Genomic DNA, 63,736 nt, shown 5'->3' with positions numbered 1-63,736 from the left:
GTGTCTTTTTGTTGTTGGTGTGGTAGGAGTATCCCCATAATTCTCAACGTTTTTATTATCCCTCTTCTAAAATCAAATGCATCACTGCCTCTGGCTTCCAAACATAACTTTGAGCTGCTCCAGTCCCAGAGTACAAAATAGCAGTAGCATAACTTTAATCCAACTCTTTCTCATCATTTTGGAGGGCCTCTTCAGTATCTTCTAATTTAGTTTCCTGACCAGTCAAGGACATATCTCTGACATCCAGTGATACTATTTTAAAGAGAGTCTTCAGCCACACATTGCCCTTCATAATAGTGTTAGATTGCTCCAACCAGTCTCTTTCCCACAGAGGGAAATCGCTGAGGCACTTGTTTTCAGGCCTTCTATTTCCTTTTGTCAACAAAAGATGAACACTATACTGGCAAAGTGACCTCCTTGTCCCAATATATAGTGTGGATAAATGGCCAAACACCCAGTCACAGGTTTATTTTGGAAAAATGGATAGGCTTTCTCAGCTGGATCTAGAATAATTAAAACTCATAGTGGTCTAGAAATTTGTATAGCATGTCCATCAAGAAGCTGAGAATCATTAACCATAACCACAATCTCCTTCCTTTTCCAGACGAGAGGATTAAATATTGGGGGATCAGGAACATGGCTCCAGTAAATCTCACTCCAAACACTCTGGGAGAGCAACAGCAACCACAGTATCATCTGGACTGGCAATCCTCTCTTCTGTACACCACCCCAAATGCTGAGGCAGCCATCTAGCTTCATTTTCTTCCTGTGAAAAACTGCAAACATGTCCTTGACCCCATATCAAAAGAGGGTTGTGGCCCTTCCCCAACCCATTGCAAAGATCCTTCCATTTCACCTGAGCAAAAGTTGTTCAAATGCTGTCATGCCAGAATCTATATGTGGCAGATTGCTCATGGGCATCCATTTTCAAAATATTTAAAATAAAGATAGAGTAATTGAATGCATTATATGGTGACTGAGGATATAAGTCCCCCTTTTCATTTTGTGAAGATGGATCTTGAGACTGCCATGGGCTCATTCAACAATACCTTGTCCTTTAGGATTATAAGGAATGACTGTGTTATGCTCAGTTTTCCATTGGGAACAAAATTGCTGAAATTCTTTACTAATATATTCCAAACAATTATCTGTTTTTTATAATTTTAGGAATCCCCATATATGAAAAGCATTTTAAGCAATGAGCTATCCCATGCTTGGTAGCTTCTCCAATTTTCCCAAAAGCCATCAAAAAACCCTGAATAGGTATTGACTGTCAAATGCACATGTTTTCATTTGCCACATTCTGCAACATGAGTAACGTCCATTTGCCATAAATGATTGGAAAGACAGTATCAAAGACTTACCCTTAAGGAAGGCACAGGCAAATACTGATGACACACATCACATTGCTTAACAGTCTGACTAGCAACTTCCCTGGTAATGCCCAATTTTTTTCTTAAACTTCTGCTATTCTGATAATGAAGGACATGTGACTGTTGAGCCATTTCTACCTGGGACAAGGTGACCATCTGTGTTAATTTATCAGCTGATGTATTATCATTAGCTATAGGGGCAAGAAGATTGCAATGACTGTAATATGAACCACAAAGCATGACAACCTTATTTGATAAATGGCATCTTGAATTTGCTGAAATAACATCCTAACCTTACAATTAGTAGTCCCAATGCAGGAAACATTCTCTGTAAATTGAAGGCCTCTAAAATATAATGACTATCGGTATACAAATTAAATGAGCTATTTAAAAAAAAAAAACTGGAAAACCATAGGCACATCTCAAAATTCTATTAACTGAGTTGAAGCTGGAGCTGTTTGTACTACGTAACCTTTACCATTAATGACATGAGCAGCTCTTCCATTGAAGGAACCATCAGTAAAAACCATCACAACATCTTTCATGTTATCTTTTATCACAACTTTAGGAAATATAAATGAATGCATTTAAGTAAATTGAAACAATAAATCAGCTGGAAATGATTATCAATTTGGCCCCAAAACTGAGCAAAAGCCATGGCATAAAAATCATTATATTAAAATAAACAATCAGCTTGTCTTTTAGTAAAAGGAATGTTGATCACACTTGGTTCTCTACCAAAATATCACTTAGAATCTATCCAGGTTTTCTGTGTTAAACAAGCTACTGCTTCATAATAAGAGTTCACCACTCAGGCTGGTGAAACAGCTAGATTCAAACACAATAATGGCCTTTTTTGCAAAAACACAGCTGTTGGAGTATGTCATGTAGGAAGCACATAGATTTTCCCATGGTTTTGCATAGTCAACATAGCATACTTGCTGATGTTGAATGGCATGCTCCACCTGAGCCAGTACTTGTCCAGGAACATCTGTAAGATAACTAGGGAAACTAGGATCACTATTTCCTGTAAGAATCTCACTGAAGGGCTCCAAATCTCCCACAGTCAACTTCAAATAGGGCCATATCCATTGAATATCCCCAACAATTTTTGAAAACCATTCAAAGTTTGCAAGCTATGTTTCCTCACTTCCATTTTCTAAGGTTTAATTTCTTTAGAATGCAATAAATGTCCCAAATACTGAAAAGGCAGCTGTCTTTCCACTTTCCTGGGGCATATAACAACCTTGCAAGAACAAGAGTTGCTGAAGCTGTATAGATGTGGCAAGCAAAACTCCTTCATATTTACAGGTAAGCAAAATACCATTTATATAACACATTGGATTCCTCTGGGTATCCTTCTTTGATTTACATTTATTAACCTAATGCTTCCCTCTCTTGAATCCACAACAGGTAATCGTCTCCTGATAGGCATGCTTTGACCATCTGTTTCCAATCTCTGGGAGGCAAGGCTTCTATTGATCCCCAGTAACATTTGAAATCCTTGCACATCCTTCCCTCTGCTAGCTGTTCTCTAACACTAGCTTGCAGGGGAGATACATGACTAAGGGTGAGGGTTTGCCGTGTTCCTGGACGACTTTGCACCATAGCAATCATGGGCAAATTTTCTACCCTAATAGATGGGTCCCCAGGTAGATCTAATCCAGCCCCTACTGTAGAAAGAGGAGTGCACTTCCAAGCAGATGAGACTTGCAGAGACAAAATTTGTGCTTCTTAATATTCATGGTTAGAAGCAGAGCAAGTGAAAACTCTGATTATGCTATTTAGTGGCTTCTTCCTTAAGCTCAGCTTCATCACCAAGATTGAACTGATCATCATCAAAGAATTTTGTAAAGGAGTTTTGTCTAGTGGCTCCTGTGGTGGCACTGAATGTTTGGTTTCACTTTTAACCATTTCAGGGGGAAATACATTCTGCTGTTCATTGCACAAATCCAAATTGTCCCTGATAAGTGCCCACGGAATAAAAGCATTCACTGGTACCTCTCTAGGCCCATGCTCATCAAAATGCTGTTGGATTTTCACTCCAATTCTCCCCCATTGTCTGTGTCCGAGGTCCCATGCTTGGGAAACCAAGGGCACTCCTGCTTTACAACCTCTAAATTTTTTTTTTTGAATTTGCTGCTGCCTTACTTTTTAGCTCCTCTGGCTTTTAAAATATCTTGAAGCAAATGTATAAACAGATGTCTACTATTACCCTGTCTCATATTTAAAATTTTATTCCTGAAATTCCTCATTGCACTTACACTTTAATAATTTCTGAGTTCTCCATTCACCTGAGTGTCCTTCATGAAACCACCTGTTTTCAGGTTCCTTGTTTGGGCACCACATATCAGGACCAGTCAACTTGTCCAATGGTACCTGATTAGGGGAGTGAGGATTAGGAGAGAAAAATACAAGAGACAGAAGACATAATCAGGAGGGCTCTCAGTGAATACTACAGCAGCCCAAAATTTATTTCTCATAGCCTTTTTATACCGAAATCAAGGGGTGCAAAAGGCCTTTTTTCTTACCATGGTTCAAGGAAAAAACAAGCATAAACACCTTCTAAATCATCAAAATATCTAGTAACCACACCTTTGTCCAAACATCCTGTTATTCAGCCTTGAGGAGCAAAGACAAGCTTGAACTCTCTGATCTTAAGTCAAGATGGAATCAAGCCACAAGCTGGAGTCAGTGTGGCTCCCACAAGTATGTCCTTGTGTTTCTCTCAATTTCCTCAGGATCTGTTGTAAAGTCATCTCTTTCATATCTAGCTTCTTTAATTTAGATATTCTCTCTCATTTTATTGACTAATTTGGCTAAGGCTTTGTTATCTTCTTGTTTTCTTTGAGGAAACAACCTTTCATTCCTTTTATTCTTCATTTTGTTTATGCTGTAGCTGTTTGTTTCTATCTCATTGATTTCATCCTTGATTTTTATAGCCATGATTTCTAGCCCTCTTATTTCTTTTTATCTACCACTTTAAAATATTGTTTTTCTAGAGAATTCAAGTGTGTAATAAAGTTATTAATAAGAAATCACTCCATTGTTTTTTATTTAGGCATTCAGTACTTTGAACTTGCTTCTTAAAACTGCCTTCATTGTGTCTCATACATTGGATATGCTGTGTTTTCATTTTCATTCTTGGTTTCTGTCTTGACCCACTGTTTATTCAGTAGTGAGTTGTTCAGCTTACATGAGATTGTATATTTTCTATTTATATTGTTGATATCCAGCTTTAATTCATAGTGGTAGGATATAGTCTATGGTATTATTTCAATTTTCTTATAACTGTGGAGACTTGTTTATTTCTTATTTGTGGTCAATTTTGAAGGAAGCTTTGTGAATTCTTGGAATAAAGAAATATTCTTTAGTGTTTGGTTGTTATATTCCATAGGTGTCTGTCATGTCTATTTGATTCATGATGTTATCTAACTCCAGTGTTTCTTTGTTTAGATTATGTCTGGAAGACCAGCCTATTTGTGTGATAAGGGTATTGAAGTCACATAGTATCACTGGGTTTGGATCAATATGTGATTTTAGAAGCAGTACTGTTCCTTTTGCAAACTTTTGTGCCTGGTACTTCTTGCAATGCTTAGAATTGTTAGATGTTTTCACTATATTTTCCCTTTGATTATTATGTAATATCCTTCTCAACCTACTCTGTTTAGTTTGGGTTTGAAATTTATTTTATCATATAATATAAAAATAGCTATGCCTGCTTTCATCTTAGATTCATTTCCTTGTAATATTTTATAATCTTTTTAAAGTATGCAATGACTGACCTTGATTGTGAAGTGTGTATTTTTGAAGCATCAGAAAAATGCACCTTGTTTTTTACTCGAGTTGTTGGTCAGTACAGGATGTTAATAGAATGTTACACTCTCCTGTCTCATAGTTAAAATGAATAAATTAATATTTTCAACATGTTTCTAAAACAAAAAAAGTCTGTACTGTGAGAAATTTTAGTCTCATTTTTTTACTATTAGATTAAAGTTGGAAGTATGAAGAATTATCTCCATGAATTCATTGTCATTCAAGTATAAATTAATTTATTCCATTGTTTTTATTAGAGGACAACTTTTTTTTTACTCTCTATTGACTTTATTGTCCAGATTCACCTTTTCTCAAGCATCATTATTCTTTGGAGGGGGCTAGCCTTAACACATGTTCCCTTAGCAAACATATTTGGTGTACTCTCTCTCTCTCCTTTTATTCATTTTACATACCAACCACAGACCCCTCTCTTTCCTCCTTCTACTCTGCCCCAGCCTTCCCCCCTCCCCAACCAATCTCCAACAAAATAAGTTTATCCTCTCATCCAACAATGTAAGTTCTTCCATGGGAGGACAGCTAAGTCTGGTACATTTGGTTAAGACAGGACCAAGCCATTCCTGGCCGCATCAAGGGTGAGCAGGGTGTCCCACCAGAGGTAATGAGATCCAGAAGGCCAGTTCCTGCACCAGGGATAGATCCTGATCCACTGCCAGGGTCCCTCAAACAGACCCAGCTACACAATCATCTCCCATATGCAGAAGGTTTACTCTGGTTCCATGCGGGATCCACACCTGTAGAGGACAACTCTTCAAAAAGAGTTTGATGTGAATTGAAGGATAATTAATTTCACAACATATTAAATACTTAGCAAGGGAAGATAAAGAACAACATTAAAAATATATATAGAAGGTGTAAATCAACTTTAATTGCCAGTTTATAGAACCGCATTGTTATTTTTCATATTATAGTGAAATTACATCATTTTTCCTTCACTTCTCTCTGACTAAATGATCCTGAATACCTATTCTTCCTTGATTACAAAATCAAGGATGCTTTTTTAAGTTGTTACTACATATATACATTCAAATATCTGTGAGTAAATATTAGGAATATAAATGTATGTATAATTCCTATATATAATAAATACCTTATATAATATATAACCTCTACATATAATTTCCATTATAATATATAAATTATGTACTATATAATTCATGTATACGAATACAAATAAATATATAATCCTAAATTGTATAGGAATACCATTTGTCTTACAAATCATTAACTGTGCTCTGTCTCATGGAATACTTTTTCTTCCTCTGTCAGCTTTGCTTTGTTCCCTGTAATCCTTGTGTGGTTGAGGTCTAATGAGGTTTGCCATTCACATCTGCATGCCTATTGTTGTGTTCTTAGTTCAGCTCATATTTATGAAGTCATTTTGATCAGACATTATGTGTCTCTAAGGGTAATGTATAACATTCCTAAGAGACATAATCTCACAGCAAACCCGCAGGTCCTCAGGCACTTAGATTCTTTCTGTTCCATTTTCATCAATGAAACCTGAACTTCAGAGGAGTATTCACTGTAAATGTACCAATTGGAATTGGGATCCACAATCATTCAATTTGATTGCTTATGGTCTTGTGTAATAGCATGCATCTGTTTCAAATGACATATCATTAAAGAGATCTGAAGAATAGACTTAATTGTATGTATGAGAACAAATATTTAGAATGTTTAGGGACTATGTTATTTTAGTAAAGTGGCATTTGTAGCTTCTACTCTGAGATCCAAGTCTTCCTAGTTCTTGGTTGATGCTCTGGTTTCCTTAACTAGGGTTGGTTTCCTTCTTGACAAGCAGAAATTATGTTCAATTACAGCTAGCAATAGCATTTGTGAAACCTCCTAGCCTAGTATATAGACATAAAAACCAAAGAGTCACCACAGCTAGGACAAAACTTACAGTAGTAAAAGTCTAACAATTTTATACAATTTTGCTTTTATTTAATGATGTGGAAATAAAAAATATTTTACTTCATATATTGTATGTATTTGTATGAAATGGTGATTAATTCTGCAGACATGTGTAATAATAAAGTGGCAGGTTATAACCTATTCATGATTTTAAATGAAGAGTATATACTAATTCAAGGAAAAGCAGTTAATTGGAAGAAGCATTCAAATAAATGATGTGCAAATGCCCAGATTAAAAGGGAACTGGGGGTAGTCAGCTAGACTTAAAACAGGTGGAAATGTAACATATGTCATCAGAGACAAATAAGGCATCCATGTAGTTAGAACTAGTTACTTGTTCTGATAGACTGACATTTGACATTGGGTAATAAATTATAATTTGTTGTAAATCTACATTCTAACTTAGCATGCAACATATTATTCAATGACTGATGAAATATTATATTTAAAAAGATTACATTTACATTTTAAAAATCCCATATTCTTCAGTATAATTACATAAACACGAATTAAAGCATGATATTTTATTGAAGGGCCTTGAGACCTTAAGAAACAGATGGATGTTCTTGTACAAATCTGGTATATTAAAAGTTGAATGTAAAATAAAATTTTGATCTATATATTTTATCAGTTATTGAAAGACAAGATAAAATTTTACTAGGAAACACTTTCAAATTTAAATCATGTGATTAGTACAATTGGAAAAGAGAATATACTTGATGCTTTCAAGTAATTTAAATCAATAACATGAATCTTAGCAGTCTATATTATAGAAGAATGTGGTGGGGTGGTAGGATTGGTCATCTTTAATCCCAGAAGAGGTAGTGTGAGGCTGTCCATCTCAGAAGAGCAGAGGCAGATGGAGGTAGATCCCTATGCGTTCAAAATATCATGATATTCACAGAAAGTTTCAGAAAAGCCCAGATATATACTGAGGTCCTGCTCTTATGAAAATACAACCTGGATTTCAAGTGCGGATAACTCCAATAGCTCCAGTATAAAGAGGCTCTAGTAAAATTGGATGACTGTAGACAGAAATTTACCTGTAAGGAGATGACCATGTAAAAGCACAAAGAATCAAACCCATACTCTAATTGCATAACACATATTTTCAGTAGAGATCAACTGGACTTCATCTTTGAAATTCATGTCTTAATATGAGAACTATGTTGAGTTTTGAACTAGGTTTTGAGAGGGTAATTCCTTCTAGAATGTGGCCTGTTCCTGATGTGATGAACTGAGTTCTTATCTGGCCTTATTAAGATAATATAGCACTTAGGGACAAAAATGAAGCCAAGGAGGGCTGCACTAGAAGCCAAGATAGAGAAGACTTCCATAGCCACCATGACCTTCCCCTTGGTGCTGTGGTAGACAGGGAGGAATGTGACCCAGACACAGAAGAATACCAGCATGCTGAATGACAGGAACTTGGCTTCATTGAATGTGTCTGGAAGATTCCGTAACATGAACGCCATAGTAAAACTCCCAAGTGCCAAGGAGCAGAGGTATCCCAGTATACCATGGAAGGCAAAATCTGAGCCCTTGTTACACACAAGGATGATATGCCCATGTTCAGTATGAACATCTTGGTCAAGGAAGGGAGGAGAGGTCCCTAGCCAGATTCCACAGAAGACAAGGTGGATCAGAGTACACATGGGGATTATAAGGTTTGGAGCCTTTGATATTATTAACCACCTCACCACTCTCCTTGGAAAAGTAACCTTGAAGGCAATAACCACAGTGACAGCTTTGGCCAACACAGTGGCAAGAGCCACAGTGAAAGCACCTCCAAATATGATCTGCTGCAGGATACAGGTTGTGGTGTTGGGATGGCCAATGAAGAGCAAGGAACAGAGGAAACAGACAGTGAGTGTGATAAGCAGTGTGTAACTAAGGGTCCTATTATGAGCTTTGACAATTGGAGTGTCTCTGTGCTTCACAAAGAGTCCAAGAACCGCACTTGTGAGTACAGAGAAGCACAGAGCTATGGTTGTGAGAGACATCCCCAAGGGGTCCTCATGGTTAAGAAAACTCACAGCTTTCTGGACGCAGTGTTTCTTCTCTGTGTTTGCATAATGACTTTCTGGACACTTCATGCACTTTTCCATATCTGATCAGAAATGAAAGAGAGATTTAATCCAAGCTGAAGTTATCCCTTTTATTCTAAGCCATTTTTCTATACTTTTGGACAGAATTGCTATCTACATCATTTTCCTTTTTTCTCAGGAACAAAGAATCACAAACTCTGTAGTGAACATTTTCATATTTATACCACCCAACTTCCTTATCTGATATTTCAGTTATTATTTTTGTGAACTTATAAAGTGTGTTGATCCAACTCAGCCCTCTTTCCTCTTGCTCCATTCCTCAACATCTCCCACTTTTACTTCCCAACTTAATGTGCTCTCTTATCTCTTCTTTTTACATTTTAATACTCACTGAGTCTATTCAGTGATGCTAGTATTTACATATTATGGGGGCAACAACTGGAATATGGGCAACATTTCAGAGTCCACAACCTTAAAGAAAAAATGATGTTCCTCTTTTGTTAGTAGTTATCAATTACCAGTAGCTTCTCATACAACCCATCTTCTTTATAGTGATATAAATTAAATATACCTTACAGTTTTCTCTCTTATATACCTTCAAGCCTCTTGTGCTATTGTTGTATCTCTTTTGGAAGTTATTAGAATACTGAATTAAAATACATAAACATACTTTATTTCTGAAACCACATCATAAGTCATACCACATTATTAATTTGAACAGTGCAAAAGAGGAAGTGTGCCCTTGAAATTACTTTCTTAAAATACTCTTCTTAAACCTAGGGTCTCGATTTTCTTATCATTATAAATTGCTTCCTGTTTTCTAATATTGACTCTTCTCTGTGGAAGCTTCTGTGAATAGGCATTACTACGTTGTTACAGGCTTGACTAGTGCACTAGTGAATAGTCGTCATTCCAATTGGGGAAATGTTAGAACTATTGAGACAGTTTTAGGGTATGAAATAAAACAGTTTTACAGTATTCTGCTCTTGAAAATTCATAAAATTCATCTTGTATTTGAAGTACAAGAACAGTAATTTATGCATGCCAGATTTCCACTGTCATTTTTGCATGATTTTAAAAAGAACCTCATCACCAGATTTTCAATTTTATTTTGTTGACAAATTTTTATTAACATATTATTGAATTCACTTTAGTAGAATAAAACTTATTTCTATACACATTCTAAATAATGTTTCCTTCAGCTGTTGTGATACATTGTTATATCTGTTCTCAGGACCTTCTTTCAAGTTATAACCTCAGGCTTTGTTATTTCCTTCTCTTTTATATGGAGGTGTTCATTTTGGTTTTGTTTTCTAAGTTTTAATGGAAGACTCAAACGTATAACTCCATTCCTTAGTAAAGGCACATGATACATGTAATAAAAACTAGTGTGTGTGTGTGTGTGTGTGTGTGTGTGTGTGTGTGTGTGTGAATATGTTCATGCATATTCAGTAAAAGTGTGTTTCTTTTGAATAACAGCTTGAGGGCACAGTCTTTTACATCTCTATGTGAGAAATCCATGAAAGAAGTTGCAGAAAAATTGTAAAAGTCAGAGGTCATGAAATACTTCAAGGAAATAGAAACTTCCAGACAAAGCTGGGCAGTTGAATACATAAATTCAAGGTTTAATATCATGCATATAACATGAGAAAGTTCAGGGCAGACCATATATCATTATGTATGGAGAGATGGCATAAAGTACTACACTTCACTGAGAAGTTATTTGACCTCATAGCTGCTATAAGGGGAAGACACTTTAAACTTTAAGAATGTGGCTGTAAAAATTATTCCATATTCCATCAGGGACTCCACTCCAAAGAGTATTTGGGTAGCAGAAACTGAATTCAATGAGTTTTTCTTTATTTTCTTAACAAGAGGTAAAAGAAGTTAGGTAGGAAAGTGGAAGATTTGGGAGGATATGAATATGATCCAAATACATAGTGTTAAATAATCAAAGAAGAGAAAACTTTTCAAAATTTCAAAGTTGAAATAAACCTGGTCACAAAATTATTATTCGGTATGGAAATACTAGCTTTTAAATATTTTCTTCTGAATTAAATATGATGTGAATATGTTCATGAACTATTCTTCTAAATGGAGACTCTATATTCCATTGCAGCTCTTAGGTCTTGATACAACTCTCAGACCTTTGGAACTGCTTTGAGGATATTGTTTTATATACTGTTTCTCAGAATTGTAGCAGAAAAATGGACATAATCCTATTCATTAAGGAAATTTGAAATTTTAGTTATGCTGTATAGTCAATAATTATGTAGTGGGAATATCAAACACAAATTGTTAATTTTCTGTTCGTGCTAGGAATAATCATTATTAAAATAACCTTTCATACATTTAGGTGAGTTCTAATCATTATTGAATTACAGTTAAGAAAACATCCAATTTGTGTACTTTATTACTATGTGTTAAATTATGTGGAGAAATAAAGCATATTGATTAGTACAGAGAAAAGGAGTTTCCTGCAGGAAAGAAGAGCGAAGTTGATCATAAATGTAAATCAATTATAAATTTCTGTGCCTACTCTGCACTATTTCAAGACATGCAGATGCACATTTCATATCCTAAATAAGAGAAGGAATTCATTTGTCTGACTTCTCTCTAGATATTTTTCAGTTTTTAAGATAATGCAGAATCCTGTAGAAATGTGGAACCATTTCTGTAAGATTTATTCTTACCTGTGTCATTGGAAATCTCATTGTCTGCACAAGGAGTGCAATCATAGCACCAAACAGCCTTGCCCTCCAGGGAAACTTTCCTGAATCCAGGACCACAGCTCTCACTGCACACAGACTGAGGAATCTGAGAGAAAATGGAGAAAAATTAACAAATTCTCATGGTTAATTGAAATTCTCAATAATATATTTAATATCACATAATTAACTTGCAAGTTTTATTCTTATAAAATTAGAAAGGAATTTGAGCATCTGTGATCTATACAAAATTGGTCTGAAGATTATCCCATATTAGACGGTTTGGATCATAATGAGGTAGGGACAAGTTTGATGCAGGGAGGTCACAGAAGATATGACCTCGAAGGTCAAGTGGTACTTCCATATGGATCTTGTCTCTGTGCTTGCTTTCTATTGTGTTGAGAAACTTTTATTTCCACCATGATTGTAAATCTTGCTTGTCAACTTGACAGGACTTAAAATCGCCAGGTAAACAAATTGCTGGGCATCCCTGGGAGTGTTTTTAAAGAAAAGTTTGAAGGGTTCACTCTAAGAGTGAGTATCACCATTCTATAGGCTGTTGTCTCAGAATTGAGAATGAGAAAAAGGTGATTTGTGGTATTTACTTTTTTATATTGACTGAGAATATGATATCATCAGGAACGTCATGCTCCTAGAGCAATAAATATCCAAAGATAAGGGCTGAAGGCTCATACTGTCAGCCAAAAGAAACACTTGCTTAAGTTACATTAGGTATGTATGTATCTTCAGTAGCAGAACAAGAGATAACACACACATGCACACTATAGTATTTCAATTCAAGGAGTGGATAAAAGAAATGACAACTGTTTATCTTCTATAATTTTAAGCATGGAATCAAGATGAACTACTCAAATTTCAGAAACTGAAGGAATTCTAGTAGAGACATTGTATATTGGTTTCAATGAAAAGTGGCAATTATAAACACAGATATGTGAATATATATTTCCTTAGTTGTGGTGCTATCTTGAGAGTTATTGCAACTTTGAGAGTTGCAGACTTATTGCCAGAATTATTTCAGTGGTTGGGGATTTTGAAAAATTATGATCCACACCTAATTCCAGTATTCATTCTCTGCTTCCAGTGTGTGGACTGAGACATTTTGTTTCAGATTCCTGCCCATCTCTCCATGGATGCCACACAGTGGCATGCCTCCTGAGTATAAAGGACACTCGAAACTCCAAAACCATAAGTCAGATAAACTCTTTTACCCACAAGTGAGTTCTGGTGATGGTGATCATAGCAAGAAAATATAACTTACTCAGTTTTCTGTTGTGAATGTAGAGATTTTCTACATCAGAGTGTCCTGTATGACATTACGAGGATTGCATATATCACTTCTCAGGTGCACTTTTTTATGTCAAATTGACAAAATTTAACCAAGCACAACTGAATATTAGCAGACATTTAAATCTTAAAAACGTCATTTTTTTAAGAAGCAGGGGATGATAAAGCACTGTCTTTTTGTAGTTATTTTTTGTCTTTGTCTACTGGGAAATTTATAGTACTGGGATTTAATTTCAAAAGTAGAACTTGTTAAACTGGGAGATATATTTGTATGATTATGATAAGTTTAATGCATTGAGATAATATATAACCCACCTCTAAATATCTTTCTGGCCATTGTATCATCTTCTCAGATAAAGTAAACTGTTGACTCTGGGGAGCATTGGGCAAAAAAATTCCTACTTTCACTTTTTTTCCAAGACCCTTTGGAAAATTCCAAAAGTTGAGAATATCATACTTATCATCATCTAACTTTTGTTTCCATTCTAAAGCCATGTTGTCTCCTACATGTATATTTCTCAAGAAAGGATGAAGCTGAAAGTGATGCAAGAACATGTTTTAATGTAGGTCTGAGAGTTTGACCACCAATGGATTATAGAATAACTCTCAATGTTCATTATCTGTGATGCAGGACATGATAATAATGTAGGTATCAATGAAGGTCAGCAATGGTGACCTAAGTTAATGGGATATAATTCTACATCTGAAGAACAGTCAGCCTCAGGAACATCTTCTATACAAACTTAGGAATGGAATCAGTGAGTATTGTTTGAAGCAAATCTCAGTTTATTTAAAAGAAAGCTATACCCATGTACACTCATGGTTCATCCCAAAGTTCATTGAGTAAAATGTGGGTACTTATGACTAAAATTCTTAGGTTTCTGATGTAATAATTACAATGAAAAACTGTGCAGATATTTGTGACACATTTTTATATTCATTAAAATCATTTCTTCCTTGCCACCAGCATCTTATTCCTCAGCAACATGAACAGAAAGATCTGCACTGACCTGGAAGATATGACAACACGTGAAGAATCTCCTGTGGATGGATACACACATACACACACATGCACACACTCACACACATACATACACACACACACACACACACACATACACACACACACACACACACATATATGTATGTATACATACATATACTATATGTAAAATACTGAAATATAATACCTAGCTTGGTGCCTCTGAAGATGCTGAAAATATCACATTGTTGATTCTCTAATACAATAGAAGGAATATTACCTGCCAGGGGAAGAACACCATTCTCTCCCCATTTCCAAATGGTTGCATTTGTACTTGATGAAGACTCATCTCATGGAGACTGTGGGCCACAGTATAGACAGCCTTGTATGTATTGTAGCTGTATTCACTCATTACTATGTCAAACATATGTCTAGGCAGTAATTCCAAGGAAGCATTGGGTTGGCAGTTCTCCAAAAGATGACAATCAAGCTCTGAAAATGAGCACTTGAAGAACAAAAACCACAATTTAGGAAGGTAATTGTCTTCTGGGTATTTGTAAGGATTAACTCTTTGGATAAAATTTTTAAATTCAGGCACCTGCTCATGGAGTTGTGAAAAAATGAGACTTCCATGGAATGAATCTAGCAAGAAAAAATCAGCGATATTAGTAACATCCCACTCAGAGGTCATGACCCAGACTTTACTCGTCAAAATCTGTTGCCCTATGTTCCTCATTAAACTTTGTAGTGAATCATTGTCACCATAAATGATGATAATATTGGCCAATGTTTCCTGGATGATGCCAAGACTTTTCCAGTATTTGTATGAAAATGAATTCCATGTGCTTTGGATCATTTCAACAAAAGCGATGCAGACTTGATTTTTCTCCATATTTTCTCTGATATCTGCTAGAAACTGAGTCCCTCTGTGATCATCTGGGATAAGCAGACCAACTCAGGTCCAGCCAAAATGAAGCATCAAAGAGACCATGGCAAGAGACAGAGTTGTGCCTTGGGGGGCCATCTGGTAGAGAGAAGTAAACTGACCTCGGTCACTGAAGATAGGCTCAAAAGGACCAACAGTGAGCTGAAGAGAAATAAAAATGGAAACTAGAGGAAGAACAGTGGTACTAAGTACAATCTTTGTTCTGCAGAAACAGATGGAAATGGTTAGCACAATGATGGTTCACCCTGATTTTAAAGCCAATTTCTGTGAGAGATGTTTTCAGTAAATGACTGGCCTATTTTCTATTTTTATTAATCCTCCTTGTCTACTCCAACCTCCCCTTTCTTTTCCCAGTTCCTTAAATAGAGGTCCATCTCCAATTGTCTGGACAATTGTCATTAATATCTAACTAATCCAATTACACCTTTTTACCTATGGACACACCTGAAATGTCGGCAAAGGAGATCTGCATTTTTATCCCATACAACTCCTCACCTGTGGAAATTTGTAGAGCTGAAGCAGTGTCCCAATATGGGCAGATTTTACCCATGATGGTCCTGTTATTGCAGCAGTTAACTTTCTCTCCTTTACACAGTTATAATTACAGTGAAGCCTGAGAAATCTACTCAGGCCTGTGAGCCAAAAAAGAGCATTCATAAGAATGTTTTTCTCACTGTATGGGATGTTATAGAAGTCAAATCCCAGAGATATGTTTGGTAAAAGATGAGGGTTCCTGTTGATCTCCTCAATGGCAAATACCAGGGCCAGAACCAACTGGTGTATTTTAAAATTATACCTGCAGAGATTGAATAAAAACATACCTGAGGAAATTACAGACTACACAGAACTGCAGATTCCAACTACAAAGACAAAGGGACAGATTCCGGAAATCCTGGGTGCAGCTGGGTATTTCAGTGTTTGTGGAAACTGCAATGCCTCTAAACATAAGCACAAAGTAGGAGAACTAAGCCCCTAATCTTGACTGAGACTAAATGGAAGACATTCAAGCCTTTAAAATGGTGATGCTTGCCTTTAATCCCAGCACTTAGGAGACAGAGGCAGGTGGATCTCTACGAGTTCAAGGCCAACCTGCTCTCCAAAGCCAGTTCCAGGAAAGGCACAAAGCTACACAGAGAAACTCAGTCTTAAAAAATTTTAAAAAAGTCTCCGAATTTGCCTCCATCCCAGTACTTCCAGATGCCTCAAAATCTTTTCATTGCCAAAGACAAAGGAGGGCTTTACCCAAATGCTGGGACCATGGAAATGCCCTGTGATACATCAGTCAAAGTGATTGGACCCTGTAGCCATAGGATGGCCTATCTGTCAAATATATGTGGAGAGTACTGCTAGCTTAATAAAAGAATGCAATCGAGTTAAGTGTGTTAAGATCTGATGCTCATAGTATCTAGGAAAAAGGAGGTCTTCTACTGAGGAAAAAAAAAAACATCCAATGTTTAATGACTGTTTGACCCAGTAGAAGATTCTACTCCTGGCCCCAATTTGAGTTCAGTTTGTCATCAATCCAGCTATCCCTCTTGCCTGATGATGACCTTCAGGTGCTCTATAAGACTGTCACCAGATGAAAGATGAAACCAGGAACGTGGGAGATGCAATACTTACTTTTAATAAAAATAATTTGTGCCTAAACCAGGAACCTCATCCCAGGTAGAAGAACTGATTGATCTAGCCCAGTATCTCATATAGGGCAAAGTAAACTACTATATACATGGACCAAAAGTTGATATGGTTTTCCAAGTGGGTATATCAACTGTGTGATCTATAGGGAAAGATGGCTTCTCACTGCTGGAAAAAAAGGACATTAAAAAATCTTGGCCATCTTAGGGGATATGTGGCTTCCCCTAGAAATTTCTGTCCTCCATGGGCACACAGTTTAACTCACTGTCTGACAGATGACACTAAAACTTATTGATGTTCTGATGACACATACCACAAACAGTGCTACCTATGACTGCAGGGTAAAGAAAAATGGTCAGTACAAAACTATATGTAGTCCAGAGATTTCCTATGTCCTGGTCTGACGGCAGTTGGGACAAATCTCTCCCACTTGCATCCTCCAGGTAAACACAGAGAGGCTTATAATTAATCTGTGGCTTTACCCGCATTCCATTAAATGATGTTCCTTGAGTGACTCGCCGGTGTCTCTCCCTGCCTTCTTCCTGTCTCTCTCTTTTAATTTCCTGCTGACTCTAAGCTGCTTTGCCATAAGACAAGTGGCTTTACTTATCAACCACCCAGAGCAACACATATTTTCATTGCACAGATAGACAGTCTTCCATCACCTATGTGTTGATGGAAGGTACCAGAGGAAAAGTTCATTCTCTCAGAAATAATTGGCTGGATTATGGTAACAAACCTTCACCAAGCTATCCCCCTGGGTACAACAAAACTTTCTGAGTTGCTCAGACCAAGGTATGTTATAGCTATACTCGGCACACTAGCATGGCATATCTCAGCGATATACCAACATTGTGTTAAAGTAAATCAAAAACAGAGAGTCCTTACCCAGGAAGGGATCCAAATGAAAGACCAACACCTGGTCAAGTGTTGGAAAAACTGAGCTCAACCAAGATCTGGCTTGCTGGGGAAGGGAAAAATACTTGCAACTTTCTTAAAGATACCATTTTTGAGTGGTTAGAAGTTTTCCCCAAATAGCAGATAAAATGCTCAGGCATAAATGGGTGCTCCAATTTGACTTCCTTCTCGCAATAGGGTCCAACAATATCCTGATTTTCATAACCCAAACCATCTTAATTAATAGCTATGGCTTTAGACATAGAGCAAAAACTTCACTGTGTATCTAGACCTCAGAGTTCTGAGCTGGCAGAAAGAATGAACAGGACATCAACTGAAACTCCAACAAAATTCTCCTTAGAGTCCAGAAAAAGATGGTTAGGCTTCCTCCTTTACTGTGCCTCAGTTTACTGTTCCCCATATATGGAGGGATTAACTACCTATGAGATTATATTTGGAAGAATTCCCCACTTGTTTCCCAGGCTCAGAGAAGAGCAGTTGACAAATATCTGTAATCATTCCCTTATTAAGTCACTGAAGGCCTTCCAGTTCTCCACACAGGCTATTCATTGAATTATCTGAGATACCCAGCCATCTTCTGAGTCCACCACCAATTTCACCTTGCTTAAGTAGAGTGATATCCTCTGTGTCAAATAAGTAGCCAAAGGGACACTGGAGCTAATCTCTTAAGGACCCTACAAGGTCATTCTCTCCACTCCACTGGTGGTGAATGTAGGTGCTCTTACATCACAGACCCACCCCACCCAGATAAAGAAAGTGGAAGCTACAGATGGTATTCTCAAATGGAATGTCTCTGAACTATGGGCCCATTAATAATAAGGTTTCATTGATCCCCAGGTATTTGCACTCCCTGCTCATACCTCTTATTGAATCTTGTGTTTTTCACTATGGGTACAAATACAGGGTCACAGTCCAAGCCTCACTGCTCTCAGGGCTGGACTGGAGATTGAGCATGACAGATACATGGAAGGTATTATCTAATATGACTACAGACCAGCAGCCTTTATCTCATCTTGGTTTTTACTTGCTGATGCCTACTTTAAGTGTTTGGCTGTATTGGAGAAATGAAGAACTTGAGAGTTTATCTTTTAGATAGTAATACAGAGTTTACAATTCCATGCATTCTCCGTGGCTTGTCCCCTAGTTGCCAGCATCAAGGAAGTTTCCATTGTAAAACTGGAAAGTCCTAAAAATATTGATTTAAAAAATTCTGGTCTTTGGGAAATAGGAATAACCTAAGAAATCAGATTCTATTCTGCAGGTGGGACCTTAGTGATAGAGTTATATCATTCCCATCAAAAATAAGCCAGAATTGCTGGTTATGCTTAGACCATGCCCTCCTACTACACAGGGACATGAATTAAACAGACTGTCAGCTCATTGACTGACATACTTAAAGTGTCTGGGGGTAGCCTTAATTAACATTAGGACACTTACAAGGGACAAAGAAATCTAATATCCCAAATTTTTAACCTACACACTACTTTTCCTTATTTGGATATCTGATATTCAGCCTAATGGAATGATTTAAATATATATATTTAATATATATGCAATATTATATTACTTGGCCTCTGGTACTACTAGGTGGACATATACTAATGGATTGACTCAATGGCTCTTCTAATTGTTTCCAAACTAAGTAGATATGTTGATCAGAACTTACAGGCATTAAAGTTCCTGTTTCTGAATTAAAAAACAGATTTCTTTCCAGAAATAAATGTTCCCACAAATTTGGAATGGCCTAGAGTTCTCATGAAATATAGGAAAGAATGTATGGATTTGGGAGAAACCAGATTTGTCTTCACTAATTGATCAGGAACAATTAGATAATTTCTTGGCATGGTGCTCTGTCACCTGCATGTGAGACCTGAGGCATGAGTGTGCAGGTACACACACAAAAACTTTTGGTAAAAATGCCTTATAAATTCTGTATCATGTGCAGTCAAATAGACTAAGTCATGTTGCCTCAAAAGAAAACTTACATTAATCTAGAAATTGATATATAATTTTATGTTTGTATATCATATCATCTGAATAGTTATAATAGTCCTAAAGTAAAATCTGTTTAAAAATTTAGACTACACAAAAACCAATGTAGTGAAGCTAAATTCCTGCCCAGGGCTAAGATGTTTTGTAATCTTGATATTAAGATGATCATTTCTAGGCATGTAAAAATTCTATGCATGAAAAGAGACAAAGAGACTTAGACAGCAGACATATTCCCTTTTTGAAAACATACATGCATTCTCACTGTGTAATAAAGGATGCAATCAGAAGCCTTACAAAATAATTTTAGCTTTGAGATACATACACTTCTTGTTCCCCAACTTGTATTAAAAAATTAGGAAAGGTATTGTACAATGGAAGATTTTGAGGGAAGAATGGAAAGGGAGAAAGTCACACAAACTACTCTTTTGTAGTAACAAAAATATTTCTCTACCACAAACTTAATTTTATTTCTGACTTAGTAATAAACAACCCTAAATGGCCACAATCTTGTCATTGTGTCTTATAATCACATCCATGAAAATGAGATTTAAAACTTGTTAGAAATGCAAGGAAAGACAGATAAAAGAGAAAAATGCTTCTGGTAGTAAAATAATAGTAAATAATTAATTTAACTAAAAAATTTTGAAGACAGGCATAGCTGTTTTGACAATAAGAAACTATTGCCAACTTCTAAATCTGACATCCTTACTGCTAAATCAGTGGTATCTAGCAGATGCAAACTTGTTACTCTACCATAACATCCCTCCATAGTAACAATTTTTTACACGAGTACATATAGACTTCTAGACTGTCCTGAAGATCCAGGTAAAGTTTGATAAAACCATCCTCCCTCTGAAGACCTAATATGAGAAACATGTGGCTGTAAACGCATGGCCAAGGAAGATCCAATCTTTCAATTGACATATTTGGAAACAAAAATCAATAAACAAACAAGCAACCTTTTGTATAATCTTTGAGAATAGAAAATAAATGAAGAATAAAATACAATTAAATAAGGAATTTTGGATTGGAAGAGAATATTTCATGATAAAAATAAGAAGCATAGGAGCAAGAATACAGATATCACCTGGGTCATATGTAACATGAATTCTGAAAGAGCATAAATGAACAACAGCACTTACTGTATGCGAAAGTTGGTGTAAATGTTTGGCAGATAAGGATGTGGAACTTCGTTGGCTCTGTAGAAAGTATGAACTGGGAAAAATACACCAATGGTTACATCTCCTTCATGGTAAAATTCTTCTTTGATTTTGAAATAACAGTCAGAGGAGTTATAGGCATATGCATGACTGTGATTAAACAAGATCTTGATAATAATAACCAAAAGAAAACGTCCCACCAACACACATGTCTGCTCAGACATAAGTCTGATGGATCCAGATCTCACAATGTCCAGCAGGTTTATACTTAGCTCAAGTGTTTGTGACCATATGTGCTTCTAACTTTGTTGATGGGTGAAGCTGTCACAGTAACCCAGAGAGCTGTCACACTCTGAGCACTTTCTTATACCTCCTCCACTGCCACTGAGAATTCTGGAACTCTTTCTTCCCTTGGGCTATGCATCTGAGGCCCTGTGTTCAGGTGAAAAACAAGCTGGAAAATATGTTTATAGATTTTCTTCTGCACCTGTAGGCAACACAATTTCATCTAAAACAACAGGCAGTAAGAGCTCAGGGATGAACTCCTCTTTGGATAATTTGGTCACAGGAATGAAGAAAGAAACTTTTCATATGAAAACAACTGAGATAGGTGTTAACAGTCTACATCAGAGGATGACATTCCAAGTGTAGTGGGTAGGGAAAGGGACAAAATCCCATGATGGGCAAAATGATTGACACATCATGATTTTTCAAACCAAAGGAAGTCAGTGGATTCTAACTTGCTTAGTGTCTGTGTCTCAGAGATTCTTTGCTTCTATGATACATCTCTATATGAGTATTAATATAATGTCCACATCCAGTAAAATCTGTTTCTCACTTTGAGAAAATTAATGATCTTAATAAATTGTTCAGTTCCAAATGGATCAACTAACTGAGACATGAAGTTTCCTGTTTAGATTCTATGCTTTGTGCTACGGCACCTCTGCTGTCCTAGTTAATCATCAGTAAATGATTGGGTAGATGTGTTGTTCTGATAAATACCTGTACCTAGTGCAGTGGGTTTACCAGCTACTTACCCTGTTCTGAGAACATGAGGATTATAGGAAATCCTTCTCTTTCCTTATGAAGCATAATAATTTAATAGCCTCTAAATGTAATAAACATCACCTAATAAACCAAATGAAGCAATTATGATCTGTGTTCTATTTCCTAGTTCACAGGATAAGTTAACACAGTGAAAGTCTTTTGTATTATGTTGTGTAAAATGAGTGGATGCTCCAACACATTAATAAGTTCCCTAAAGAAAGGATGAAAGAGTGGAGTCAAAAAAACCCACAGACAATTGACTGAGGATTGATAAACATTATTATGTCTCTTTCAGTCATGTGCATTAGAAGACACACTGAAACATCTCAGATAGTCCAGTTGGCAGTGAAATTAGTAAATCCCTCCATCATTTGTTCTTCAGGAACATAGAAAGCAGGAGGAAATGAATTAACCAAACAGGATATCTAGAAGCTGTGTGAATGTCTTCTAAGGGATTGCTAATTGTGCATATTATTTGGACTTTGTCACTTAGATCCTCTGATATATTGGTTTTTGTTTTAGCATATTATATCTTTTTTCTCTTTTAGGAAATACTTTTTTATTTTATTTTACAATACAATTCACTTCTACATATCAGCCACGGATTCCCTTGTTCTCCCCCCTCCTGCCCCTCTCCCCTTCCCCCCAGCCAACCCCCCATTCCCACCTCCACCAGGGCAAAGCCTCCCCTGAGGACTGAGATCAACCTGGTAGACTCAGTCCAGGCAGGTCAAGCCCCCTCCTCCCAGGCTGAGCCAAGCGACCCAGCATAAGCCCCAGGTTTCAAACAGCCAACTCATGAAATGAGAATAGGACCCTGTCCCACTGCCTGGATGCCCCCCAAACAGATCAAGCCAATCAACTGTCTCACCCATTCAGAGGGCCTGATCCAGTTGGGGGCCCCTCAGCCATTGGTTCATAGTTCATGTGTTTCCATTTGTTTGGCTATTTGTCCCTGTGCTTTATCCAACCTTGGCTTCAAAAATTCTCGCTCATATATACCCTCCTCTTTCTCACTAATTAGACTCCCAGAGCTCCACCCGGGGCCTAGCTGTGGATATCTGCATCTAGATCCCTCAGTCGTTGAATGGGGTTTCTAGCATGACAATTAGGATGTTTGGCTATCCCATCACCAGAGTAGGTCAGTTCGGGGTGTCTCTTGACCATTGCCAGCAGTCTATTGTGGGGGTATCTTTGTGTATTTCTGTGTCCTCTCTAGCACTTTGCTTCTTCCTATTCTCATGTGGTCTTAATTTACCATGGTCTCCTATTCCTTGTTCTCCCTCTGTTGTTGATCCAGCTGGGAAATCCTGCTCCCCCAAGCTCTCTTTCCCTCCACCCTCGCCCTTCATTAACCCCAGTCATATCCAGATTGTTCATGTAGATCTCAGCCACTTCTCTGTCATTGGGAGATCCCCGTGTCTTGCTTGGGGTCCTGTTTTCCAGGTAGCCTCCCTGGTGATGTGAGTAGCAGTCCACTCATCCTTGTTCCACATCGAGTATCCTCCTATGAGTGAGTACATACCATGTTTGTCTTTCTGAGCCTAGATTATCTCACTCAGGATGATTTTTTTCTACATCCCTCCATTTGTCTGCAAATCTTATGATGTCATTGTTTTTCCCTGCTGAGTAGTATTCCATTGTGTATATGTACCATATTTTATTTATCCATTCTTCAGTTTAAGGGCATCTAGGTTGTTTCCAGGTTTTCGCTATTACAAACAATGCTGATATGAACATAGCTGAGCAAGTGCTCTTGTGGAATGATTGAGCATTCCTTGGGTATATGCCCAAGAGTGGTATAGCTGGATCTTGGGAGATTCATTCCCAATTTTCTAAGAAAGCTCCATATTGATTTCCAAAGTTGTTGTACAAGCTTGCATTCTCACCACCAGTGGAGGAGAGTTCCCCTAGCTCCACATCCTCTCCAGCATAAGGTGTCTTCAGTGTTTTTCATCTTAGCCATTCTGACAGGTATAAGGTGGTATCTCAGAGTTGTTTTGATTTGCAATTCCCTGATGATTAGGGATGCTGAGCAATTCCTTAAATGTCTTTCAGCCATTTGAGTTTCCTCTGTTGAGAATTCTCTGTTTAGTTCTAAGGCCCATTTCTTAATTGGACTGTTGAGCATTTTGATGTATAATTTCTTGAGTTCCTTATATATTCTGGATATCAGTCCTCTGTCAGATGTGGGGTTGGTGAAGATCTTTTCCCATTCTGTAGGCTGTCGCTTTGCCTTGTTGACTGTATCCTTTGCTCTACAAGAGCTTCTCAGTTTCAAGTGGTCCCATTGATTGATTGTTTCTCTCAGTGTCTGTGCTACTAGTGTTATATTTAGGAAGTGATCTCCTATGCCAAAGCATTCAAGACTACTTCCTACTTCCTCTTCTAGCAGGTTCAGAGTAGCTGGATGTATGTTGAATTCATCGATCCACTTGGACTTAAGTTGTGTGCACGGTGATAGATATGGATCTATTTGCAGCCTTCTGCATGTTGATATCCAGTTATGACAGCACCGTTTGTTGAAGATGCTTTCTTTTTTCCATTGTACACTTTTGGCTTCTTTGTCAAAAATTATATGTTCATAGGTGTGCAGATTAATGTCAGGGTCTTCAATTCGATTCCATTGGTCCACATGTCGGTTTTTATGCCAATACCAAGCTTTTTTTTTTATTACTGTAGCTCTATAGTAGAGCTTGAAGTCTGGAATCGTGATGCCTCCAGAGGTAGTTTTATTGTACAGGATTCTTTTGGCTATCCTGGTTTTTCTGTTTTTCCATATGAAACTGAGTATTAGTCTGTCCAGGTCTGTGAAGAATTGTGTTGGAATTTTGATGGGGATTGCATTGAATCTGTAGATTGCTTTTGGTAAGATTGCCATTTTTACTATGTTAGTCCTGCCTATCCATGAACATGGGAGATCTTTCTATTTCCTGACAACTTCTTCAATTTCTTTTTTTGAGGGACTTAAAGTTCTTGTCATATAGGTCCTTCACTTGCTTGCTTAGTGTTACCCCAAGGTATTTTATGTCATTTGTGGCTATTGTAAAGGGTGATGTATCTCTGATTTCCTTCTCAGCTTCTTTGTCAATTGTATATGGAGGACTACTGATTTTTTTGAGTTGATCTTGTATCCTGCTATGTTGCTGAAGGTGTTTATAAGCTGTATCAGTTCCTTGGTGGAATCTTTGGGGTCACTCAATTATACTATCATGTCATCTGCAAATAGGGAAAGCTTGACTTCTTCCTTTCCAATTTGTATCCACTTAATCTCCTTATGTTGTCTTATTGCTCTGGCTAGAACTTCAAGTACTATATTGAATAAGTATGGGGAGAACAGACAGCCTTGCCTCATTCCTGATTTTAGTGGAATTGCTTTGAGTTTCTCTCCATTTAATTTGATGTTGGCTACTGACTTGCTGTAAATTGCCTTTATTATGTTTAGGTATGTGCCCTATATTCCTGATAGCTCCAAGACCATTATCATGAAGGGGTGTTGGATTTTCTCAAATGCATTTTCTGCATCTAGTGAGATGATCATGTGGTTTTTTTCTTTGAGTTTGTGTATATGGTGTTTTACTTTGACAGACTTTCATATGTTGAACCTCCCTTGCATCCCTGGGATGAAGCCTACTTGATTGTGGTGGATAATTGTTTTGATGTGTTCTTGGAGTCTGCCAGTATTTTATTGAGTATATTTGCATCAATGTTCATGAGGGAGATCTGTCTGTAGTTCTCTTTCTTTGTTGTATCCTTGTTTGGTTTAGGAATCAGGGTAATTTTAGCCTCTTAGAAGGAGTTTGGTAATGTTCCTTCTGTTTCTATTGTGTGGAAGAATTTAGAGAGTATTGGTATTACCTCTTCTTTGAAGATCTGGTAGAATTCTGCACTGAAACCATCTGGTCCTGGGCTTTTTTTTGGTTGGGAGACTTTTAATGACTGTTTCTATTTCCTAAGGGATTATTGGACTATTTAAATAGTTTATCTGTTCTTGATTTAACTTAGGTATGTGGTACCTATCCAGAAAATTATCCACTTCTTTTAGATTGTCCAGTTTTGTGTAGCAGAGCTTTTTGAAGTATGACCTTATGATTCTCTAGATTTCCTCAATGTCTGTTGTTATGTCCCCCTTTTCATTTCTGATTTTGTTGATTTGGATGCTCTCTCTCTGTCTTTTGGTTAGTTTATCTTTTCTAGGAAAGGAGGTGTCTTTTTACAAACTTATGAATGATCTGTGACAGGAACATTGTTTTCTAGATCTTCACAGCCATGACCTCAACTGAGGGACATTCCTGTGGCTATCATGTTACATTATAAAAGAATTTTTACTACATTTTGCCCTTGTTATGAGAAAATTAGTAACACTGAATTAAAAAGAAATGGAAATATGAAATTTTAAAACAGTAGACATGTAATGCTAGCTGATCACTGTCCTGTTTGAGAACAACAGAGAAAAAAAGAAATTAAAATAAATTATATGAAAGCAGGAGATTGGCTTAAAAAGGAAGTGAGGAATTTAAAATTTGCAAACCAAGTTTCTGCCATAGATTTATAATTGGGACAGAAATTACCACCACCAAATCAAATATTTATGTTCTATGTAGGTTTAAGCACAAATATCTCTTAATGGCGAGCTACTACACTTAGAAGTTTCAAGAATATGAAAATGTAATGTCCTTGGAAATGGGTGGAAGAGGACTAAATGATGATCACAGTGTTACATGCTAGGAAATACCTAATCATGGAAATACTTCTATGGATCAGTGCTGAGAAATCACAGGAAATGCTGTAAAGTTTGCCAGGCAATAGCTTGAGCAGGGACAGAAGGTTGCAACATTTCAACATTTTCCCCATGGATGTATTTGGCAAGCATAAGAGAAGCCACAGACATAAGCCCCAGGAAACTTTTACTAAAGTTTAGAAAGCCACTATGTATAGAACTGTAGGGTAAACTCAGATTGCCTTCAAGGGGGCATCAAGAGGACATGGCATGTGGAGAGATTTAATCTGAAGAAATATGTACATGAAAATGGATACTTGCCAGGCAAGAGATATAAGATGCCTGACGTGCTGCAAGCAGAGATTGGAGATGATGGACCCGAGATTTTGGAGCATCAACCATCCCTGAGTTCCCCTCCTGATCTTCTGCTTAGCATGCCTCTAGACGGCCAAGACAGAAATACCTCCATGTCCTGACGTCATGCTTTATGCCATGCACATGTCATATTCTCCATATAATTACTTTTTGTAATGCTAGTTTTTTCTATCTCATCTTCATGTTCTGTGTTCTTACAAGAATGGTGATTTCCGTGACACAGAAAAGCAGTGACGAAAATTTCATGGGCAATTTTCCAGAGATGATCTCCCAGGCTTGAGTCAAGGCAGTTATGCAGGTCATGGGGAAGAACCTGCAGCCTGGGGAAGCTTTTCAGGCTTGGATAAACTGTACCTAATGTGTGGTCAACTATAGCACATGGTATGATGTGTACCAACATACTGGACTCAAATTGGCCATGATGAATAATTCAGTTTCTGAGGGTATTCCAAGGATATTGTGTAAAACTTGAGAACCTAAGGGGTATTGGCTGAAGACTGTGGATAGAGTAACATAGATGGGATGACAAGCAGGAAGTGTTTGAACCTAGAATAGGAGGAAATTGGTGGTTGCCACCAAGAAAGGGAGATGGCAACTTTAATCTAGATATTCTGATTCCTCCTAAAGGAGTGTGGAGACACTGTGACAATAGTTGGTGTGATTGCTGCAAGTTTTATTGGGTTTCTAGATTGAAAAGAGCTGCCAGGAAAGGTGAGCTTCCTTTCATGGAAGTTGTAAAAATTGGATCAGGTCTTCCTTGGAATTGTTGGGAGAAGAAGGACAAAAATCTCTGACTTGCAGGGGCAGATTTCTTGTCTAAGGTCATTGTGGCCCACCAGTCATGGGGCTTGGTGTTTACAGAGGGGTGAGGAGGAACTTAGGAGGCTGCATGGGTCTTGAGGTCGGAGCAGGCTGTGTGAGGGGGAAATTACTGGTATGTTAAACATTGTTCTTATTTTTACCTTTTTTTTTTGCAAAATTACATGTTGCTAGCCTCTGGATCAAGTGCTCAGAAGACAGTATAATCATTAATAATAAAAATAGATTATGCGAGGTGTCTGCACGGTGTCCAGAGGCACACAAAGACAGGTCCACAAAAAGGTGTCTGGAGATGGCAGTGACTGAATGGACCAGACAGATCATTTTTCCTGGTCTCTACTCCCCTTACGAGCCCACCCGAAGAAGAGTGTAACTGCCCAGACCCAGGAACAAACAAGCTTTTCTCCCTGACCTGAAGGGATCCAACGTGGCTGATAACTCCGAGCCGGAAGCGGAAGAGACATCATGCCGACTGCCCCCCTTTTTTTCTCAGAGCTCAGACCTTCTCGGTGTTGGTCCGAGGGCCCTCCACTCAGCTCGTCCTCCTCCCAGAAAGAATAGACTTTCCGCCATTGGCATCACATTGAGACGCTGCATCTTCTATTCTCAGACCGGGCGATTCTGTTTGCTGCAGCCGAGCTTTGCCCGAAAGGACTTCTAGATCTTTACAGAACAGGATATTTTCTGTGTCCTTCCCTGCTCTGCTCATGCCTACCACAGGAATAGGACTTCCTCATTATTTGCTGAAAGAATTAAAGAATAAGCCAGACCTGAAATAAACTTCCAGTACCTACAGTAAATGAAATAGAAGAGGACTCCATATAACCCTGTATTAAGAGGAATGGAGATTGCCTCTGTCCACTTAGATTCATAAGCTGTACCGAAGTGATCTAGGCATCAGGGAAGGGAGTGTTCAGGCATATTTCACCATCAGCTTCACAGGATGGCAGCCATTGATTTGTCCCATGGTCTTCTTCCTAGAGAGCCTGTCTACATCTATGAAGAAAACACAGAGGAGGAAGAGACAGTGACCGACAAACAGGCAAATTGTTACCAGGATTCAGTGACCTTCGATGATGTGGCTGTGAAGTTCATCCCAGATGAGTGGACGTTACTGGACTTGACTCAGAGAAACCTATACAGAGAGGTGATGCTAGAGAACTACGAAAACTTGACCTCAATAGGATGTCAGTTCATTCCTAGTCCGACCCTGGTTAAAACAAGAAGAGTTGGAGACAGTGGAAAGCGCAGTTCCTCAACAATTGGAATTGCAACCTGGAATTGATGATACAGAGCTTCCGAATTATTTTAAGATGCAAAGTTCCAGTGCAATAGAAATGGTGGGTGATTCATCCCTTCCTCAACAGTCAGAAAACCATAATGAGGGGGACCTATGTGACTCTAAGCCATGTGGAGAAGTGTTGGATGAACAGTTATGCCTTAACACAGAGGTGAGCATGCCTAGCCAAGGATACAGTTCTGAGTGTAACTGGTATGGGAAAGACGTTTTTTCTTTCCTCAAGGAAACCTCTACTGGACAGAACGTTTCTGATCTTAATCACTGTGGGAAAATCTTCAGTCTGACTCCAAACATCATGTACCCGAGCACTAGCACAAATGAGAAACCCTTTGAATGCACAGACTGTGAGACAGCCTTTTTCAATCCGTCATACTTTCAGACAGATTTGAGGCCTCACAATGGAGGAGAACCCTATGACTGGAAGAAATATGGGAATGGTTTTATTCATCCCACAAGCTTTGCTATGCATCTTCCAATTCTCAATGCAAGAAACCCCTACAAGTTTGAGGAATGTGGAAAGGACTTTCAGTAATTTGCATGCCTGAATAATCCCATGGGAATGTGCACTGGAGATAAATTCTGTGACTTCAAGGAATGTTGGAAAGACTTCACGGTTTCCTCACACCTAACTCAGTATGTCTCAATTCATACTGAAGAAAAATCCAAAATATGTAAGATATGTGGGAAGTCCTTTGCTAATTTTTCTCGACTTTCTGTACATGTTAAAACTCATAATGAATAAAAGCTCTTTGTATTCAAGGAGTGTGGAAAGGCCTTTAAAAATATGTCGTACCTTAATGATCACGTTAGAATTCACACTGGAATAAAATCATACAAATGTTTGGAAAGTGGGAAAGCCTTCCTTTGATGGTCAGGCCTTACTGAACACGTAAGAGTTCACACTGGGGAAAAGTCTTACGAATGTAAGGAATGTGGAAAAATCTTTTCTAGATCTACTCAGCTTACTGAACATATAAGAACACACACTGGAATCAAACCTTATGAATGTAAAGAATGTGGGAAAGCCTTCACTCAGTACTCAGGTCTTGCCACACGTGTAAGAATTCATAGCGGAGAGAAGCCCTTTGAATGTAAGGAATGTGGGAAGGCCTTTACCAGGACCTCTGGCCTGATTCATCATGTGAGAACTCACACAGGAGAGAAGCCTTTTGAATGTGTTCATTGTGGGAAAACCTTTATAACGTCCTCCCATCGCACAAAACATCTGAAAATTCACAGTGGCGAAAAACCCTTTGTTTGTAATATATGTGGGAAAACATTTATATATTCCACATTCCTTAACATTCACATTCAAACCGATACTGGAGAGAAGCCCTATATATGTAAGCAGTGTGGGAAAGCATTTGCTGTTTACTCACGTCTAAGGAAACATAGCAGAGTTCACACTGAAGAGAAGCCCTATCAATGTGATGGTATGAGTATTGCTATTTAGCCCATCTGTTGCTACCTTTAAATATTGACAGTGACACCAAAGATCATCAAATTAGTCTTATCTGTTTTGTGTGGGTTATAATGGCTCACACTGGCCTTAGACACCATCCTAATTTTGTGAAATAGGATTATTTAGTTGCCCCCTCAAACTTTCTTTTGGGCAGTGCTGAAGATTGGCCTTGAACATCACACATGCTAGGCAAGCACTCAATCACTGAGCTACATCCCTGGAAACTTTTCATGGATATCAGAATCTGAACATTTGTGGGTCATAAATGAGGCCAGTATACAAGATAGCCTCATTCTGATGCTTTACTCTTAGTGATTATAACATTTCTAAATGCTATAAAATAATGAAACAGATTTGATCCTTTTATTTAGTGACTGTCGGTGTGTCTTTTTAATGTGAAAATTCACCATAAACCAAGATAATACAGGACACAGGTGGATTGTGGAAAGACATAATACAGGAAACTATTTTGACCCCATTGATTCTGGTAAACGTACCAAGAAATAGTCCCTATCTGTTCTTAGCAGCTATTTTATTGACAGATGTCATTCATGTGTTCCCTTATAAAATCCAAAAACTGCATTCTATCCCACCTTTTGGGATCTATTTTGGATTGAATTGGCAGTAGCTTTGTTCATATATCCAATGTCGGTTCCTCATTTTGGTTGAGATTGATCTGAGCATTGGACTGAGTGTTGTAAATGCTACATAAGTAATCTGCCACTAAGCTACATCCCTAGCTGGCTTTTAGTCTTTTTAATACAAACTTCTCAGTTATTGTAATGTGGATTGGCTGAGAGTTTTTCAAGGCACAGTTCTCTTTTGTTGAACAATTCCTTCTTAGCTTCAGTAGTTTCCCCTTTCATATTTTACTAAAAAGCACTCAAGAGGAACCAAGTTGCTCCTTTTGAACACTTTAATTACAGCTCTGACATAAATTTCTTATTTTATCACTCTCAAGTTCTAACTTCCACACAAAATACAAGGTTCATGACCATTACATATCACTGATTGGTTTTTCTTCATGTTCTAGTAACATGTTCTTCCTTCTTAAGGGAGCCCTCACCATAACAGTGTCTACCTGTCACTCAGTTTCAAAGTTACTTGCATCTGTTTAAGTGTTCTTTTATTGCAGTGCCCCAGTACCACAAAACACCATAGCCAGCACTGCCAAAATGGCTCAGAAGCTAAAGGTGCTTTACCTGGTTTAAATCAAATCAGGAACTGAGGTCAGTCCAAGGGACCTACATAGGAAAGGGACAGTATGGACTGCTACAAGTTGTCCTCTACTTTACATGCATACCACAGCTTGCACACACACTTATGTACACCATAAATATAACAACAACAAAAAAAACATAAACCAGGTTGTTTTAAAATTCATTTTAAAAGAAACGAAATTTTAGGTTAGCGTAGTATTGGGTTCCATTATGACATTTTCATATTTACATGTTATTGTACTCTACTCTCATTAGCTTACCACTTTTTGGATAGAATTTAGGGCTGTGGGTTTAGCTCAGTGGTAATAGTCCTTGCCTAGCATATGCAGAACTAGTTTTTATCTCCAACCCTGAACAGATAATATACAACAGTTTACTTTCTCATACAAGGAAACAGCACGGGAGCGAGTGAAATGGTTCCTAGGGGAAAGCTCTTGCCATGCAAACATGAGGACCAGAACTTGGATCCTCAGAACCCATCTAACTGCCAGGTGGGCATGGAGGCCCTCCTGTCATCCCAATGCTTGGGAAGCAAGATGGGAATCCTCAGGTGGTTTGAGTAGCTAGGTTACTTGAATCCATGAGCTCTGAGTTCAGCAAGACACCCTGCTTTGATAAATAGAGTGGAAAGTGATTGGTGACACCTGACATTATCTTTTGGCTTCCACATGCCATGTGCAAATGTGTAACACACACCAGCCTGCATATATACACATATTAAAAAATAACAGCATGTTTGAATTCTGCTGCAGACTTTTACTGGCATGCAGTCTCTTTCACATGACAAAGCCTGAAAATTTGGTTTTCTTCCTCTTCTGATAAAATCATAGCCTTGTTGGGTGAGGCTTCCACTCATTGTCCTTGCCTAACAAATGAAATTCTAAAGACCCTACCTGGACAATCATGCTGTGGATTAGATTTAACCTGAATTTGAGAGGGTCATCAGTTCAGTACATGTATGTACAGTTCTTTTGGTTTCTCAGACAAGTAGTCATACCTGTAGATAATGATGATTTTTTTCTATTTTAGTTGTTATTTTTACAGAAATGAGTATGATATCCAGCACACTAGTGAAAGTAGTAAAAGCATATTTTTCTTTAGAATTATAATGAGGTATGCTCTCCATCATGCTGATTTGCTTATTAGATAGTTTTTTTTTTTTGGTTTTTCGAGGCAGGGTTTCTCTGTGTAGCTTTGTGCCTTTCCTGGAACTCACTTGGTAGCCCAGGCTGGCCTCAAACTTACAGAGATCGGCCAGGCTCTGCCTCCTGAGTGCTGGGATTAAAGGCGTGCACCACCACCGCCCGGCAGATAGTTTTTTTTTTTAATATATGGATTTTACATAATGATTTTTATAGTATTTCTTTATTGGTGAAGTAAAATTCCTCTTGGATTCATTCATTGCTTTCCCTGTATCTACTGTGATGACTGTACTCATTTGCTGGTAAGACTAAAGTACCTAGGATTTCCTTGGTCCATAATATGTAATAATACTGGAATGAGTAAAAGGACTCTAAAGTAAAAGCAGTCATTTATTAATGATGATTATATATTAGTTGTCTCATGTTAACCTTAAATTCCTAGATATATTCAACTTGGACATGAAGGATCATTTTTGTTTTGTGTGATTGCTGAAGATCAAACAAACCCAAGATTAGGCAGGCACTCTGCCACTGAGCTACAATCTTGAGCCAAATGGATCATTTTTACTACTTAGTGTTGATTATGTTTACTCACATAAAGATTATCATAGATAATCTTGAGTAACATTGATGTGTAAGTTTTCCTTGTGCAAGAAGAAATGGAGTAGGGGATAGGTAGAGTGCCTGTTTAGCAATCAGTGTATAAGACCCTGGTTTCAATCCTTAGCATCACCAAAACAAATTTTTAAAATGAATTGACTGGTTTTTAGCTGTAGATTAGAACAGTATCATATACTACAATTAAGTGTATTCCTCACTTTTCTAAATTCTTGACCTGTTCAGTTATCCTGATCTAGAATAGTTGATACTGTTTTGGGTACCTTATCTTAAACTGTTTGATATCTTTTATGTTTATAGGACACCTAATATTTACAATATCATTTAAATTTTTTGAGTATATTTTTCTAGGCATGCTTTCATTTTCACATATAAAGCAAAAATTTATTTTATTCTTGTATTCTTAATATTTCCTGGTTGTATAATTAAATTTATTTTGGGTCTGTCTTGAATACTGCAGTACTTTCTTCTTGTATTTCCATTGAGTTGATCTTGAAAGTATCCCTTATTCTTTCAGAGAGTATCTGTCTCAAAAGCAGAGTGTGTTACCACCCACTTAGGGATTGGAAGCCAAGTCGGGAGGGTCACAGATTTAAGGGTAGCCTGAGCCTGGGCTACTTCGTGAGACACTGTCTTAAAAAGATATAAACCAAAATAAAACAGAAAAACAAACAAACAAATACAAATGCACCCAAAGGTGGAGTTGAGGGCCTGGTAAATGGTTTGGGAGGGAAAAATCATCTTGAAATATTTAAACTTTCTGATATAGTTTTTATTCCATTCACTCTGGTAGGTATTTACATCTCTCTCTCTGTCTCTGTCTCTCTCTGTCTTTGTCTCTGTCTCCATCTCTGTCTCTGTCTCTGTCTCTCTCTCTCTCCCTCTCTCTCTCTCTCTCTCTCTCTCTCTATATATATATATATATATATATATATATATATATATATATATATGCTTTCTTTTTGTATCCTTAGTTAAAAAAAATTTTGTGGGGGGTGCTAGGATTCAGACTTAGGGTGTTACACATTCTAACCACTGACTTATAACTTAGGTGTAGATGTGTCTTTTATACATACTTTAGTTGGAGTTTTAAAACTCTGAATACTTGAAAAATCCTGATTAACAATTGTTTTAGACCATTATGTATAATGCAATGAGTAACAAATTGGATTTTTAGCAACTTGTTTTTTTTCTTCTGTATTTGTTGCATGTACCTTCTCTTTATAATGATAATTTCATTGAAATTTTACCCAGTGCTTAAAATCTATGTACTCCATTTACTTTTATTTTAGTTGCTATTCTAAAACATTAAATCCAGTTTTAAAATAAAAAGAAATAGATTATGCTTGCTTTGGTGTTAAGTTTGGGATAGTTCCTGTGTTTAGTAAAAGATGGTGAAAAATATATTAGTGATTTTCTAAAAATAACCTTTGGAATCATGAGAATACTTTGTATTGGATAATTTTCCCTTTTCTTTCTGTTTCTCCTTGCTTATGATAATAAAAGACTGAGGTTACTGAAGCAAAAGCAGAAACTGTAGAAAAAGCTACTTAGCAACCGCAGAAGTCTGAAATGACCAGTCAGTTTGCTTGAGCACTGTCTCTGAGTTGTTACCGCACCTTCCAGGTATTCTGTCCTTCAGACCCCTGAAACTGTTGAGGCTGGTCCCTGGCAGATACTGGCAAAGATAGAGGCACATTGTTCTGTAGCAATGTGGAAAGGTGGGGTTACCCAACTGGAGACTAGGTGATCCACAAATATCCCTCAGATCCCAGATTAATGTCTGTCCTGATGTATGCTGTTATTTTTGCACTTTAGTCATCATCATCCCAAACTATTTTTCATTAAAATTATTATTACCTTCAAACTTTGAAGATAATTTCCACTTCTGATTCCAAACTACAGTGTTGGTTCCGTCATCTTCTATGTGAAGACTTGATACCTACTACAAGTTGTCCTCAACAGGATACTGCTATTATACTTTTACAGGCCAAAATGCTATGAAATTTCTAAGACCATTAAACTAAATAAGATTGATATCCTTTAAGTGCTTCATCTCAGCTAATTTCATTCAACCAGGAGAGAAATAACTAATGCCAAAATACACAAATTGTTTACCTCCAGGGGAACTCACACTGTGCTTATCTTTTTCTCCATAAAATTATCTTTGTTAGGATTAATGCCCATGCCTATTGTTGAAGTGAGCTCTCTCAGCCTGCCTCTGCTCCAGTCACTGTGCTCATAACAGTGGCCTCCCAACTTATCACTCACTTACTTCTGATTCTTTTTTTTTTTTTTTTTTTTTTTTGGTTTTTTGAGACAGGGTTTCTCTGTGTAGCTTTGCGCCTTTCCTGGAACTCACTTGGTAGCCCAGGCTGGCCTCGAACTCACAGAGATCCGCCTGGCTCTGCCTCCCGAGTGCTGGGATTAAAGGCGTGCGCCACCACTGCCCGGCTTTACTTCTGATTCTAAGCTGTAATGTTCTTAACAAATATTAGATATCCATCAGGCTTCTCTGTTAGTTCCACACTGTGAGAGCTTCCACTTCTCACAAAAAAAGTGTAGTTAGAAAGAACAGAAGAAAAGAAAATACTGTGAAACAAGTGAATAAGCCTTTCTGCCATGCTTCTTTGTGCTACTTCCTTCAGAACATAACTAGGAATGGTAACCTGACAAACTATTGCTTGTGGAACTTGTGTAATTTTCAGCTTAACAGTAAAAGATAATACAGCATTCTATTTATACAATTGTCTGGAGTAACTAACCTCTGACAGAAACAATTTTCTTCCTTTTGTTGCTATTTATTTTTGAGACAGTATGTTAATTAGAATATTTCTCATTCAAAAAAGGCTCTTTTATTGATTTTTGGGACCTTCCTCCTCTTGTTGAGTTGCCTTGCCCGGCCTTAATACATGAGGAGGTGCTTATATTTATTGTAACATTATTTGCCATGTTCTGTTGACATCCGTAGGAGATCTGCCCTTTCCTGAAGAGAAAAGGAAGAAGAGTGGATTTGGGTTTGGAAAAAGAAAGGGGGTAGAAGGGAAGATCTGCAAGGAAGGAGGAAGGGGAAACAGCAACTTGGATATAAAATAAAGAAGAAAGCACGAAAGAAGGAAAGAAAAAATGAAAAAGAATATTTCTCCCTCTGTCTGCCTTTCTTTAAATTGTCTTTTATATCACCCCCTGATCTTCTTCAAATTCAAGGTGTTTTTCTTGATTAACTGTTATCACATGCATATATGTATTTGGATTTGCCTACATATTCCTAAATATAGTATACTGAGGACGTGTAGTGTTCCATGAATGCATATTTACAAGACTAAGCATTTGGCTCTGAACAAAACATTGTATACACTTCCCTGGAGAGTACTTTCTCCCATCATTCCAGCTTTACTCATTTGTTTGTAGTTATTTGTATAGGGTTGAACATCTTATCAATGATCTGCATGGCATAGTAATGCAATGAGTGCTAGAGTGATAGAAATTTCTTGGCAGTAACCAACACATCTCTAATTAGGCTCAAAACCTGCTTAAACAAGAAGAATACTATGTCAACAAACTGCTTGTTTGGGGATTTTATCTGAGTTACCTTGCAAAAGATCATTGAAGCTGAGTGTGTTTACCATTATGAACTGTCAGACACACACACACACACACACACATACACATACACACACACACATACACACACAACACAGAGCCAGAGAGAGAGACAGACAGAGACAGACACAGAGACAAAACTAGAGCTAGTTAGATAGAGAGGAGGGAGGAAGGGAGAGAGGGAGAGAAAGAATATGGAGGAAAATTAGACAGGAGGTTTTATCTACATGGTTTAGAGCCCTAATCCCTCCTGAAATAGACTTTCCAGGTGCAGGCAGTTGGGTTGGTGTCCCCACAACAGTGTTACTAACTCTTCATCTATATTCTGTAAAGAAGCTCAGTAGATGCATTCGGTCCACAGCATGGATTTTAGAGGAATTGATCCTGTGGTTCTTAACGGTACCTTAGAAGAAGAGGTAGATATAGCTTATGACTTCCCTTAAAAATTACTTTTAGCAACAAAAACATTTTAAAACATTTTATGGTACTTTCCTTTTTCAGAAAATGAATTTTATTATTTTAAGTTACTTTTGACTTGAAGTAAAGTACTTCTTTTATAAGATGTTCATTGTCAAAAATCAATAGGATGTTAGTAGAAAGTTAGGCTGACCTGTCCCATAGTAAAGTCAATAAATTATTATTCTCATCATGTTTCTAAAACATAAAAGTGTATACTGTCAGAAAATTTTGTCTCAATTTTTATTATTAGTTTAAACCTGAGAGTAAGAAGAAATATCTCCATGCATTCAGTGTCCTTCAAGTATAAATTAATTTATTTCCTAATTTTTATTAGAGGACAACTCTTTGAATATAAGATTAATGTAAATTTCAGAAATTATCTAATTACTTAGTAAGGAAGGCTGAAGACCAACTTTAAAAACATAGATGACACATGTTAACTTTAAATGCCAATGAATAGAAGATTGTTATTTTGAGATTATAATGAAATTACATCATTTTTCTCTTCTTTTTTCTCCCACTAAATGCTCCTATATAGCCATTCTTTCTTTCTTTCAAACTCATAAATTGTTTTTATAATTGTTATTACATATATACATATAAATGTTTATTTGTGTAGATAATAGGAATATAGATGTATATATAATAACTATCCATAATATATAACTTATATGCACAAATAATCTATGCATTTAATTGAAATAATATATAATATATGATATACACACACATATATATGTGTACAAACATAATCCTAAATTATATATGAACACCATTTTGTCTCACAAATTATTTAGTTTCCTCCGCCCCATGGTAGACTTTTTCTTCCTCTGTCAGCATTACTTTGTTTCTGTGGTTCTTGAATGATTGAGGTCCCATGAGATTTTCCTTTTCAAATCAGGATGTCAAAAGTATGGTCCTAGATCAGTTCATAATTAGGAAGTCATGTTTATCAGACTTTATGTGTCTTTATGGGCAATATATGACATTTCTAAGAGACATAATCTCATAGCAAACTCCATGGTCCTCAGACTCTTACATTCTTTCTATCCCATCTTACTCAGTGAAACCTGAATCTTAGGAGTGGCAATTGTATTTATTGTAAATGTATCTGTTGAACCTGGGATCCACAATTACTTATTTTGATTGATTGTGACTTTGTATCATTGTATGCATCTTTTTGAATATGATAGGTCTTCAAAGAGATGTGAGGAATAGACTTAATTTTATGTATGGGAACAAGTATTTAGAATGTTTAGGGGTTATGCTGTTTTAGTAAAGTGGCAGTTACAGTTTCTCCCCTGAGATCCAAGACTTCACTAGCTCTTGGTAGTTGGTTTAGTTTCTGTAACTAGGCATTATTTCTCTTGACAATTAGAAATTCTGTTCTATTTAAGCTAACAACTGTTTTTGCAAAATCTCCTAGCCTATGATATAGACATAATAGCAAAGAACTGGGATAAAACTCACAGTAGTAAAGGTCTAACAATTTTATAGAATTTTATTTTATTTAATAATTTGGAAATATAAAATATTTTATTAATGTATTATATGTACTTTTATTAACTGGTGATGAATTCTGGAGAAATATGGCATAATAAGGTTGCACGTCGTAACCTATTCATGATTTTAGATGAAGAATATATACTCATTCAAGGAAAAGTAGTGAACCGGAAGAAGGACTCAGACAAATGATGTGTAAATATCTAGATTTAAAGAGAAGTGAGGATAATCCATTGGAAATGTGACATATGTCATCATAGTGTACATAAGGAAAGGGTCCATGTAGTTAAACCTAGTTACTTGTTCTGAGTGACTGATTTTTGACACTGGGTAATATAATTCTCACTAAGTCTACATTATAACTATGCATGCAATATATTATGCAATGACTGATGAAGTATTATGTTCACAAAAGATTATATTCACATCTTGAAAATCCTGTATTCTTCAGTATAATCACATAAACCCAAATAAAAGCATGATAATTTACTAAAGGTCCTTGAGGCATTAAGAAACAGATTGATACACTTGTACAAATCTGGTATATTGAAAGTTGAATATAAAATAAAATTTTAATCCACATATTTTACCACAGTGATCAGAAGACAAGATAAATATATACTAGGATCCACTTTCAAAATTTAAAACATGTGAATAACACAATTCGATAAAAGAATATGCATAAAGCTCTTAAGAAATTTAAATCAATAACTTGAACATTAACAGTTTATATTAGAGAAGAATATGGTGGGATGCTGTGACTGGCCATCTTTCATCTTAGAAGAGCAGAGGCAGATATAGGCAGATCTCCATGAGTCAAAAATATCACAATATTCACAGATAGTTTCAAATGAGCCCAGATGTATACTGAAGTCCTGCTCATATGAAAATATAATCTGGATTTCAAGCATGGATGATTTCATTGGCTCCAGTATAAAGAGGCCATAATACAACTGGTTGAACACACAATGGCCCAATTAATCAAACCCATACTATAATGGTGTAACATACATTTATAATAGATATCAAATGGAATTCATTTTTGAAATTCATCATTTAACGTAAGAACTACGTTTAGTTTTGAACTAGGTTTTGAGAGGGTTATTCCTTTTAGAATGTGGCCAGTTCCTGATATGGTGAACTGAGTTCTTATCTGGCCTTATTAAGATAATATAGCACTTAGGGGCAAAAATGAAGCCAAGGAGGGCTGCACTAGAGGCAAAGATAGAGAAGACTTCCATAGCTACCATGACCTTCCCCTTGGTGCTGGAGGAATGTGACCCAGACACAGAAGAACACCAGCATGCTGAATGATAGGAACTTGGCTTCATTGAATGTGTCTGGCAGATTCCGGGACAAGAAAGCCAAAGTATAACTTCCAAGTGCCAAGGAGCAGAGGTATCCCAGTATACCATGGAAGGCAAAATCAGAGCCCTTGTTGCAAACAAGGATGATATGTCCATGTTCAGATTGAGTGTCTTGGTCAAGGAATGGTGGAGATGTTCCTATCCAGATTCCACAGAGGACAAGGTAGATCAGAGTACATATGGGGATTATAAAGTTTGGGGCTTGTGATATTATTAACCACCTAACCAATCTACTTGGAAAAGTGACCTTGAAGGCAATAAGCACAGTGATAGCTTTGGCCAACACAGTGGCAAGAGCCACAGTGAAAGCACCTCCAAATACAATCTGCTGCAGGGTACAGGTGGTGGTGTTGGGAGGGCCAATAAAGAACAAAGAACACAGGAAACAGACAGTGAGTGTAATGAGCAACATGTAACTGAGGGTCCTATTATTAGCCTTGACAATTGGAGTGTCTCTGTGCTTCACAAATAATCCAAGAACCACAGTTGTGAGTACAGAGAAGCACAGTGCTATGACTGTGAGAGACATCCCCAAGGGGTCCTCGTGGTTAAGAAAACTCACAGCTTTCTGGTGGCAGTGTTTCTTCTTTGTGTTTGCATAATGACTTTCTGGACATTTCATGCACTTTTCCATATCTGGTCAGAAATGAAGGTGATATTTAGTTCAAGCTGAAGTTATCCCTGTAATTCTGACCCATTTCTCTGTATCTGTTGACAGGGATGTTATCTACATCATTTTCTGTTTTCTCAGGGACAGAGAAGTATGAACTCTGTAGTGAATACTTTCACATTTGTACCACCCATCTTCCTTATTAGATATTTCAGTTATTATTTATATGCACACACAAACTGTGTGCCTCCAACTCAGCCCTCTTTCATCAGCTCCATTCCTCACTTTTCCCATATTTTACTTCCCAAGTTCATGAGCTCTCTATCTCTTCTTTGTACATTTTAATTCACAGTGAGTCTATTCAGTGACGCTAGTATTTACAGGAGATGGGGGAATCTACTGGAATATGGACAACATTTCAGAATCTACAACCTTAAAGAAAAGTGATGTATCTTTTTTGGTTAGTAGTTATCTATTACCAGTAGCTTCTCATACAACCCATTTTCTGTATAGTGACATAAATTAAAGACACCTTTTCTCTCTTATATATCTTCACTGCCTCTTGTGCTATTGGTGCATCTCTTTTGGAAGTCATTAGAATACTGAGTTGCAATACACAAGCCTACTCTATGTCTGATTCCACATCATAAGTTATAGCCACATTATGAATTTAAATAGTGCAAAAGAAGGTAAGTGTCCTTTGAATTATTTTCATAAAATTCTTTTCTTAAACATAGGTTCTCAAATTTCTTAACATTAAAAAATGCTTTCTGTTTTCTAATTTTGACTCTTCTCCGTGGAAACTTTAGTAAATAGGCATTACTACGTTGTTAGAGGCTTCACTAGTGCACTAGTGAACAGTTGTCATTCCAGTTGGGGAAAGATCAGAACTACTGAAACAGTTTTAGAGTATGACATAAAACAGTCCCAGAATATTGTGATGTTGAAAATTTGTAAAATTCATCTTATATTTGAAATATGTTAACATTAATTTATCCATGCCAGATTTCCACTGCCAATTTTTCTTGATTTTAAAAGGAATCTCATCACCAGACTTTAATCTGATTTTGTTGGTAAATTTTATTAATATATCATTGAATAAACTCAGTTGAATAAAATTTATTTTTTTAGAGGTTTAATTGATTTATTGAACTTGGATTTACAGACATTAGAACAATAAATTTTAGTTCTTTGATTTTTTTCATTTATCTTTATTAAGAAATTTTCTACATACCACCCACAGATCCCACCTCTTCCCTCCTCCTACCCCCCAGCCCTCTCTCCCAAGCCAACTCATATCCCCCCATCTCCCAATTAAAGGTCTCCCACGGGGAGTCAGCAGAGCCAGCTGAAACTTACAGACAAAACAGGGCAGTTGAATATATAAATTTTAAGTACGCTATCATGCATATGCCATGTGAAAGCTCAGGGAAGACCACATATCATTGAGCATGTAAGATTCACAAAAAGTACTACCCTTAACTGAGAAGCTATTTGACCTCACAGCTGCCATAAGGGGAAGAAGACTCATTAGTCTTCCCTGGGAAGGGGAAAGGAGATTTCCATGAGTAATTTGGGGATGAGGAATGGGCAATGGAGAGTAGAGGATGGTGGATGAGAGCACAAGGGAATGTAATGGTCAACCTGGAAAAGGGATGGAGTGGGAGAACAATAAAAAAGATACCATGACAGAGAAAGACATCATGGGGATAGGGAGAAACCATGTGCTAGGGAAGTTCCCAGGAATCCACAAGGATGACCGCAGCTTAGACTACTAGAAATAGTGAATAGAATACCTGAACTTGCTTACCCCAGTAATCAGATTGGTGAATACCCTAACTGTCATCATAGAGCATTTCTCCAGTAACTGATGGAAGCAGATGCAGAGATCCACAGCCAAACACTAGTCTGAGATCCAGCAGTCTAGTCAAAGAGTGAGAAGAGGGATTCTATGAGCAAGGGGCATTAAGATTATGATGGTGGCCGGGCGGTGGTGGCGCACACCTTTAATCCCAGCACTCGGGAGGCAGAGCCAGGCGGATCTCTGTGAGTTCGAGGCCAGCCTGGGCTACCAAGTGAGTTCCAGGAAAAGGCGCAAAGCTACACAGAGAAACCCTGTCTCGAAAAACAAAAAAAACAAAAAAAAAAAAAGATTATGATGGTGATACCTACAGAGACAACCAAACCAAACTAGTGAGAACACATGAAATTTAGACTAACACCTAGGAATCCTCCACAAAACTCGACTAGGCCCTCTGCATAAGCCAGACAGTTGTGTAGCTTGATCTGCTTAAGGGGACCCTGTCAGTAGAAACAGGATACATCCCTGGTGAATGAGTGGGCTTTTTGCAGACCACTATCTATGGTGGGACACCTCACACAGCTTTGAGGCAGGGGAAGGGGCTTGGATCTGCCTCTACTGAATGTACCAGTCTCTGCTAAGTCCCCATGGAATGCCATACCTTATTGTAGAATGGAATGGGGGGTTTTGGGGGAGGAGAGGCTGGAGGGGTGAGAGGAGGGAAGGGGAAGATCTATGATTGGTATGTAAAATGAATAAAAAAATTTTCTTAGTTGTAGTAGGTAGCCATTCCAGCTTTGATCTGGAAGTTCCAACCTCCATTGAGACTTAGGCAACTGTCACACCTACAAGGCCGGGCCAAGGAAGGTGCCTGGGAACCTGAGATCTGGATCAGTGAGTGCTCTCTCTGTTCTGGGATCCCTGGATTGTGGAGGTGGGCCAAGCAGAGCTCCAGAGAACACCACTGGACTGCGATACACCTTCCCCAGACCCCGTGACCTACCTATCCCTTAATTTGTAAGTTACGCCATTAAATAAATCTCCTTTTAACTACATGGAGTGGCCTTAATAATTTCACCAATATCTGGCACCCAACGTTGTGAAAAGAACAAAAAAAGAGGAAGTGCTGTGGATATCGCTCTATATAAATAAAGCACTGATTGGCCAGTGACCAGGCAGGAAGTAGAGGCGGGACAAGGAGAGAGGAGAATTGAGGAAGGAGGAAGGAAAGGGAGACTGGCTGGAGCCACCGCCAAGACAAGGAAGATGTAAAGTACCGGTAAGCCACGAGCCACGTGGCAAAGTAAAGATTAATAGAAATGGGCTGAATATAAGAGTGGGAGCTAGACAATGATAGGCCTGAGCTAATGGCCAAGCAGTTTAAATAATGTAAGAGTCTGTGTGTTTATTTTATAAGTGGGATCCGGGACTGGCGGGACTTGGCCATAGGAGCTGGAGAAAAATTCTCCAGCTACACTTAGTAGACAAAGCGATGGATTATCTTAAAAATAGTCTGTCCATCGGTAATTAGTTCATACTCCACCAGTGTGACTAAACCAAAGAATATTTGGGAAGCAGAAATTGAATTGAATGAGTATTTCTTAATTATTTAAAGGTTAGAGGAAGTTAGATAGGTAGATAAGTAGAAGATTTGGAAATATATAACTATGATCCAAATACATAGCATGAAATTCTCAAAGACAAGGAATTATTTAAAAATTTCACAATTGGTATCACCCTGGTAACAAATTTAATATTAGATATGAAAATACTAGCTTTTAAACATTTGTCTTCCCAATGAAATATGCTGTGAATATGTTCATGACCTATTCTCCTAAATGGAGAATCTGTATTTCATTGCAGCCCTTAGATTTTGAAACAGCTCTTAATAACAGACTGTTGAAGCTGCTTTGAGGATACTGTTTCATATGCTGTTTCTCAAAATTGAAGCAAAAAAAAATAACCATAATCCTATTCATTAAGGAAATTTGAAATTTTAGTTTTGCTGTATAATTAAAAATTATATATTGGTGATATCAAACACAAATTTCTAATCTTCTGTAGGAAAAGACCTGCTGGGAAGAATCATTATTAGAATGACCTATCCTACACTTATATGAGTTATAATCATTATTGAAATACAGTTAGAAAAACATCCAATTTTGGTACTTTTTTACTATGTGTTACATTACGTGAGATAAAAGCATGTTGATCAGTACAGAGCAAAAGGGTTTCCTACAACAAACAATATCTGCAGTTGATCATAAAATTTAAATCAGTTATAAATTTCAATGCCTACTCTGCAATATTTCAAGACATGGTGATGCACATTCATATCCTAAGTAGGAAAAAAATAAATTTGTCTGACATCTCTCCAGATATTTTTCAGTTTTTAAGATAATGCAGTATCCTGTAGAAATATGGAACAATTTCTGTAAGATTTATTCTTACCTGTCTCATTGGAAATCTCATTGTCTGCACAAGGAGTTGCAATCATAGCAGCAAACAGCCTTGCCCTCTAGGAAAACTTTCCTGAATCCAGGACCACAGCTCTCACTGCACACAGATTTAGGAATCTGAGAGAAAACAGAGAAAAGTTAACAAATTCTCATGGTTTAGTGAAAGTCTTAAGCCGGGCGGTGGTGGCGCATGCCTTTAATCCCAGCACTCTGGAGGCAGAGCCAAGCATATCACTGTGAGTTCGAGGCCAGCCTGGTCACCAAGTGAGTTCCAGGAGAGGCACAAAGCTACACAGAGAAACCCTGTCACAAAAAAAGGAAAGAAAGTCTCAATAATATTTTTAGTATCACATAATTAATTTGCAAGTTTTATACCTATAAAAGTATAAAAGAAATTTGAGCATCTGTGACCTATACAAAATTGGTCTGAAGATTATCCCATTATTATACAGTTTGGATCATAATGAGGTAGGAACAATTTTGATGCACAGAGGTCATAGAAGCCATGAACTAAAAGGTCAAGTGGTCCTTCCAGATGGATCTTGTCTCTGAGCTTGCTTTCTAATGCATTGAGAAACTTTTATTTCCACCATGATTGTAAGTCTTGCTTGTCAACTTAACAGGACTTTTCATCACCATGTAAACAAATTGTTGGGCATCCCTGTGAGTGTTTTTAAAGAAAAGTTTAAAGGGTTCACTCTAAGAGTGAGCATCATCATTCTGTAGGCTGTTTTCTCAGAATTAAGAATGAGAAAAAGGTGATTCATTGTATTTAATTTTTTTCTATTGACTGAGAATATGATGTCGTCAGGAACCTCATCCTCCTAGAGCAATAAATTTCCAAAGATAAGGGCTGAAGGCTCATACTGTCATCCAAAAGAAACACTTGCTTAAGTTACATTAGGTATGTATGTATCTTCAGTAGCAGAAAAAGTAATAACATAAACACATGCACGCTATAGTATTTCAATTCAAGGGGTGGATAAAAGTAATGGTAACTTTTTATCTTCTGTAATTTTAAGCATGGAATCTAGATGAACTACTCAAATTTCAGAAACAGTGAAGGAATTCTAATACAGACATTGTGAATTGGTTTGAATGAAAAGTGGCAATTATAAACTCAGATATGTGAATATGTATTTCCTCAGTGGTGGTGATATCTTGAGAGTTATTGCAACTATAAGAGTTGCAGACTTATCGGCAGAATTATTTCAGTGGTTGGGGATTTTGAAAATTTATGATCCTCACCTAATTTCAGTATTCACTCTCTGCCTCCAGTGTGTGGACTGAGACATTTTTTTTCAGCTTCCTACCCATCTCTCCACAGATGCGACACACTGGCATGCCTCCTGAGTATAAAGGACACTCAAAACTCCAGAACCATAAGTCAGATAGATAACCTCTTTTTTCCAAAAGTCACTTCTGGTGATGGTGTTTGATAATAGCAAGAAAATATAACTTATTCAGTTTTCTGTTGTGAATGTAGAGATTTTCTACATCACAGTGTCCTGGGAGACATTATGAGGATTGCATATACCACTTCTCAGGTGTACTTAATTTGTGTCAAAGTGACAAAATTTAAACCATGCACCACTGAATATTAGCAGACATTTAAATCTTAAAAAGTACTTTTTAAATAATCAGGGGATTATGAAGCACTGTCTTTTAGTAGTAATTTTTTGTCTTTGTCTACTGGGAATTTTATAGTACTGGGATTTAATTTCAAAAGTAGAATTTGTTATACTGGAGGATATATTGGTATTATTATGATAAGTTTAATGCATTGAGATAATATATAACCCACCTCTAAATATCTTTCTGGCCATCGTATCATCTTCTCAGATAAAGTCAACTGTTGACTCTGTGGAGCATTGGGCAAAAAATTTCCTACTTTCACTTTAAGTCCAAGACCCTTTGGAAAATTCCAAAAGTTGAGAATATCATACTTATCATCATCTAACTTCTGTTTCCATTCTAAAGCCATGTTGGCTCCCATGTGGATATTCCTCAAGAAAGGATGAAGCTGAAATGATGCAAGATGTTTTAATGAAGTTATGAGAGTTTGACCTCCAGTGGATTATAGAATAACTCTCAATGTTCATAATCTGTGGCGTAGGACATGATAATAATGTAGTTACCATTGAAAGACAGCAATGGTGATCTAAGTTAATAGGATACAATTCTACATCTGAAGAACTGTCAGTCTCAAGAACATCTTCAATAGAAACTTAGGAATAGAATCGATGAGTACTGATTGTAGCAAATCTCAATTTATTTAAAAGAAAGCTATACCCATTTACACACAGGGTTCATCCCAAAGTTCATTAGGTAAAATGTGGGTACTTATGACTAAATAGTAGTTAAAAAAAATCATTTATGTACTAACAACTTGCTATAATGAGCTTTCATTGTTTCACTAAGAAAATTCTTAGGTTTCTGGTATAATCATTACAATGAAAAAATTGTGCAGCTATTTGTGATATAATTTTTATATTCATTAAAATCATTTCCTCCTTGCCACTAGCATCTTGTTCCTCAGCAACATGAACAGTAAGATCTGCACTGACATGGAAGATAGGATAACACGTGAAGAATCTCCTGTGGATGGACACACAAACACACACACAATCACATACACACACACACACACACACACACACACACACACACACACATGCATATGTGAATGTATACATACATATACTATATGTAAAATTCTGAAATATGTAATACCTAGTTTGGTGCCTCTGAAGACTGTCAAAATTTCACATGGTTGATGCTCTAATACAATGGAAGGAATATTACCTGCCAGGGAAAGAACACCAATCTTTCCCCATTTCTAAATGGCTGCATTTGTACTTCATGAAGACTCATCTCATGGAGACTCTGGGCCACAATATAGACAGCCTTGTATGTATTGTAGCTGTCTTCACTCATTACCATGTCAAACATATGTCTAGGCAGTAATTCCAAGGAAGCATTGGGTTGGCAGTTCTCCAAAAGATGACAATCCAGCTCTGAAAATGAGCACTTGAAGAACAAAAACCACAATTTAGGAAGGTAATTGTCTTCTGAGTATTTATAAGGATTAACTGTTTGGATAAAATTTTTAAATTCAGACACCTGCTCATGGTTCTGTGAAAAAATGAGACTTCCATGGAATGAATCCAGCAAGAAATAATCAGCATTATTAGTAACATCCCACTCAGAGGTCATGACCCAGACTTTACTTGTCAAAATTTGTTGTCCTAGATTTGTCATTAAACCTTGTAACAAATCATTGTCACCATAAATGATGATAATATTGGCCAATATTTCCTGGATGATGCCAAGACTTTTCCAGTATTTTTATGAAAATGAATTCCATGTGCTTTGGATCATTTCAACAAAAGCTATGCAGACTTGATTTTTCTCCATATTTTCTCTGATATCTGCTAGAAACTGAGTCCCTCTGTGATCATCTGGGATAATCAGACCAACCCAGATCCAGCCAAAATGAAGCATCAAAGAGACCATGGCAAGAGACAGAGTTGTGCCTTGGCGGCCCATCTGGTAGAGAGAAGTAAACTGACTTCGGTCACTGAAGATAGGCTCAAAAGGACCAACAGTGAACTGAAGAGAAAAAAAAATTGATACAAGGGAAAGAACAATGGCATTATGCACAATCCTTGTTCTGCAGAAACAGAAGGAAATGGTTAGCACAATGATGGATTCAACCCGATTTTAAAGACAAATTTCTGTGAGAGAGGTTTTCAGAAAATTACTGGCCTATTTTCTATTTTTATTAATCCTCCTTGTCTACTCCATCCTCCCCTTTCTTTTCCCAGTGACTGAAATAGAGGTCCATCTCCAATTGTCTGGACAATAGTCATTGATATCTAACTAATCCAAATACACCTTTTTACCTATGGAAACAACTGAAATGTCAGCAAAGGAGATCTGGCTCTTCTGTCCACACAACTCCTCACCTGTGGAAATTTGTAGAGCTGAAGCAGTGTCCCAATATGGGCAGATTTTACCCACGATGGTCCTGTTATTACAGCAATTGTCTTTCTCTCCTTTAAACAGTTATGATTACAGTGAAGACTGTGAAGTTTACTCAGGCCTGTGAGCCAAATAAGAGCATCCATAAGAATGTTTTTCTCACTGTATGGGATGTTATAGAAGACAAATCCCAGAGATATGTTTGATAAAAGATGAGGGTTCCTGTTGATATCCTCAATGGCAAATACCAGGGCCAGAACCAACTGGTGTATTTTAAAATTATAACTGCAGAGATTGAATAAAAATATACCCGAAGAAATTACAGACCACACAGAACTGCAGATTCCAACTACAAAGACTAAGGCACAGATTCCAGAATTCCTGGGTGCAGCTGGGTATTTCAGTGTTTGTGGAAACTGCAATGCCTATACATAAGCACAGTAGGAGAACTAAGACCCTAATCTTGACTGAGACTAAATGAAAGACATTCAAGGCTTTAAACATATCTCTGATTTTGGCTCCAGCCCTAAAACTTCCAGGTGCCCCAAAACCTTATCATTGCCAATGCATGACACAAAACACAAAGGGGTTTTACCTAAATGTTGGGACCATGGAAATTCCCTGTGATACATCAATCCAAATGATTGGACCCTGTAGCCATATGTTGGCCCATATGTCAAATATGTGTGGAGAGTACTGCTAGCTTAATAAAAGAATGCAATCGAGTTAACTGTTTTAAGATCTGATAATCACAGTATTTAGGAAAAAAGAGGTCTTCTAATGAGCAAAAAATAACCAAACAAACAATCAACTGTTTAATGACTGTTTGACCCTGTACAAGACTCTACTCCTGGCCCCAACTTGGGTTCAGTTTGTCATCAATCAATCTATCCCTCTTGCCTGATGATGACCTACAGAGGCTCAGATAAGACCGTCACCAGATGAATGATGAAACCAGGAATGTGGGAGATGCAATATGTACTTTTAATAAAATTGTTTGTGCCTAAACCAGGAATCTCATCCCAGGAAGAGGAACTGATTGTTCTAGCCCAGTATCTCATATAGGGAAAAAGAAACACCACTACTATATACATGGGCCATTAGTTGATATGATTTTATAAGTGGGTATGTCAACTGTGTGATCTATAGAGAAAGATGGTTTCTTACTGCTGTAAAAAAGGACATTAAAAATTTTTGGCCCTCCTATGGACTACATGGCTTCCCAAGAAATTGCTATCCTCCATGGACACACAGTTGAACTCACTGTCCGACAGCTGACACTAAAACTTGTCCTGACTGTAAGCCACTTAGGAAAACTCTAGCTACAAAAACTTATTGATGTTCTTTGACACATACCACAAACCAATGCTACCTATGACTGCAGGGTAAAGAAAAATGGTCAGTACAAAACTATATGTAGTCAGGAGGTTTCCTATGTCCTGGCCTGATGGCAGTTGGGGCAAATCTCTCCCACTTGCATCCACTAAGTAAACACACAGAGATTTATATTAATTATAATTGCACAGCCATGCCTAAAGGTTTTTGCTAGCTAGCTCTTATATCTTAAATTAGCCCAACAATTAATCTATTTATCACAATATATTCTGTGGCTTTACCTGCATCCCACTAAATGTTGCTCCTTCACTGGCTCACTCGTGTCTCTCCCTGCCTTCTTCCTGTTTGTCTCTTTGCATTTCCCACTGCCTCTAAGCTGCTTTGCCATAAACCAAATGGCTTTATTTGTTAACCAATCAGAACAACACATATTTGTAATATACAGAAAGACATTCCTCCATTACCTATGTGGAAAAGATCATTCTTTCAGAAATAACTAGCTGGATTCTGGTAACAAATTTTTACCAAGCTATTCCCATGGGTACCACAAAACTTTCTTATTTGTTCAGACCAACGTTTGTTATACCTATACGCGACACACCAGCATGGTATATCTCCACGATATTCCAGGATTGTGTTAAAGTAAATCGAAAACAGAAAGTCCTTACCCAGGAAGGGATCCAAATGAAAGAACAACACCCTGCCAAACTTTGTAAAAACTGATTTCAACCAAGATCTGCCTTGCTGGGGAACGGAAAAATACTTGCAACTTTCTTAAAGATACCGTCTTTGAGTGGTTAAAAGTGTTCCCCACACAGACTAAAAGTGTTCAAATAGTAGCTAAAAAGATCAGACATAAATGAGTGTTCCAATTTGACTGCCTTCTAGCAATAGGGTCCAACAATATCCTGATTTTCATAACTCAAACCCTCTTAAATAATAGCTATGGCTTTAGACATAGAGCAGAAACTTTACCGTGTATCTAGACCTCAGAGTTCTGAGCTGGCAGAAAGAATGAACAGGACATCAAATGAAACTCCAACAAAATTCTCATTAGCATCCAGAAAAAGGTGGATAGGCTTCCTCCTTTACTGTTCCTCAGTTTACTGTTCCCCATATAGGGAGGGATTAACTACCCATGAGATTATATTTTGAAGAATTCCCCACCTTCTTCCAAGACTCAGAGACAAGCAGTTGACAAAACTCTTTAATCATTCCCTTATCAAGTCACTAAAGGCATTCCAGCTCTCCACACAAGCTATTCACTGAATTATCTGAGATACCCAGCCATCTTCTGAGTCCACCACCAATTTCACCTTGCTTAAGTAGAGTGATATCCTCTGTGTCAAGTGAGTAGCCAAAGGGACAATTGAGCTAATCAGTTAAGGACCCTACAAGGCCATTCTCTCTACTCATACGGTATTGAATGTAGGTGCTCTTACATCACAGACCCACCACACCAAGATAAAGAAAGTGGAAGCCATAAAGCCATAGATGCTATTCTCAAATGGAATGTCTCTGAACTATGGACTCATTAATAATAAGGTGTCATTTGTCCCCAGGTTCTTGTACTCCCTGCTCTTATACCGCTTACTGAACACTGTGTTTTTCACTATAGGTACGAACACAGGGCCACAGTCCAAGCCTCACAGCTCTCAGGACTGGACAGGAGATTGAGGATGACAGATGCATGGAAGGTATTATCTGATGTGACTACAGACCAGCAGCCTTTATCTCATCTTGACCTTTACTTGCTGATGCCTACTTTAAGTGTTTGCCTGTACTGGAGAAATGAAGGACTTGAGAGTTTATCTTTTCAGAGAGTAATACAGAGTTTATGATTCCATGCATTCTCTGTAGCTTTGTCCCTTAGTTGCCAGCATCAAGGAGGTTTCCATTGTAAAACTGGAGAGTCCTAAAAAGTTTGATTTAAAATGATTCAGGTTTTTGGGAGTTAGGAATAACCTAAGAAATCAGACTCTATTTATCAGGTGAGACCTTAAGGATAGAGTTATATCACTCCTATCCAAAAACAGCCAGAATTGCTGGTTGTGCTTAGACCATGCCCTCATAGTACATAGGGATATGAATTAAACAGACTGTCAGCCCATTGACTGACATACTTATAGTGACTGGGGGTAGCCTTAATTAACAATAGGACACTTACAAGGGACAAAGAAATCTAATATCACAAATTTTATCCTACACACTTTACCTTATTGGGTAGCTGAAATCAGCCTAATGGGATGATTTATAACATTATACATATATAATTTGTATATGCAGTATTTCTGGGCCTCTGGGACTACTTGGAGGACATATGCAAATGGTTTGACTCAATGGCTCATCTAATTGTTTCCAAACTAAGTAGATATGTTGATCAGAACTTAGAGGCATTAAGAGTTACTGTTTCTGAATTTAAAAAAAAAAAACAGATTTCTTTGCAGAAATGTTCCTACAAAATTGGAGAGGCTTAGAGTTCTCATGAAATACAGGAAAGTATGTATGGATTTGGGAAAAACCCAGTTTCTCTGTACTAACTGATCAGGAGCAATTAGAGAAGTTCTTGGCATGGTTGTGAAAATGTTTGATCCCCCTGGCAAACTACTGTGCCATGAGCACTTTGTGGGCATCTAACTCTCATTCTGATTGGATCATAAACTAAAATAGTCATGATTTGGCTCATTCCCTGAGAACAGTGGTGAATGTAGCAGTGCCCCAGGCCTTAGTAGGCCTCCAGAGCTTAGCACAACTGACTGGATGGTGGAAGTGCCATTCAGCTTGTAAAGCTCAGCAAATGGACAGCACCACCTGATGAAAATGAAAACAACACACATAGTTTTCAGAAAGACTCTAAATGTATTAAACTTGCTTTTTGCTTCTGTAGTTCCAATTCTAGCTACCTGTTCTTGATATATGATATATTTTAACACAGAACATGGTTTTTTTTTTTTTTACTTTAAAGCTCATCCTGAAAAAGTCTCCATGCTACCCTGGGATTCTGATCACCCAGTATAGTTGCAGGCTAGATAAGACATGTTTTCCATTGGCTTAAATAATGTTCCAAAATTCTTCTCTGGTGAATACCCTAAACACTAAATTGTATACATCAAACCAGGAATAAAAATTAGTTAACATCATCCAATTATGTGCCCTGCAAGATGCAAAAATAACTGACCTAATAAGACATGCCTTCTGATGCAATAGGAAAAGAAATGTTACATGAATATTCAAATAATTTTCTGTTTTGATCGATTGCTTGTGTCATGAGAAGAAATTCATTCATAGCATGGTTATTTGGAACACAAAAGAAACCATAAGCCCAAAGAGAGAAAAATATATTATTATGCTAAACAGATGTAGAATGATCATGATTCCTAATAATTTATTTTTCAAACCATAGATGAGAACATTGGTCTATTTTTGTCACAGAAACCTCTGCTGGTAGGTGTAAATTAACAGAGACCTTTAACTGATCATTTTGAAGAGAATGAGGCACTAGATAATGCTCAGCTTCAGATGAGGAACACACATTATTCTCAGGTGCAAAAATCTCAGTGTTCTTCCAGAGGTTGTAGATAATTAAAAGAAAAATATTTTCCAGAAATAACAGAGTAATTGTAGATACAAATGCATAGTATCAGGGGCACCAGAGCTGCCAAAGGTCATGCTAGGAAAAAAACCTCAAGCATAGAGAAGAGAGTTTTGCATGAAATCACACCACTAGCCATGGGGATTTTGTCCTTGAAAGATTTTGTGATAGTAAGTTATTATCAAAGCTTTGAACTCCAGTAGGTTTACCATAGTTGAGAGAAGGCTCCAGTTTTATGAGTAATACCAAAACATAGAAAGGATTATTTGGGGAAAAGGAAGAAATATCAAACTGAGTGAACAGGAGGGTTAGTATAAAGGAGAACATACAGAAGGAGTTAGGGGAGGAGTGAATGTGATCAAAACACACTGTATTTAAGTTCTCAATTAATTCATGAAAGCATTTAAACACCAAAAAAGCAGCCAGACACATCAAAATGATAAGTAAAGGAAGGCATGTACTGGAAGGGAAATGGGCACAAAAGTCCTTCATAGTGGAAACCAAGAAAAATAGTGGAAACCAAGTTTTCGTTCCTAACAGAAAGATTTAAATGTGTGTGTGTGTGTGTGTGTGTATGTATATGTATATATGTACACACATAGAGTGCATGCATTTTGAGAATTTCTTACATGTATGTATTGTTATGAGCGTATTATATTCATAATCGCTTTTGTATTTTCCTAAAGACAGCAGAGGTGCTCAAAGCCTCCAACCAATAAGCAATGATAAGGGGATGAAAACTTTAACCACAAAATCTGATCAGTATTTTTTAGATCTCTTTTTTTTCTATATATAGAACATCAAAAATTATGTCAAGTTCATATATGATACTAAAATGTGGGTTTTTTGCTGCTTGAAGGCTTTATTATTAGATTTTTAAAATGAAAAAGCACTAAAGTAGGTCTGGAGTACATCATATTAGTTTCTTGGAAGAGGACAATGGGAGAGAGAAGAAACACAGCCATGCTTAAGTACTTGAGTTCATCAAACATGGAGGTTAGACAGAGATGGAGAAGCCACATTGCAGGAAAAATGGCTTCAGAGAAAGAGAAAGGGAGTCCAAGATATCACAGAAGCATAGTTAGGATCTGCCCAGAACCCAAAAGAAAGAAATAGAAAGAAAAAAATGAAATTAAGATTTTGAGAATGAGCACTTAGCTGCATTCAAAACAAATGAAAATTATGACATACTCAAGTATGTAAATGTTGTGATCTGGATATTCACTATTGTTATACACAAGAAAGTTCAATCCTATCTCCTATGTACTAGTTAAAATTGGTTTTGGATTTTAATGTATTTCATGGACATTAAATTTTAAAAATTTTGACCAACGTGAAAAACATAAAAATTGGCAAAAATGGTGAGAAATAAAAATACAAGATTCTGTCTCTTCATAAATATATTTTAGTAACCTATGATGTACAATATTGTCCCTGGATGACAGCTGTAGAAGATGGACAGACATATTGAAAGGTTTAGAAATCAGAGAATGTGTTGTAGGGATTATTGTCCCTGCATTGCCTAATTTCAACTGGAAATCATAGATATCATTATTTATTAACTCAATTACATTAGGTATGAGAGTGACATTGGATAAATTAATATTTATTAATCTTATAAGACAAAATCAGTCTAAAATTGTCCAAATTATTACTGAATGTGAATACAGTGATAGATAGACACATATATTTCTGCAAGTGACACATTGAGGTAAGTAATAAAAGAATTTCCATAGTGCTAACAATGACAGCCATCAGTACTCACTTCTGTGAGAACCCCAAAAACATTCTTACACCAGATAGGCTTTTGTGTATCTGATTAACTGTATGTGAGTTTCTTGTTGTGTTGTAAAATACCATGGCAGATTATACATTCTTTGTGAAACACCCTAAGAAAAGGGGAGCTAGCAAATAAGATCTCCATGCTAATGAAAAGTACCAAGTGAGGATAAACAAAGCACAGTGGCTACAACAGAATGGACGCCAAAGAAGGGTTTTCTAATAAATTAATGCAGTCCACATAGACCTTCATACAAAAATGTAGAGAGCATTCAAATTTCACTGTGCCCATATGAAAAGAAAAGGCCACAGAGCTTCAATTCATGGAAAGAAGAGATCAATTATGAGGCCCCAGGCAGCAATGGAGGGAAGAGCTCAGAATCATGATATAGATAGGCATCAAGATATTTTCACTGTTAATACACAAAAGGATGACAGATTGTGAGGAAACATGAAAGCTGACTTTACTGTCTGAGTCATGCTCCATGAAATTAAATTGATAGTTGTATCTCTTTATTGCTTTATTTTCAATTCCACAAAAATACTATATATATATATATATATATATATATATATATATATATATATATATATATATGGTGTTATTCTTAATTATCTGTCTTAAAAAGATAATAAAATCATTTATTGTTATCATTAAAAAGCAATGTTGATAAATCTTGGCCATTCCAAGTTAGCTTATTTCTTTGAAAATTTTTACATTTTATAATCAAAGTCTTATCCTGAAAGTTTCATGAACATGACTACCTGAACATGATATGAATTAAGAATACAATAGTAGATATAGCAAAGTGGCTGGAAGAAAGATCATAGGGTCTTATTTCTAGACAAAGAACTGGAGGCAACTAAGGAAATCAAAAGTCAGAGAAATAGTCTTCTACAGGGAAAAGCAAAGCCATCAAATATCCAATAGCAAATGGTCATCCTCAAAACTATGCATAGGAGTACATTAATGTAGACTGATCTGTTTGTAGTTAGGAACATGTATATATATGTGCACCCTTATGTTTATATATTAATGATTTTTTAAACAGTCAATAAATTTGGAGGGAGGAAGAAGAGTTATGTGACAAAGTATGGAGGTAAGGAAGGAAAAGAGAAATACTCCAATTATATTACAATTTCAAAAATAAATGAAGTAATAAAAAATTTTAAAACAAGCATCCCACTGTATGGTGGTATTTTATTTGTACTGAAATGTGATTTTAATTGTATGTTAATAAATTAAGTTGCCTGGGAATCAGAGCTATTAGAGCCATAGCAAGAGTGTGGCGGTGGTGGCGCACGCCTTTAATCCTAGAACTTGGTAGACAGAGCTAGGTATATCTCTGTGTGTTCAAGGATACAGCCAGCATTGGAGACACACGCCTTTATTCTCAATACCAACCATAGAAGAACTGAAAGTCTCTACAGACAGGTAGTGACGAGGGCAGTCACGTGTTTGTGTTTACAACCAATGAGAAGGCAGAACAGAAAGGCTATAAAGACAAACACACAGAAAGTAGCTCCCTTTCGGAGAGCTCTCTTGGCTGAAGAGGATCCCTGAAGCAGCAAGGGTGAGGCTCTTAGCTCTGACCTCTTGGCTTTCTTCCCTGAATTGGCTCTGTGTTTCTTATTTAATAAGACGGTTGGTTGCATCTACACCACGGCAATGTATTTGAGAATAAGCTGCAAGGAAATGCTTTTCGATTTTGATGTGTGAGACTGCTCACAAAAGGGCATATATTTATAGTAGAGGAGGAAAAACTCCTAACATCCAAATTGTAAAAGATAATATTCATGTGATACATGGATTTTTGTCACATTATTAACATAAGCAATGTTTGGAGATTTGGGGTAATCTACTTTGATATATCAAGTCAACCAAAATTTAAAGACAAAGGGATAGACATGTTCTTCATCTCATTAATTTCTAGAGACAGTAAAAATTTTAATTTGGAAGGATAACAGGCACCATGTATAACAGGATTTGTCATATGGAAAAAAAATATTTCACCTAGGCCAAAAAACCTAGCACTGAGTATGGGATGAATTTGATGTCGACACACACATGGTGGAAGTTTAAGTTGTCCTTCCACAGATGATCTCTCACCTGCATGTGAGACTTGAGGAATGAGTGTCCATGGACACACACAAAAAATTTAGGGAAAAATGTCTTGTAAAGTATGTATCATGTGCAGTCCATTAGACTAAGTCATGTTGCCTCAAAAGAAAACTTACATTAATCTGGAAATTAATCTATAATTTTATGTTTGGATATCACATCATCTGAATAGTTATAATAGCCCTAAAGTAAAATCTGTTTAAAAATTTAGACCACACAAAAACCAAAGTAGTGAAGAAAAATTCCTGCCCACAGCTAAGATGTTTTGTAATCTTGATAATTAAGAGGATCATTTCTAGGCATGTAAAAATTATATGCATGAAAAAAACAAAGAAACTTAGAGAGCAGATATATTCCCTCTTTGAAAACATATATGCACTCTCTCAGTGTAATAAAGAATGTAATCAGAAGACTTACAAAATAGTTTTAGCTTTGAGATACATACATTTCTTCTTCCTCAACATGTATGAAAAAATTAGGAAAGGTATTGTACAACGGAAGATTTTGAGGGAGTAATGGAAAATGAAAAACACACACATATTACTCTTTGGAAGTAACAAAAATATTTCCCTACCACAAACTTAACTTTATTTCTGACTTAGTAATAAACAACCCTAAGTGGCCACAAACTTGTCATTGTGTCTTATAATCACATCCATGAAAATGAGATTAAAAACTTGTTAGAAATGCATGGAAAGATAGGTAAAAGAGAAAAATGCTTCTGGTAGTAAAATGTTAGTAAATAATTAATTTAACTAAAAAAAATTTTGAAGACAGGCATAGCTGTTAATACAAGAAGAAACTATTGCCAACTTCTAAATCTGACACCCTTACAGCTAAATCAGTGGTTTCTAGCAGATGCAAACTTGTTATTCTACCATCTCATCCCTCCATAGTAACAACTTTTGGTGGCATCACCTCTTTTTACACAATTATTTATAGACTTCTAGAGTGTCCTGAGGAGCCAGGTAAACGTTGATAAAACTATCCTCCCTCTGAGGACCTAATATGAGAAACATGTGACTGTAAAGGTGTGGCCAAGGAAGATCCAATATTTCAATTTTCATATTTTGAAACAAACATCAACAAACAAGCAACTTATTGTATCATCTTTGAGAATAGAAAATAAATGAAGAATAACATACAATTAAATAAGGAATTTTGGAATAGAAGAGGGTATTTCATGATAAAAATAAGAAGCATAGGAGCTTGAATACACATATCACCTGGATCATTTGTAACATGAAATCTGAAACAGCATAAATGAACAACAACACTTACTGTATGCAAAAGTCTGTGTAAACGTTTGGCAGATAAGGATGTGGAACTTTGTTGTCTGTGTACAAAGTATGAACTGGGAAAAATACACCAATGGTTACATCTCCTTCAAGGTGAAAATCTTCTTTGATTCTGAAATAACACTCAGCGCAGCTATAAGCATAAGCATGACTGTGATTAAACAAGATCTTGATAATAATAACCAAAAGAAAACATCCCACCAACACACATGTCTGCTCAGACATAAGTCTGATGGATCCAGATCTTACAGGGTCCTGCAGGTTTATACTTAGCTCAAGTGTTTGTGACCCTCTGCGCTTCTAACTTTCTTGATGGGTGAGGCTGTCACAATAACCCAGAGAGCTGTCACAGTGTGAGCACTTTCTTATACCTCTTCCACTGCCAATGAGAATTCTGGAACTCTTTCTTCCCTTGGGCTATGCATCTGAGGCCCTGTATTCAGGTGAAAAACAAGCTGGAAAATATGTTTATAGTTTTTCTTCTGCACCCTTAGGCACCATGATTTCACCTAAAACAAGAGGCAGTAAGAGCTCAGGGATGAACTCCTCTTTGGATTATTTGGTCACAAGAATGAAGAAAGAAACTTTTCATATGAAAACAACTGAGATTGATGTTAACAGTCGACATTAGAGGATGGCATTCCAAGTGTAGTGAGTACAGAAAGGGCCAAAATCCCATGATGGAGGGAACCCAACAAAATGATTGAGACATCATGATTTTCCAAACCAAAAGAAGTCAGTAGATTCTACCTTGCTTAGTGTCTGTGTCTCAGAGATTCTTTGCTTCTACGATACATCTATATATGCCTAATAATACAATGTCCACATCCAGTAAAATCTGCTTATTTCTCACTTTGAGAAAATTAATGATCTTACTAAATTATTCAGCTCCAAATTAACCAACTGAGACATGAAGTTTCTTGTTTAGATTCTATGCTTTGAGCTACTGTACCTCTGCTGTCCTAGTTAATCCTCAGTAAATAATTGTGTAGATGTGTTGTTCTGATAAATACCTGTACCTAGTGCAGTGAGTTGACCAGCTACTGTTCTGAGAACATGAGGATGATACGAAATCCTTCTCTTTTCTCTATAAAGCATAATAATTTAATAGCCTCTAAATGTACTCTTCACCTAATAAACCAAATGAAGCTTCTATAAGCAGAGTTCTATTTACTAGTTCACAGGATAAGTTAACACAGTGAAAGTCTTTTGTATAATGTTGTATAAATGAGTTGGTGCTCCAAAATATTAATAAGTTCCCTAAAGAAAGGATGGAAGAGTGGAGTGAATAAAAACCCACAGACAATTGTCTGAGGATTGATAAACTTTATTTCTTTTGAATCTTGTGCATTAGAAGACAAAATTAAACATCAAAATAGTCCAGTTGGCAGTGAAATTAGTAAATCCCTCCATCACTTGTGCTTCAGGAACATAGAAAGCAGGAGGAACTGAATTAACCAAACAGGATATCTAGATGCTGTGTGAATATCTTCTAAGGGATTGCTATTTATGCACAACCCTATTTGGACTTTGTCACTTAGATCCTATGATATTTTGGTTTTTGTTTTAGCATATTATATCTCATTTTATATTTTGTTGTTACCTCTTAGAAGCTTATTCTTTTTAAATGAGAGACAGAAATCAAGTGGGTCTCGATATGATTGAAGAATGAGAGGGAGTGGTATGAGTAGAGGGAAGGTAAATTGATCAGGATATATTGCATGAGAAAAGTATCTATTTTTAATAAAAGGAAGAAACTTAAAACGAAGAAAGCAAAATGCTTTCACCTTAATGGACTACATACTTATTCTTTTATGAATTTGCTTATCCAGAGCATAATGCACATGTCAACACTAACATTGAGTGCCTTATTGAGTATCTTACACACCATCATGGTATTCCAGACAGCATTGTTTCTTTGTCTGTGTGTATTGTGTGTGTGTGTGTGTGTTTCTTTTTTAATCATAATCAGTTTCAGCTCCCTCCCCTCTTCAAGAGTCCTCCTCTCATCCCTATTCACACAACAGACACATCCAGTTTTCCTTCCCTGTTCCTCTCCAGAGACATTTGGGCCTCCCATGGATACCAGACAGCCATGGTATATAAATTTGTGTAAAACTGGGCACTTCCTCTTCTATCAATGCTAGAAGAGGCAATCAGGATGAGGAACCAGGTAACAGAGTCAGACACAGCCCCTGATCTCACTGTTAGGTTTCACACAAGAAGACTAAGCTATACCACTGTAACATATATGCACAGGGATTAGGTCAGTCACATGAAGTGAGTACTTACATAATTGGAATCTGAGGACAACTCTGTGATGAGCTAGAAACCCAGAGGAATGGAAACTCCCAGGAATAGATGAGAGTGACCCTAGCCAATCTCTTAGCAATACAGGATATGGAGACTAAACCAGTCATCTCCTATAACCAGGCAAGTCTTTCAGTGGAGGGACTAGGACACTAACAGAGCATTACTTCTTACAAAGGAACTCTCTTCACAGGAAGGGAATTACAACATTAGGCCCATATTCATGGAAACCACTAGTTTAATGTGGCCTCCACCATCCTTTATCAGCAAGCTTGGTATAATGGTAAAATGGCTTTTCACAGGTAAGATACCATTTATGTGGTGTTTGCACAAAGGGCTGTGACAGCACTTTCCAGAAGGTGGTAAATGCTTTGAATCAGGATACAGTGTATTGTATGCTGTCTTTCTTAGCCATCAGTTATGGGTCAGTGAATCCTGGTGTGGAAATTGGAATGTTTCCACTCAACATTACCTCTCATGTCCCAGGGGAAAATCCTTATTTATGCAAGGACTTTACGGACTGCTGTCCTAGAAATGTGCTTTCAAGAGCTGGAGCACTACTGCCTGGAAACACTATAATGATTTCTTCAAATTAGAACTTGATATTTCATCCTGGTCAAGATGAGCTTTCAATGGCCTCATGTGAGCAGGTTACTATAGGAATAATGGTGCTAGGAAATGGGATTAGTCCACACTACTGAAGGAAATACTGGTTGTTTTTGTACAATGAAATAATAGAAGGTTGTGTCTGGATTACAGCAGATCCTTTAGGAATATGGTCTATGTTACTATGTCCTGTGATTAATACTGTAGGAAACTGAAACCAAAACCAGTCCATGTGGGATGTTACAGAGCCCATGACTTTCAGAATGAAGTTAGACATCATACATTCAGGGAAACAGTCAAGACCTTCATAGGTGCTTTGCTGTAGTGTGGGGAAAATGAATAATGAGAGATAGTAGAACAAGTTCATTACTATCGGCACTTACTCTACTGACTGTAACAATTCTTTTCCCTTGCCAGCCTCTCAGGTAGACCCAAGAGTCTGTGATACCCAAAACCCTTCTATTGGTGGACACCATCTGCCTATTATTATCAAGCTACAAGATCCTGCCAGATATATCACCCAAGCTCAGTACCCTCTCTCACTCCAGAACCTAAGAGGACTTAAGCTTATCATTTCTGACCTTCTCAGGAAAAAGCTGCTCTGACTAACCTCTTCACCTTTTAACACCCCCATACTTGCAGTTAAAAAGTCTAATGGAACCTACCACCTGGTTCAAGACCTCCAGCTCATTAATTCTGCAGCGGTCCCCCTCCATCCTGTAGTGCCTAACCCTAATACTCTCCTGTCCACTATCCCTTCGGGAACCTATCACTTCTCAGTTCTAGATCTCAAAGACATCTTCTTTTCTATTCCTCTCAGTCCTCAGTCTCAAAATATCTTTGCTTTCACCTGGACTGACCCTGACACTCACCAGTCCACACAGCTGACCTGGACTGTTCTGCTGCAGGGATTCAAAGATAGTCCACACCTATTTGGTCAGGCTCTGGCCTCTGACCTGCTTTCTCTGTCTCACCCTGGCTCTAAACTAATACAGTATGTATTATATTATATATGTATGTAAGATATTTAACTCTGCAGCCCATCCTTACAGGTTAGCCAAACTAACACCTTTGCTCTCCTAAATTTCTTATCCAGCCGGTGTTACAGGGTATCTCCTTCTAAAGTTCAGATGTCAACTCCCCAGGTCATCTATTTGGGTCTATCCATTACTCCAACTCACAAGGCTATTACTATAGACAGAAAACATCTAATCCAGTCCCTCACAGTCCCTTCTACTAAAATGGAGATTCTGTCTTTCCTAGGAATAGCTGGCTTCCTACAGTCTTGGGTTCCATCTTTTTCTCTCCTTGCTTGCCCCTTGTACGAGGCAGATTAGGGCTTGCCACATGATCCTCTCCTCTATCCTATCACTAAACCTTTCCAAAA

At 37.2% G+C, this 63,736-nt stretch overlaps 2 pseudogenes; one reads left to right on the top strand and one right to left on the bottom strand.

Annotated features, from left to right (window-relative positions):
- Nucleotides 1-8,305: 8,305 nt before the first annotated feature.
- On the bottom strand, nt 8,306-28,488 carry LOC131903705 (vomeronasal type-2 receptor 116-like; annotated as a pseudogene).
- On the top strand, nt 28,330-30,758 carry LOC131894469 (zinc finger protein 426-like; annotated as a pseudogene).
- Nucleotides 30,759-63,736: the final 32,978 nt, after the last annotated feature.

The sequence above is a fragment of the Peromyscus eremicus genome, chromosome 1, assembly GCF_949786415.1.
Source record: "Peromyscus eremicus chromosome 1, PerEre_H2_v1, whole genome shotgun sequence".
NCBI lineage: Eukaryota > Metazoa > Chordata > Mammalia > Rodentia > Cricetidae > Peromyscus > Peromyscus eremicus.
Note: the sequence above shows the minus strand (reverse complement) of the source record. Positions and strands in the feature narration are given on the sequence as shown.